This window comes from Sebastes umbrosus, chromosome 20 (assembly GCF_015220745.1).
Source record: "Sebastes umbrosus isolate fSebUmb1 chromosome 20, fSebUmb1.pri, whole genome shotgun sequence".
Classification (NCBI taxonomy): Eukaryota; Metazoa; Chordata; class Actinopteri; order Perciformes; family Sebastidae; genus Sebastes; species Sebastes umbrosus.
Window position 1 is genome coordinate 13,959,032 of NC_051288.1, and position 54,572 is coordinate 14,013,603.

Below are 54,572 nucleotides of genomic sequence, written 5' to 3' on the forward strand. Positions count from 1 at the left end.
CGCTTGGAACCCTCCAAATGGCTCGACAAGCCCTCCAGATCCTACAGAGATTCCAAATTTTTAAGACGACCATAAAGTACTGCTTCATCTGGGCCTGACACAAGGAGGAGCCTGAGGAGATTATGTGTTCGGCCGTGTGTAAGTGTGTATGTGCATCTGTCTGTCCACAGCTAATCTCGCATACTACTGGGCTCACAGGTGTAATATCTTTTGTGCTCATTTATGACTGTATGCTCAAGTTTGCGGTGATTCACACTTTTTGAAAAACATTATTTTTTTTATTTTTTTTTATTCATTTATACTATCATTGACTGCTGATTTCTCACTGCTTTTAACTGGCCGGTAGAGGCTGTAAGTCATCGACTGCTTCAGTGTGGAATCTTGTTTCCGCTAGGGATTAGGAATTGTTCCTCTCTTGATTTAGTCCCATTTCTATGGCAGTAGAAGTTAGTTCATGCTTTTTTACAATGGTGACCAATGACACTTAAAGCCCCCCTCCAGCCAGTTTTACTTCCTGTTTTTTGGTTAACGTTCTTTCTCAAACAGAGAATGGGATAGTGGTTAATAGTCAGACGTAATTCATTACCATGGCAACCAGATTAAATCGTCTTTCAACCCATTTAGATGAATTTACTGTTTCTCAGACCACAAATGAGACAAGATTTAGCACAACACACCAACCTTCTCTCACTTGCCCTCTTCTTCACCGTCTCCTCCTGGCAAGGCGGCAGTTTTGGGACGTTTTGGAGGTGCACCGTCCACCAGCACTGGCCACTCTTGCCCCAGCTCCCAGCACCGAAACCTCACCGGGCTGCACCGTGATTAGTTTATTCTCTAACGGGACTTTTCTCTTGTTTTCTTTTGGGCTGAAAGTTGTGCGCTCCCCGTCGTTCGGACCTGAAACAAATTTGGCAAACATTTTGGCTAATCAACTTAGTCAGGAAATGACTCAAATAAATATGAAATATAGAAATGCCAAAATACACTGGAGGGGGGCTTCAAATAGCTTCCTTACTCAAAGTACTAAAGCTTTTGGTAAAATATGACATCACGTTGTGATAATCTGCGTTGTTCTTGATGCAAAATGGAATGTTTGGTTCGCTTGTTATAAGGAAGCAATAAGATTGTTTCCATCCGATACTCCTGTAACTGGTTGAACAACAGATTTATTGGGACTGTGCCAGCTTTTTACAGTATAAAGCCTTGTTGCAGTGCTGCAGTCTCCAATGGGCAACTCAACAACCAAAGAAGCATATAAACAGGTAATTTTTTTCCAACTGAATTACAGTAAGAACTTAATTGAGAATTTTAACTATATTGGAGTTAAACAAACAATTTCCACATTGCACTGACAAAATGCATTTACTTTAAGAAAGCAATGTTTCATTTTCACAGACATTTTCATTTGACACTGTCAATATTCTATTTTTATTAGCATTATTTCCTCAGACACATAGGTGATGTTTTCCGTCTTGTTTAGCAGTTAGCAGGATGTAAATCACATGTTATATGATAACATATTTGACAAATGATAGAAAATTAGGCTGATCCAAACAAGTGAATTCCTTTTTGTGCAGCTCCAGATTTATTTTGCTCTTTTAAAATTTGTGTAATTTTCTAAGAAACTATTACACTTACAATACATGAATACAAAAACGTTGCAGATGTATAATGTGTATAATGGACATTTGTATATCTGGATCAATACGAATTTAAATCTCTAAACATCTCTTTTTGCTATTAAAACCATAAAAACAGATTTACAGGACTATGCATCCTTAGTGGGGTATGCAGTCTCTGCAGTCTTATTTATTTATTTATTTTTTTTATTCCTTTGAAATTTAATTAATTCTATTTGGTCAGCAGGTTTGAATATTTGGCTTTGGAGAATGGCGAGTCAAATAATGTTGCCTGTGTTGCTTTTGGGGATGATAAGTAAGTATCTAATTAAATCAAATTAAGTTGAAGTACAGTACAGAAAATCTCTAAGTCATTTGCTTTGTTTTACTATAATAAACACGTAACATAATACATAGTACATAATACGAGGCTGAAAATTGAATTAAATTGAATTAAATATTCAATTAAATTAACTTATACTTCTGTAGCTAAATGTATGTAAATTCACTAACTGACATTTGTTTATTGATGTTAGCAGACTCTGATTTTTATCCAATTATATTTATGTGTTTGTTTTCATAGGTACGGTATCTCCTCAGGTTTCAAGTAAGTTGAAGTTTAAATAATCTTTTAGTCATTTGTTCATACTTTTAACAGATCAGTCATACAATCAGTAGCTCAAAGCAGTTTTAACTTCAAGGTTATATGTATTTCCCCTGGATTACAGCTGATATCACTGCTGTATGATTGTTTGTTAGCAGGAATAAGTAGCTTTGAACAGAACGTGTTAGCTGCAGCTTACGTCAAGCTAAATTTCAAGTTATTTTTCCCTTTTAAGGTTTTGAAGTTTATAGAGACTATAGAATGATAGCACACAGTATAAAATATTAAACATGAATTTCTTACTACACTATTATAATAATACACAATTTACATCCCATGAGAGTGTTTAGTGTTACAGTGCGTTCATATAGCACAGCAAAAGCAAAGGGTGTGGACTGAAGGTTGGGGAGGTACTGCACTTTGACACCAGAGGCAATGGTTTGCTTTGCTTTGTTATACGTATCAAGTTACATAATACCAAGCTGAAAATTTAATTAAATTCAATTTATATTAATTTTTACTTCTGTAGATGCATTTATGTAAATTCACTGACTGACATTTGTTAATTGATGTTAGCAGACTCTGATTTTCATCCAATTATATTTATGTGTTTGTTTTCATAGCTACAACGACTCCTCAGACTACAAGTGAGTTGAAATTTAAATAATCTTTTAGTCATTTGTTCATATCTCAACAGGTCAGTCTTACAATCAGTAGCTCAAAGCAGTTTTATACTTCAAGATTATACGTATTTCCCCTGGATTACAGCTAATACCACTGCTGTATGATTGTTTGTTTGTTAGCAGGAATAAGTAACTTTGAAGAGAAGATGTTAGCTGCAGCTTATTTCAAGCTAAATTTCAAGTTATTTGTCCCTTTTAAGGTTTTGAAATATATAGTGACTATAAAATGACAGCACACAGTATAAAGTACTATACATGAATTTATTACTGAAATGTTACAGTAGTACACAATTTACATCCAATGAGAGTGTTTAGTGTTACAGTGCATTCATATAGTACAGCAAAAGCAAAGGGTGTGAACTGGTACCGCACTTTGATACCAGAGGCAATGGTTTGCTTTGCTTTGTTATACTTAACAAGTTACATTATACAAGGCTGAAAATTTAATTAAATTCAGTTATATGAACTTTTACTTCTGTAGATGCATTTATGTAAATGTACTAACTGACATATGTTAATTAATGTTAGCAGACTCTGATTTTTATCCAATTATATTTATTTGTTTGTTTTCATAGGTTTGGCAGGTCCTTCGATTCCAAGTAAGTTGAAATTTGAATAATCTTTTAGTCATTTGTTCATACTCTTCACAGATCAGTCATACAATCAGTAGCTCAAAGCAGGTTTTACTTCAAGATTATATGTATTTTCCCTGGATTACAGCTAATACCACTGCTGTATGATTGTTTGTTAGTAGGAATAAGTAGCTTTGAACAGAAAATGTTAGCTGCAGCTCATGTCAAGCTAAGTTGATTTGTCCCTTTTAAAGTTTTGAAATATATAGTGACTATAAAATGACAGCACACAGTATAAAGTATTATATGTGAATTTATTATTGAACTGTTATAGTAGTTCACAATTTACATCCCATGCGAGTGTTTAGTGTTACAGTGCGCTCATATAGTACAGCAAAAGCAAAGGATGTGAACTGGAGGTTGGGGAGGTACCACACTTTGACACCAGAGGCAATGGTTTGCTTTGCTTTGTTATACTTAACAAGTTACATAATACCAGGCTGAAGATTGAATTAAATTAAATTATATTAAGTTTTACTTCTGTAGATGAATTTATGTAAATGTATTAACTGACATATGTTAATTGATGTTAGCAGACTCAGATTTTTATCCAAATATATTTATGTGTTTGTTTTCATAGCTACAACGACTACCGTGATTACGGCGATAAGTAAGTTGAAATTGAAATAATCTTTTAGTCATTTGTTCATACTCTTAACAGATCAGTCATACAATCAGTACCTCAAAGCAGTTTTTACTTCAATATTATGCCTATTTCACCTGGATTACAGTTTATACCACTGCTGTATGATTGATTGTTGTTTGTTCGCAGGAATAAGTAGCTTTGAACAGAAGGTGTTAGCTTCAGCCTATGTCAAGCTTAATTTCAAGTTATTTGTCCCTTTTAAGGTTTTGAAATATATAGTGACTATAAAATGACAGCACACAGTATAAAGTATTGTACATGAATTTATTACTATACTGTTATAATAGTACACAATTTACATCCCATGCGAGTGTTTAGTGTTACAGTGCGTTCATATAGCACAGTAAAAGCAAAGGGTGTGGACTGGAGGTTGGGGAGGTACCGCACTTTGATACCAGAGGCAATGGTTTGCTTTGCTTTGTTATACTTAACAAGTTACATAATACCAGGCTGAAAAATAGTTAAAATTAAAAAAACAAAAAAAACACAGTTTAACCTTTGCCAATATGGCATTTGCCAAAAACACCAATATGAGCATTTTATATTTTTTTAAAAATGTGGTGTCTTTTGTTCTTTCTAGTACCCCTCTACCCCACTGAGGGAACCAGAAGCTCTGCCTCAGATGATGGAAGTTCTCCTCGAATTCCCCTGCAACGACCTTTTGTGTATTTCGGACGGACGCATAATCAGATTTATGTATGTAACAATATTATTAGCATTTACTAAATCCATAAATTATTATTAATTAATAAATAAGAGAAGCACATTCTGAAATATTTTATGAAATGAATAATACTTTTTTTAACTTCTACCTAAACAGTAACACTTTATAATAACTATCATTTATAAATGGTAAATTGATAGTTAATTAAAATTTAGTTAATAGTTACTTTACTGTTAACGAACCATGAAATGATAATTAATAATGTTTACTAATTATTAGAAATGCTATAATTAACGTTAGTTTAAAAGTTTTTTTTATAAACTTTTATATAATATATTAAGTATTTGTTAATGATTACGAAATGATTTGTGAACATTTCAGAAATTGTTTATAAACATCTACAAACATTACATAGATAGATAAATCAGATATTTGTAACACTTTTTTAATGGTTTATAATTGATTTGTAAACCATTTATAAACATGATTTGGATGGCTTTTATAAAGTTGCAACTAATTCTAATATCTTGTTAAATGGTTACTAAATGCTTTGTAAAGCATTTAAAACCATTATCTAAATAGATAGTATTAAAAGTATTAACTATCTATGTAATGTTTATGGATGTTTTACAAACGATTTCTTAAAAGTTTAGAAATAATTTGGTAATCATTAACAAATACTTAATATAGTATGTCAAATGTTATAATGTGTACAACAATAAACTGTTAATAAATACTTTAATAATGCAATCCAAATGTAATTGTTATCGTCTCCTATCAGCTATGATACAATATATAATTTATAAATGAATTATTTCATATTACACAAACTAATGATAAAATAACATAAATTATAGCATAACTAATAATTGGTAAACATTATTAATTATCATTTCATTGTTTGTTAACAGTAAAATAACTATTACAAAGTTTAATTAACTATCAATTTACCATTTATAAGTGATTTCTAAGTTTATTATAACGTGTTACCATACGTACTAATTCTTTGTCAGTAAGAACTGGTTTACTTTTTGGTTTCCAGGTGAACCACAATGGACACCTGACCTTTAACAGTCCTTGGAGTAGTTTCACAGCTCAAAGGATTCCAGTGCGTGGATCCAGAGACCTCATTGCTCCATTCTGGACAGATTTAGACAACAGAGAAAATGGTCAGATCATCTACAACCAATACACCAGTGGTAGTATCCTCGGACGAGCTACAGAAGACATTAATCGTTACTTCCCAGCTTTGAACTTCAGGGCCAACTGGGTCTTTGTTGCAACATGGTATCAGGTGGCTTACTATCCAAGAACTGGAACAGTAAGTCATCTTGTTCTAAATGAGGAAACACATATGATGTGTATTTTACCTATTACTTCCTATATTTACTATAATAACCACATGTACATTTTTTTTCAGCAAACAACGGCCCAAGCAGTCTTGATCTCTGGTGGCCAGTACTCGTTTGTGCTGATGAATTATGGGATAATAGCCTTTACAACTCGCAATGTACAGGTTAGAGCCATTAAAATTATATGCAATATACATTGTAAAAAGTTGCCATGCCTTATTTAAATCTGAATGCAATAATGGAAATGCACAAATACAAAAAACTTTAACTACTTTTATCTATGTGACATGTATTTCCAGGTTGGATATGACACACAAAACTCCCCTCACCATTTCTCCATCCCTGGATCATTCTCTAACACTGCATCAGGCAGTAATTCAACTTTCCGCCTGAGCAGCAATGTCAATGTAACCGGTCGCTGGGCTTTCCGGTTAGACGAAGGATTAAGAGGCTGCACTTTCAATGGTAAGACCAGAACCAGAGGGTGGTCACCAAAGGTACTTCTTTACAGTAATGTACATATATGATCACCACTCCATGAAGATATTGGAAATTCTGACGATAAATCTCTGCTTGTTGAAGTATGTTTTATATGCTGCACACAGCTGAGTATATTGTGCACTGAACTGCTATTACATTAGAATATGGTGACATACAAATGAACTGTGTTGCAAGTCAAGTTTTAAAAAAAAATTCTTTAATTTCATTATTTTGTGATTTGCTTTGGTATGCCGAAGTATTTCTTAAAAGTAAAATGGTAATGTATTCTACAAGGTCAAGACGCTGACCATGATAATGTCCCCAGTTTAAGATGGCTAGGGATCATTCTTGCATGTCATCCTCCTTTCTACCCTCTCATTTCCTGTTACCACTCTACTGTTTGCTATAAAAACAAAGGCAAAAATGCTCCCAAAATCTTTGAAAATCAAATGTTTTAAATGCTAATAGTGTTTGCATGTTGAAGTCAATGCCTTTCAAGGAAACTTTCTTTTTATTTTCTTCAAAGATCAACCCGTGCAGCTGGGTGACTCATTCTGGAGTGACAGTACCTGTGCACAGAAGTGCACTTGCACCTCAACAGGCCTGCAGTGTGTCAGCCAACCCTGCTCCTTTTCCCAAATCTGCCGACCTACTTCCTTTCAGTTCTCCTGCCAGACGGTGCGGAGAGGCATCTGCTCATTAAGTGGTGATCCACATTACTATACCTTCGATAAGAAAGCGTTTGACTTCATGGGCACCTGCACTTATGTTATTTCTGAGCAATGGGGTCGTGGGCTGCCCTACTACAGAGTAGAGGGCAAGAATGAGCATCGGGGCAACACTCGAGCCTCTTGGACACGACTGGTCAAAGTGTACGTCTATAATGAAACCATCGAGCTTGTCAAGGGACATCCTGCTGCAGCCAAGGTTAGAACTAAGAACTAAGTCTCCACTTACTGTAATATTTTTTATTTAGTACATATTTTTACAACTGTGTCTTTGCTTGCTGGTGTGCTTTCAGGTCAATGGCATCTTTGCAGCCACTCCATTCTATCTCAACAACGGCGCAATCCATGTTTATAACTCAGGATTTTCTGTGGTCATCAGTACTGCCTTTGGCTTGGAGGTGTCTTATGACGCAAATCATTATGTTAGGATCGGTGTGCCCTACACTTACCAGAATGCAACATGCGGCCTGTGTGGAAACTTCAACAATCGCCCTGAGGATGACTTTCAAACCCGCCAAGGCGAGCTTGTGAGCTCTGAAGTGGTGTTTGGCAACAGTTGGCAAGCATTAGGGGACAATGAGACTGATTGTGAGCCCCGATGTGCAGGGCAAAGCTGTGCTGCCTGCACTGTGGCTCAGAGAGCTTTGTACAGCAATACTGCCCATTGTGGTATCCTCCAGAGCAGTTCTGGACCTTTTGCTGGTTGCCATCATCAACTTCCCCCACAGACCTTTGTGCAAGGCTGTGTGTTTGATCTGTGTGTTGTAGGAGGGTACCAACCCATTCTGTGCCAAGCCCTAAATGTGTATGCAAGTCTGTGTCAACAAAATGGTATACAGTTGCCAAACTGGAGAAGACAAGGCTTCTGTGGTATGTCTGTCCGTCAATCAAGAAGATTTCAAAGAATCCTTTGGGTAAAATGTCCATGATGTCAATATCAATGTTGTTTTCTTGTTTCTAGAAATCATCTGCCCAGCCAACAGTGACTTTGTGTCCCAAGGCACAGGATGTCCAGCCACCTGTGTCAATCCTAATTCTACCAACAACTGCCCTCTCCCTTCCCGGGAGAGCTGCATCTGCAATTCAGGCTACATCCTCAGTGCTGGAGTCTGCGTCCCTCATGCTGAGTGTGGCTGCAGCTTTGAGGGTCGCTACTATCGCTCTGGAGAAACTGTAATACTAGACGAGGACTGTGGGAGACGCTGTATCTGCAGTAGTGGTTCCATGACCTGCCGCTCCCATGTCTGTGGACCATTAGAGTCTTGCAGGGTGGAAGAGGGAGTAAGAGGATGCAGACCTAACAGTTATGCAACATGCTGTATAAAAGGTCAAGGGTCATATCATACATTTGATGGACTGACTTACCATTATCCTGGGGCGTGTCAATTGACCCTTGCCAAAGTAATGGGATTGTCTAGTTACCCAAATTTTGAGGTGACAGCAGCAAAAGTGCCCAGAGGCCAACAAGGTTTTGCTCGGTTCCTGAAGTTTGAGGCGGAGGGAACACAAATTTCCATTGAAATGACAAACAGCAGGGAAGTTCAGGTAAGTCATATAAAATATTTCAAGAGCTTATGAAGAGAAATGAGTGGTGACAGAAGAGAGAAGTTTTAAATATAGGATTATTTCTGTCTTGCATGTTGCAATCTTGTTTAGATCAACACATAAAAGGAAACACCAAAGATTGATTAATATAAACTGAAAACCTTGTTACCCATAAAATCTGACACTGGTTGTTTAAATGGTCCTTTAGGTTGACGGTCAGCGGATCAGTCTACCATTCAGCTCCGCGTCCAGTCGAATCCAGATCTACCACAGCAGCATTCACAGTATCATCCTTCGCACCTCCTTTGGTGTAACTGTGCAGACAGTCTGGCCTCACTTTGTGCGTGTCACTGCACCTGGTATCTACAACGGCTCACTGGGTGGACTCTGTGGTAATTACAATGGTCACTCACATGACGACTTCCGCATACCCAATGGCGTCCTGGTCCACAGCTCTCAGGACTTTGGGGACAGTTGGCGAGATGGCCCCCTCACGGCACACTGCGTGGAAAGTGTAACTCATAACTCACTGACAACAAATTACAATTCTAGTGAGTACTGTGGCATTCTTGCCTCACCGCATGGGCCATTTGCCCAGTGTTTGGCCATGGTGAACCCACAGCAGCATGTGGATGCATGTGTGGAGATCCTTAGAGCCTCTAGAGATCCAGCATCAGCTCTATGTGAGGTCCTACGAGATTATGCACTAATATGTCAACAGAAGGGTGTTGCCTTAGGACACTGGAGGAATGCAACTGGCTGTGGTAAGCACCTTTCCCCCTTTTGATGTAGGTAGTTTTGATATAATATAATGATTTTGCTTAATTAATTGCTTTGTTTTTCTGTAGAGCAAAACTGCCCTCAAAACAGCCATCATGAAGTCTGTGGAAGTACTTGTCCTTCCACCTGCCCCAGCCTCGCTTTCCCTTTCACCTGTGACACTGTGTGTCAGGATGGGTGCCAGTGTGATGATGGTTTTATCCTCAACGGCAACCAGTGCGTACCACCTACAGGCTGTGGATGCAATCACCAGGGACGCTATCGGCGGGGGGGCGAACAATTCTTGCACGGTGATGAGTGTCAGAGCTTGTGTACCTGTAATGGCACTACAGCGGCAGTCCACTGTATCCCCAACTCCTGTGGTCCCCAAGAGTCCTGCCGTGTGGTGGAGGGAGAGTTTGGCTGCCATCCCAACCTTCATGGCACCTGCACTGCCGGCGGTGACCCTCACTACTTCACCTTTGATAGCAAGCGCTATGACTTCCACGGAACCTGCCTCTATGTTATGGCGACTCCTTGTAACGCCACTGATGGACTCCACCATTTTTCAGTGGAAGCTAAGAATGAGCCGTTGGGAGGGCTGGGAATTTCAGTCCTATCTGAAGTTTTTGTAAATGTGTGGGGGTATCGAGTGCATATGTCAAGGCGGAGCCGCGGTGTGGTACAGGTGAGTTGCACATATTCAGAACTATTGAAGAAGGTCTTTATCAATTCATTCCTCTGACTCTACTTAATCTATACTGGATTTTACAGCTGTCATTTTTAAAAACACCAGAACGCAAATACAAATCTATGATTGTTCATCCAATTTTGTTTTTCCAATGTTAAAGGTGAATGGAGTAACTAAAAACTTACCTATTCTCTTGAATGGAGCTCGTGTATCTATCTATGCAAGGGGATTGAACATATATGTCGATGCTGATTTTGGCCTGAGTGTCATGTACGATGGATCGTATTCTATGTCAATCTCTGTACCTTCAAATTACAGGTAACCTCCATTTACTGTAGGCTATGTTTAACTGCTTTAGTTTACGTTCTGAAAAATTATTTTATTGCGAATATTTGACCTTCAATCTATCAACATATTGTCTTCAATCCAGTGGGAAAACATGTGGACTTTGTGGAAACTTCAATGGAAATCCAAATGACGAGTTCCACACTCCATCTGGAACGTTGGTCAGCACTCCACAAGAGTTTGGGACAGCTTGGAAAGTGGCAGGAAACTACACCTGCAGTGATGGGTGTGGCTCCTCCTGCCCACAATGCACCAATGAGGGACCTGCTAGAGCCCAATGTGAGGTGATTTTATCAGCCAGCGGCCCCTTCAGCTTCTGCCATGAGCAGGTGGACCCAGCGCCATATTTCAATAGCTGTGTGTTTGATGTTTGTCTTCGGGGAAATGAGTTCCTATGCACGGACATTCAGGAATACGCCAGTGCCTGTCAGTCTGCTAATGTTCAAATCTACCCTTGGAGACTGAACACCAACTGCAGTAAGTCGACCAGTCAATGTGTTGTTTGTCTACTTTACAAACAGACTAGGAAACAATCAAAGAAGCGTTTCCCAAGAAAAAGTCTCAACCTACTGCATCTACATACATGCTTAGTTAATTGACAGACTCAATCATTTTTAGCCATCTGACATCCATCATTTCTTTCCTCACTTATAAAGGTATTGACTGTCCAGCCAACAGTCATTATGAGCTGTGTGGTACCGACTGTGCCCACACCTGTGCCAGCAGCGTTGATGCGACCTGTGAGCAGGTTTGCTCGGAGGGATGTTTCTGTGATGAAGGTTTACTCAGGGGTGGGACGAGTTGTGTCCCTGAGGGAAACTGTGGCTGTCAATATGAAGGCTTCTACTACGATGTAAGTCATATAGTTGTAAATGAATAGAACACCAGATTTGTATAACTATGCCTGAATAATACATCTGATTGTCTCAATGATTTCAGTCTTTGCACATATAACCATTTCCCTTTGATCAACCATCAACATTAGTGTGCTTTACAATGAAACTATCCTCATTTGCCTAAAATTATCAAGTAACAAGTTATTTTGCAATACTGTAAAGAGAAGACCAAAACAACACTACAATAGTGGCTCTGTTTATCATCAGATTACTCAAACCTGGAAGAACGATTTGCTACTTTATTGTGCGACATGTATTGTGTGTAAAAACTGGTATTTTGTACCTTGACCCACCAACTGTGATAGCAGCTGCCGCACTTATAAGTGTCAGAATACTGGCTGACTGTAGCCTCAGATTGTGCTTTTCACACCTTATATACACAAAATTAACCCTATTTACATCTACTCTCCCCATGACACCTCCATTTTGTCCTGCTTTTCTCTTGTTAACACCATTTGTCCGTTGTTTTTTTTTTCTATTTTATTACCTAAAATTGTCATATACAGTACATGTGTGTTACTATACAATATGGCATATGTATATGAACGTGTTGCATATGTTAACAAAGTAAATGAAATGGACAATAGCATTTAAGACAAAAGTCAGACAAGGAAAGGGAAAACACACATCTCTGGTTCTTACCTTGTGCTCCAGTCTATTGCTAAAAGGAGATTTTTTACTATTGAATTTCAAGAAACATTTTAGCAAAGCTGCAAGCAACAAGATTGAGTGACAACTTGGTAGAAAACAATGACAATCAGGTTCCAAGCAGTGTAGCTATATCGTTTTACGGTAAAAAAAATAAATAAATAGCAAATCACATGACTACAATTTAGTGTGTGATAGGCTACAGACAGAACAATGACAATTTCATTATCCCAGTCCACTCAGCAGCCGTTTTGTGTTATTAATGTAGCACATGCTAAATTTGTATCATTTTTTATGCATGTCTTTGTCTCACCTGTTGCAGCCTCTCGAGTCCTTCTGGACAGACGATTGCTCCAAGTACTGTGAATGCCATGGTCCCCATGACCTGCGCTGTTATGCTGCATCTTGCACCCCTACACAAGAGTGCACCATCAGAAATGGCCAGCGGGGCTGTTTTGATCAAATGTCTACTAGCACTACGTTGGGGGAGCCACATTACATCACCTTTGATGGGGCATTGGCTCATTTCCAGGGCACATGCTCTTACATCATTACTGAGAGTGTGAGGCACGGCCTCAATGAAACACAGTTTCAGGTAGTAGGCACCAATAATCACCGTGGCAACAACCGCGTGTCGTTTCTGTCCGCAGTGGATATATACCTCTCAAATCAAAGAGAGAGTGTGCATATCAGGATTGGACCCAACAAAATAGTGAAGGTAAACCATTTATTACTTTGAAGATGAAAAACTTTCTAAATCGGTTTGGTGTAAACATACGTAACGACAAGTGCCTCCTCACCCTTCTTTATCTTTCTATTATCTTTCACCCTACCAGGTGAATGGAAGTGCCGTGTCTCTTCCCACCACTGTAGGAACCTTAGCTCGGATGGTCAGAGAGGGAGGCTACATAGTGGTCGATGCCATTGATTTGGTAGTCCACTTTGATGGCCGTAGTACTTTACTGGTCAGAGTACACTATCGCCGTCAAAATAGAGTCATCGGGATGTATGGAAACTTCAACGGTGATCCTGCAGATGACAAAGTCTTGCCCAATGGCACATTGGCACAAAATGACAATCAATTTGGAAACAGCTGGAAGTCACCCACAAGCCAACCAGGGTGAGCTGAACTTGTAGGGTATTCCACGCACAAAGTGGCGTCAAAATATCATCAAAATATCATCAGTTAACAATCTTTCACTACATAAAGAAACAACAACACACTTATTACAGAAACATATGTTGTGGCAAAATAAACAAAGTCAGCCCAAGTATTAAACGTATAATGTCTTTTCTAGATGTGGATCCACCGATGAAGTGATTGGTGATGGACTGGACAACTGTCGATTTAGGGCAGAATACTCTCAGCTCTGTAGCGTCATCACCAACAGTAGCGGCCCATTCAGTGCCTGTCACCCGCACTCTGATCCTCAGCCATTCTTCAGTTCCTGTGTCTACGATCTCTGCCTCTACACTAAAGCCAATGGCATACTGTGTTCTGATGTCGCAGCCTATGAGAAAACCTGCTCTGTTTTGGGGTTAAACATCTCTGATTGGCGCTCTGCTTTGTATTGTCGTAAGTTTGCATTAGACCATAGGTATCTTCTCTCTTACCTGTTTTGTTTCTCTTTTATCACTCCTTGTCTCATCATTTCCCCACTATTTCCATAGCTGAGTCAGACCCCTGTGACCAGCTGGGCTGCACAGAGCATGAGTGGTGTGGTGAGAGGGACGGTGTGTACGGCTGCTTCTGTGATGAGCACCACCATCGGCCCAACAATATGAGCTACGGTGAGGGCAGCTCCTCTTAAAGCACTGCTTTGTTTTAAGATCGCAGAAGTGACATGTGTAAGATGAGTAGTAGACATTGCTACATAGTACAATGGCATTGTTCGTGAAACAACACGAGTGCACGGAACAATACGATCCACTCAGGTTTCGGTTTATCATAGTTCTTCCGCTAAAATCAGGTAGGATTTAGCTATGACTCCCAAAGTGCATTTCAGCAAAAAATATCAAATCCCAACCTTAAAATTCTGTTCATGCACCGCTGACGGCCAGTGGAAGCTAAAGACTACGGTGTTGAAAAAAGTGATTCTGCAATCTGCAGCTTCCGGGCCAATTTTGAATGCTTTCAGGCGCCCCTGACTGGCAACAACAATCGCTGTCAAGGCTCATGGGTATTGTAGTAATGTGAACCATCAACGATTCAAAAATGACGGACAAAACATGATTTCTCAGAAAAAAATGTTTAAATTATTTAAACTGGTGATTCAATATAAACCTATAGGATTGTGGGTTTATTACTATGAGCAACACCTTTAAAATGACATATACAGTAATCTAAAAATATTGATGAATGCAACTTTAATCATGAGACCATGTCTTTTATTTCTATCTCTCTCTCATAGACTCGTCCATCAGTTGTAACAGTAGTTCAGGCACCATGTCTGTGTCGCGCTGCCAGCTGTTTGAAGCTGGCTTCCACCCCGGCGCCCTCCACCTCCAAGATCACTCCTGCAATGGGACTGTTGAGGACGGACGACTGGTGTTCCACTTTAACAATGACGACAAGCTGTGTGGGACAACTCTCAGGGTACAGCCCATAGACTATAATATTATCAACACAGACTGAAGAAGATTTAAGACATATTACAACAAATAACTTATACCATTTTGTCATTTCAATTTTAAGAGCAATGGAACCCATTTCACCTATGAGAACCTGATCCAGGGCGATGTGGACACTCATGGAGGTCTAATCAGCCGCCAGAAAAACATTCATCTGCGTTTCTGCTGTGAATACCCTCTTTGGCAGGCCCTGTCTATGGATGTGGGCATCAACCCCGTAGAGAGGTGACAATACTATCTAATCTGCATGTTTTATTGACTTAAGTCTGTCTGTCCTTTTTTATAGTGAACATCTGTCTAAAGCAGTGGTGGAATGTAACTAAGTACATTTACGCAAATACTATGTTTAAAGCGGCAGTGGGTAGAAATGGAGCAAGTATGATTAAAAAAAAAAGTTGTTTTTATAAAACAATCACGTTATCCTGACAGTAGTGCATGAGACTGATGAAAAAAAATCATGTGCATCTGTGTCCTCCGGTGCTCCTATGGCATTGGCCAAATTTCATAGAGGAAAACAACCAATCAGAGCCGAGCTGGAGTCTGCCGTCTCTCAGCAGCTGTCAATCACTCGCAAACTCTGATCAAACGGTCAAACTAGGCAGCGCTGATCAAATATGAATCAATATTCTGTAACTGAAATGCCTATTTCTCGCCTCAAATGTTTTCAGAAACATCTTGTAGTGTACTGTTTAGCTGTTGAGAAAATACCAAGCATCGCCCACCAGCCAGAGAATAGCCAATAGGAACGCTCTCGCTCTGAAATGACCTGTGATTTGCCAAAATTGTACTTTAAGTACATTTTTCTGATTATACTGACATACTTTTACTTAAGTAACATGTATAATGCAGGACTTTTACTTGTAACAGAGTAATTTTACAGTGCTGTATTAGCACTTTTACTTGAGTAAAGGATTTGAATACTCTCTCCACCCCCGGTCCATAGTGATACGTCATGGCGTATGTAATGATAGTAGGGTTTCAATATTTACGCATTCAATTATGGTATATTTAACAGTGCTACATCTGCACCTCTGACCTTTTTTGAGTACTTATCTTCTGTGACAGTGGTGCTCTATGATGATGGTAATTACAAAGATTGGAAATAGGTGCCCTTGGTTGTCAGAAATTTTGTGTAACTGCCCACTACCCGCAATTTGCACCATCACTAATTAACTTACCATTTAAACCAACAATACAAAGAAAACTTAAAAGAAATCCAGCAAGACTTTGTTGCCAAATACCTGCCAGTGACTTGTTCCTTCTCAAGTGTAGTAACATTATGTGTTGTTGTTGTTTTCGTAGCATTGTGAGGAAGAAGCTTCCATCAGGCCGAGGACGATATTATGTGAGGATGATCCCCTACCAGGACTCTGGCTTCCGCTACCCGATGACCATTAACAGAAACATAGACATGGAAATCGACCAGAGGTTGTATGTGGAGTTACGTACAGAAGGAGTCGACGGAAGGCAGATATCTACCATTGTGGAATCTTGTTGGGCCACGCCGATCAACGTTGCCAGCTACCCCGTCCGCTGGGATCTCATAAAAGAAATGTAAAGGAGCTATTGCAACTTTATCTTATCTTAGCACGCTGATCACTGGTTTTTTAATTGCCAAAGTCTGAAAACTTTATAGTCCGTCTGATCACATTGTATCTACTACTTTCTTCCAGGTGTCCTAATCCAGCAGATACTACAGTAGAGGTAGTTCAGAATGGCGTCTCCACTGTGTCCCGATTCTCCTTCAGGATGTTCACCTTTTCCAACTTTACATCCATCTACCTTCACTGCCACGTCAGTCTGTGTCTTAAGGCACTCAACAACTGCACACCTGTAAGTACTACTGTGTTTGTGTGTTTTTTAGTGAGTTTAGATAGATTATCAACAGGTGCATCAACAGAAGCCTCTAATGTTGTTGTTGTCCTGCAGCACTGCTTCCCAGGTCACCACCACCGAAGTAGGAGGGACATATCCCTCCATGGATTTGAACAGATCTCACTAGGACCACTAATCCCGCCACAAGATAAATTAGGTAAAGATCTCTTATCTTCTCATACCTTTTGTACTTTTGATGACAGCAAGCTTGATGAATATACATTTTATGTAAATTTTGGTTCTTCTCTTGCAGTCAGAGTGGTGAGAGCTATGAGTGCTGCAGGCCAGGTGACCCCACTGCTGACCCCACTGGTGACCCTGCTAGTCGGTTTGCTGACAGCAATAACTCTGGTCTACATCTAAGACAATCCATATTCTAAAATCACTCAAGCTTTTGGATTGAATTTCTGTTTGGGAGGCCTCATCATTGTTGTGTTGTGTGACTTGTGTTTGGTGGTTAGATTAAAGGATAAGTAATTATTAATTTATAACAGTAGGTGGCGGCAATGTGCAGCATACATAAGTTGGATGTTTGAGTGTATTAGGTCCCTACCCTTAAGAACCAGAAGGGCCACATCTAGTTTTGTTCCTACCTTCATCCGTACACACAGACGCCAGCATTACTGCACTGTTACACCTACTGCCCCCGGCTCTTACTCCATGTTTTTATCATTAGCTTTTATACGTGACTTAGTTAGTATTTTTTGATATATATGTTTTATATGTTTTTAGATGTTGCATTTGTTCACTGCACAAATCACTGAAAATAAAGTAATTTGAATTGACTTGAGTACTTAGTTTCTTTTGTGGTGGTTCTTATCATTAAGTCTCTATCATATCAGAATTAGGGCTGTCAATCTATTAAAATATTTAATCGCGATTAATCACATGATTATCCGCAGTTAATCGCGATTAATTATGGTTGGACATGGTTGGTACCAATGGATTCCTCAGGTTTTTGTAGTTTCGTACAGTATGATGCCAGGATCTTCACTCTAGCCTTAAAACTGAGACATATTTGCAAATGTGGTTTATGTTTGTTTTTTGTTTTTTTTTACTGAAATACTCCTGCTTCATTAATTTACATTGATTTTCCTACTATAAGCATTTTCATTTTTGGAAGAAATTTGTGAACACTCTCCTTCTCTCTCTCTCTGCCTTTACTTTTGGTATTTAATTAAAGTATTATTGTGGATTTCTTTCCCTTTTGGATCAGGTTCTCTGGGGCCAGATTTATAGTAAGGGGGTTATTATCAGATGAAAGTATCAGATGTCACTGATGATGCAGGGCTAAATCAGAAATAGTCTAGTCTTAGTGTTGTGAATGAGCACATCTATTACTCATCTATTAAAATAGAATAGAATAGACATCTTTGTTGTGGGTACCCTGTACACGAACCAAGAGGAAAGCATCATTGATATATTAATGATGCTTTCCTCTTGGTTCGTGTATTATACAGCTCCACCAGCTGTCTCTGGGGGTTCCCTATAATCTTTCTGGCTGTTTTAACTATTTTTGTGAGCTTGCTTTTGCTTCTAGCCCCCAAATTTCCATACCAGCATGTTGTTGTTGATAGCGGATCCTAATCACCTAAATCCAAAGTTAGCTGAATAACATATTCTCCTTGTTCCCTGATTTTGAACCATCTCTGCACCATTCAGTTTGTTATTTTTGATGGGCTAATATTAAGTATTGCTTACTAGTGAAATGTTTAAAACATAATGACTATCTTCTTTCAGGACATAAATGGTGTCTCTGAGAACAAGACAATGCTTGGCTTTTGACAACCCTGTAAAGCTATAAAATCCTCTCTTATCTACTCCAGTTGATTTCCTCCTTTTCTTCCTGCATGATAAAGGACTGTTTGTAGATGGGAATCCAGGTCAACTCAAGTCAATCTTAACTGCCCCATAAGAGCAAATTTGGTTTGCTCCCATAATTTAGTACCGTCACTCACAACCACATCAAACATCTTACAAAAGATCACTTCAGTAGCTGATTGTAAAAAGTAAAACTTTAACAAAGATGATCATAAAAAACTGTGAAAACGATAAGACCATGAATGTGACAAAACAATAAAAACATTCAAGGTACTAAAAATAAAAGAATGCAACAGACAAGACATGATAAAAAAAGCCACTTTTTTAGAGTGTATCAATGTTAACTACGAAATATCGCTGTGCATCAACACGGTCAGAGTGAGCCCTATTATTTAATCCTAACAATAACCACCGAAAATGTTGTTTGCCAGTTCAACAAGGCTGTCAAACATGTTCTTAAAGACCACTTTTAGGTTTCCCTACAGACTATCACACATCCTCAGGAAGAAAATAGTGTTTTTGCGAGCGAGCGTGTGTCCCGACCCGGTACATTTATACGCTTAAAAAGTTACAAACAGTCCCTTTAAAGGCCATTTTAAAATAAGTTATTTTCTTTAACACTCATAGCCAGAAATCTCCACTTCAGTAGCACTTACATTCACCAAATGTTCCAGTTTCATTTCTATCTATATTCCGAAGGTTTTTATAGGTTTTGTTATTTTTAATGGCTGTTTTATGGAGGGACAAAAAGAGATATCCAAATTTCCTCTGTAAAAACCTTTGACTCTAATATGTAGTAAGTATTTTGAACCTGGCTTCATCTAATGTTCAGCTTTCTGTTTTGGAAATGTATGCAAATTAGCACATATTTAATAAGATAATGACTCATTTGCATATTCAAACATAAAATTTAAGAAAACTTGTAATACAAAAAAACAATCGCCTTAATGTAAGTAATCAACTCGGGAAGTTTCATGGTGATATATTAGTTAATTTTTTTTACCCTATTAACCTGTAATCTCTACTGAGTCCGTTACTTATATTTACCTAAATGTTAATTATTTGTGTTTCATTGAAATAACAGATGTCTCCCTCTGTGATATTAAAATCAAACAGAAACTTGTTTGAGACCGGTACACCTTCAGTCTAAACATTTTAAGTTATGCGGTTGTAGTATGATAATGCAATGAAACTGCATCAACATGCAATGATAGTTGAACTTTGTTAAAAAACAATGCTGACATCGTGCTCACTCTAATGGTTTACCTGCTGTATCTGAAGCAAGTTTCACATTTCTACAGGTTGATTGATCTTGAAACACTGAAAAGCAAAATGCATGATTTACTGTAATACCCACGAGGAAGAACAACTTGACCTCTAGTCTTACCACTGAAAGTGTTTCCCATCACTTATATTTTGAGAATGATTTACTGAGTTTCAGCAGTAAATCATTAGACAGAGTGCAATATATCCCAAATCTATGGCAGTAAAACCTACTGCATGGTTATTAACCACAATTGACGTCATTCTGTAAACTGCCATTGAGAAATACTTTTGACAACATCCTCAAGCATTTGGTAGAGTATTAGATTACATCTTCTTCTTACATTTAATATTTTTCATTATTATTAAAGTACAACAGAAAAAAATGGTGAATTAAATAAATTGTTTTAAATTTTACCCATTTAAACTAATAAAAAAACAAAACAAGATAAAACAAATGAGTACTTCTGTATCTATAAATCAGGTTTATGGTACCATGCCAGCTTTCACTATATAAAGCCTTGTTTCAGCCCTGTAGTTTCAAATAGATGAGGGAAACAGACAGCATACATGAACAGGTGAGTTTAGAATGTAATATTAAATAACTCAGTATTTTGTTATGGTATAATGTAAATAAAGTTCATTATGTTTGATCAGCAGATTTGATATGGTAGTCTGACAAAATGGATGGTCAAATCATGTTGTTTGTGCTGCTTTTGGGGATGATAAGTAAGTAATATATTTATTTTATTATATTTGAGGATAGTTTATTTTTTTAAATTTAATCTAACTCAACATCCTGAATTGGTGGCTTGTTTTGGATATTAAATTTTGTTTGTTTTTGGAAAATAATGTACATTCTCTGCTCATTTATTTGACTCATCTGGTATCTTTTGTTTCATTTACAGAAGAGGTGACGCCTCAGGTTGTCAGTAAGTTCACACCTATTGGATCCTTTTTAATATTTGATTTTCATCAGTTCATGCCAGTCATACAATCATTGTCCTGTGTAAAGATTTAAAACCTGTGGTGGATAGAAACTTCATGTACATAATAAATGAGCACAATTAACATTGAGTTATCAATCTATAGATATATGTACTGTAGCTAAAGCTAATAGAGACTGATGCAACAGCCCTGCAATAAATTCTACATTTGTAAAAGTTATTCATGTTCCGTTTTTGTTTAAACTGTTTTAGCGAGATGTTGATTCAGAGAGAGGTGTTTCTAATATTTTGTCCACCCCATTTATATCAGTGAGGGTAAATCACAGTTTTCTCTTTTCCTGGAATAGATACAGTTTATGGCTACATGGTTTGCAGAATACTGGCTATTACCTAGCCCTGTTCTGGGCCAATATACTATATTTGTGTTCATTTTTGTCTTTCTAGGACCCCTCTACCCAATATCTGGAACTGCAAGCTCTCGATCAGATGATGGAAGTTCTCCACGGATTAACCTGCAGCGACCTTTTGTCTATTTTGGACGGACGTATAATTACATATATGTATGTAAAATTAACTTGGACAAAATAATGTACATATCTTATGCAGACCGTGATCATATTTCAGTCACATTAAAATTCCTGACTACAACCTAATTCTAATACAAGGTCATTGCAAAAATGTAAATACTGTAAGAAATCACATTTTGTAAAACTATGTATGTAATATTTTGATTTTTTTTTTTTTTACTTAACATACACAAACCTACTGATCACTATAGAAGGTGGTAGTCTGTAGTTTGCAACATCAAACACTATTATTATCATGTCAACACTGGTCCTAGTGCCAGGCAAAATTTGAGCCTGTGAATCTAGAAATTGTAGCTGATGATGTTAGTAAAAAAATATCTGCTTTTATTTCCAGGTCAACCATAATGGACACTTGACATTTGACAATCCACTGAGTACTCATGCACCTCAAAGGTTCCCACTACGTGGACCCAGGGACTTCATTGCTCCATTCTGGACAGATCTTGATAACAGAGAAATTGGTCAGGTCTACTACAACCAATACACCAGTGGCAGTGTCCTCCAACAAGCTACACGGGACATTAATGACTATTTCCCAAGCATGAACTTCAATGCCAACTGGGTCTTTGTTGCAACATGGTATGAGGTGGCTTACTATCCAAATTCAGGAACAGTAAGTCAACTTAATTCCTTCTTTTATTTTGAAGTGTTATTATGGTGATAATATTGCAATCCAAATTAATTTTCTTGCTGTATTCTTTTCCTGGAGATGTATCAAATAAATTATCAGCTATTGGGAAATAGTGGAATATAATTATTAATAATGTTTATAATAAAGTCATTTTCGATCAATTTTGAGGTAAATTGGCAGTAATTCCAAAGAAATTTCAAATAGGTTACTTGCTAATCATCACCTAATTAACATGAAATTTGCGGACCTGTAAAAGGAAGTATTACCCATATAATTAACTGAAAAGGAACATAGAAGCATGAAATAATGAATAAATGACTTAAACGTGCAGTGTGTAGGATTTGGCGAAATCTAGTGGTGAGGTTGCAGATTGCAACCAACTGAAGCTTTTCCCGTGTGTCAAGCTTGTAGGACAGGGGATGGCAACCTAGCATGCGTGCCACAATTAGTACAATTAACCAATGGCCCACTAGCAACAAGTGTGCAAGAAGGTTTTTTGGGAATGTTAAAGTGCCCTCTAATCTACATGCCAGATTACCTTTTTCACAGCCTTTGGCCGTTGCGCGGCCTGTTATTTACGGTAGTATGATTCATTTGTTGCCATCTTTGCAGAATTTGTTTATAAGTTTATAGCAGATTGGTGGACGGTTGGTAGGGTTAATGATTTCAACTCAGATGTGGATGTTTTCATAAGGATGGTAGTCTTCTTGTATAGTGCTCTCTATATATAATTACAATGTCCTGATTTTGGGAGAAACATGTTTTTTTTTTTTTTAAATGTTGCTATGCGCATTGCCTATATGGATGGAATAAAATTACAGATCTGTTGGAGATTCAAATTTAGATGTGGTGTCATAATTAAACTTAATGCTAACCTTAATGTTCGTATGGCACACTGATTAATAAGAACATTTAAAAAAGGCACTTCATATCAAAGGTTGCCGACCCCTGGTGTAGGAGAACATTCCAGTGGCCAATGCGAAATCGCGAATGTCCCGGTCTAGAGCCAGTGTTTCGTTTGTCCATTCTGGGTTACTGTAGAAACATGGCGGTGTGACATGGTGGACTCCGTGAAGAGGACCCGCTCCCTATGCAAGGCCTATAGAAAGGAGGCTGGGTCACGCATCATATCTCCGGGGGTATAACACATGCTCAGTAAAATCTGGTCTGCACTCGCCGAAATTGAGCCAATCGCAACGCACGACCGCAGCTTCAGTTACACTGCGCATGTGTTATACCCCATACCCCAAGACCCATGTCCGCCCATGACCCAGCCTCCTTTCCATAGGCCTTGTCCCTATGTAGATATAAACGGCTCATTCTAAGGTAACGAAAACACAACGATTCTTATTTTCAGGTGATTATACACTAAAGAAAACATACTTACTGACATGATATTCCATTTCTGCCAATAGATCCCCCTAAATTCCTTTAATACACTGATGCACTGAGACATGTTGTAAAAAAGTGTTTCTGAACTGCAGTATACAGTATTAGAGTGTAGAAAAGCAGTACATATGATAATTAACTCATATTTTCCAGCGCACAACTGCCCAAGCCGTGCTGATCTCTGGAGGCCAGTATTCATTTTTGCTGATGAACTATGGGATAATAGCCATTACAACTCGCGCTGTACAGGTCAGATCCACTACAATTATGATGTGTGTTTTTAGTTGCCATGACTAAAACCAAAGTTGATAATGTCTTCTTGTATATTTTAATAGCCTACATACTAGCCATACTCACTAATTCTAATTACATTCATTTTATTTTTATCACTTGTATTTGCAGGCTGGCTACGATACAATAAACTCTGTTTACCATTTCACCATCCCTGGATCATTCTCTAACACTGCAACAGGCAGTAACTCAAATTTCCGCCTAAGAAGCAATGTCAATGTACCCGGTCGCTGGGCTTTCCGGATAGACCTTGGATCAAGAGGCTGCACTTTCAATGGTAAGATCAGATACATAGGGTGATCACTATTGTGACCTGACCTGTCCCAACTGAACCCGTCTGGTACTGCCAAATTTGAGAGCCACAGCCAAAACCATTGGCCATATTTTTGTATGTTATCAGCAAGCTTTGGACCGACAGAAAGGCTTTCTCATAAATAATAAATAACTAATCTGGCAACAGCAATAATAGATTAGTTACAGAATATGGCACGGCAGCCCACTGGCACAAGACATACTGTATGTAACTTATACTAGTTGATAAAACATGGGTTAAGTGTTTAGTGATAGTGCAACTACTGGTCCTATAACATCAGCTAGATAAACGTGGATGGTTACCTCAGAACGCCTGAACAATCCAAGTATAACAGAACTTACTGTACAGGCATAATTGCAATGCTCTTTATCTATTAGGTTTTAGCACCATCCTCTGGTCAAACGTAAACCCTACTACACTGAGGTTCCTTTCGCTGCTGCTGCTGCTGCTTGGTACAAGGCTGATTACACTGTGGGCAGGTTTAGCTTGCAAAGTGTACGTCTCTGCCATCCTGCATGGTCAACACGTTCTCATCCCACCTCGTCACATACCGTCCCTTTGTCACGCCCCTTGGCATCACTTTATTTTCGGCATCAACACCCTTGGCGTCACTTTAGTAGGTGCATGAAATTAAATGGTTTAAATGTAATGGGATCAGCACATTAAAGTCTATACATTTAAGTGACCTTTTCCTTTCATTCTTTTCCAGGTGTATCCGTGCAGCAAGGTGACTCATTCTGGAGCGACAGTACCTGTGCACAGAAGTGCACTTGCACTTCAACAGGCCTGCAGTGTCACAGCCAACCCTGCTCCTTTTCCCAAATCTGCCGACCTACTGCCTTTCAGTTCTCCTGCCAGACGGTGCAGAGAGGCACCTGCACCATAAGTGGTGATCCACATTACTATACCTTCGATAACACAGTGTTTCACTTCCAGGGCACCTGCACTTATGTTCTTTCTGAGCAATGTGGTCGCGGGCTGCCCTACTATAGAGTAGAGGGCACGAATGAGCACAGGGGCACCACTCATGTTTCCTGGACACGACTGGTCAAAGTGTACGTCTATAATGAAACCATCGAGCTTGTCAAGGGACGTCGTGGTGTGGCTAAGGTTGGTGATTTTGACTAGTTGAACTTTGACTCTTTCAAATGATTCCAACTTTGTTTTTGCTACTCTTGACACATTTGCTGGTGTGCTTACAGGTTAATGGAAACTTTGCAGCCGCTCCGATTTCTCTTAACAATGGCACAGTCCAGGTTTATGAGTCAGGTTTTTCTGTGATCGTCAGTACTGACTTTGGCTTGGAGGTGTCTTATGACACAAATCATTATGTTAGGATCAGTGTGCCCTATTCTTACCAGAATGCAACATGTGGCCTGTGTGGAAACTTCAACGATGATCCCAGGGATGACTTTCGAACCCGCCAAGGCGAGCTTGTGAGCTCTGATGTGGTTTTTGCCAACAGTTGGCAAGCATCAGGGGACGATGAGCCTGGTTGTGAGGCGCAGTGTGGAGGTCTGGATTGTGCTGCCTGCACTGAGGATCAGACAGCTTTGTACAGCAATACTGCCCATTGTGGTATCCTCCAGAGCAGTTCTGGACCTTTTGCTGGTTGCCATCAACAACTTCCCCCACAGACCTTTGTGGAGAGTTGTGTGTTTGATCTGTGTGTTGGAGGAGGGTACCAACCCATTCTTTGCCAAGCCCTAAATGCATATGCAAGTCAGTGTCAACAGAATGGTATACAGCTGCCAAGCTGGAGGAGACAAGGCTTCTGTGGTATGTGTGTCCGTCAATCAATATGATTTCAAAGAATCCTTTGGGTAAAATGTCCATGATAATATCAATGTTGTTTTCTTGTGTCTAGAAATCCCTTGCCCAGCCAACAGTCACTTTGAGTCCCAAGGCACAGGATGTCCGGCTACCTGTGTCAATCCCAATTCTACCCACAATTGCCCTCTCCCTGCCCAGGAGAGCTGCATCTGCAATTCAGGCTACATCCTCAGTGCTGGAGTCTGCGTCCCTCATGCTGAGTGTGGCTGCAGCTTTGAGGGTCGCTACTACCGCTCTGGAGAAACTGTAATACTAGACGAGGACTGTGGGAGACGTTGTAGCTGCAGTTATGGTTCCATGACTTGCCACTCCCATGGCTGTGGTCCACATGAATCATGCAGTGTGGAGGAGGGAGAAAGAGGATGCAGACCTAACGGTTATGCAACATGCTGGATAAGGGGCCCAGGGTCGTATCACATGTTTGATGGACTGACTTACCAGTATCCTGGGGCGTGTCAATTGACTCTTGCCAAAGTAATGGGCTTATCTAATCATCCCCACTTTGCAGTGACAGCAGAAAAAGTACCCACAGGCCAACAGGGTTTTGCCCGGTTCCTAAAGTTTGAGGCAGAGGGAACACATGTGGCCATTGAGATGGCAAGTAGCAGCAGAGTACAGGTAAGTGATTGGAACTTTTTTGAAAAGACAGATTCTTAATGTGATATATCCACTATTTTAACAGTGAGGCATCTGAACACTAATGAAGATGGGGGAACGGAGTTATGGCTTGTGGAAAACTGTAAATTTTGGTTGCAAAACGCATGAAAATACTGTATAAATGAATGGTCGTAATTTTGTTTTATAGGCAAGTGATTATGGTATAAGCGGGATAATGCCCTTCGGGGTGTCCGGTTGCCTCCGCAAAGTGGGGCATTATCCCTTACTTAAATCTTGTTAATTACAACGTATGACTCTAAATGGTCCTTTAGGTTGACGGTAAGCGGATCAGACTACCATTCAGCTCCGCGTCCAGTCGAATCCAGATCTACCACAGCAGCATTCACAGTATCATCCTTCGCACCTCCTTTGGTGTAACTGTGCAGACAGTCTGGCCTCACTTTGTGCGTGTCACTGCACCTGGTATCTACAACGGTTCATTGGGTGGACTCTGTGGCAATTACAATGGTCACCCACATGACGACTTCCGCACACCCAATGGCGTCCTGGTCAACAGCTCTCTTGACTTTGGGGACAGTTGGCGAGATGGCTCTCTCGCTGCACACTGCATGGAAAGTGTAAATCATAACTCTACAACAAATTACAATTCTAGTGAGTACTGTGGCATTCTTGGCTCATCATATGGGCCGTTTGCCCAGTGTTTGGCCATGGTGAACCCACAGCAGCATGTGGATGTATGTGTGGAGATCCTTAAAGCCTCTAGAGATCCAGCATCAGCGCTATGTGAGGTCCTACGAGATTATGCACTAATGTGTCAACAGAAGGGTGTTGCCTTAGGACACTGGAGGAATGCAACTGGCTGTGGTAAGCACTTTCCCCCCTTTTGATGTAGATGGTTTTGATATAATATCAATTATTTTGCTGAATGGATTGCTTTGTTTTTCTGTAGAGCAAAACTGCCCTCAAAATAGCCATCAGGAAGTCTGTGGAAGTACTTGTCCTTCTGCCTGCCCCAGCCTCTCTTTCCCTTTCACCTGTGCCACTATGTGTCAGGATGGGTGCCAGTGTGATGATGGTTTTATCCTCAACGGCAACCAGTGCGTACCACCTACAGCCTGTGGATGCAATCACCAAGGACGCTACTGGCAAGGTGACGAACAGTTCTGGGATGGAGAGGAATGTCAGAGCTTGTGTACCTGTAACGGCGCTACCGGGGCAGTCCACTGTATCCCCAACTCCTGTGGTCCCCAAGAGTCCTGCCGTGTGGTGGAGGGTGAGTTTGGCTGCCATCCCAACCTTCATGGCACTTGCTCTGCCTCTGGTGACCCTCACTACATCACCTTTGATCGCAAGGCCTATAACTTCCAGGGAACCTGCCGCTATGTTATGGCGACCCTTTGTAACGCCACTGACGGACTCCACCAATTTTCAGTGGAAGCTAAGAATGAGCATTGGAGAGGGCTGCCAGTTTCAATCCCAGCGGAAGTTTTTGTGAATGTGTGGGGCTATCGAGTGCATATGTCAAGGGAGAGAAGTGGTGTGGTTCAAGTAAGTGGTTAAAATAATACCTGGCATTTCTCATCAGATAATTGCTATGCATAATTTAGATTCAGTCTAATTGGCAAATAATTGACAATTATAGCCATTCCCATGACCAAATTTATTCCAAACTCTCTTTTAGGTGAATGGAGAAACTAGAAATTTACCTGTTCTCTTGAATGGAGGTCATGTGTCAATCTATGCAAGTGGACCTCGTGTATTTGTCAGTGCTGATTTCGGCTTGAGTGTCACCTATGATGGATATAGTACAGTGTTTATCTCTGTACCTGCAAATTACAGGTATCTGCCATTCACCAAAGCTTAAATTGAAATGCTTTTAAAACTACATTTTCAATTGTATTTAAGTTATTTAGTAATCCATCTATCTTCTGATTCATGATGCTGAAAGTGTTTCATTATTGTCTTCAATACAGTGGAAGAACATGTGGACTTTGTGGAAACTTCAATGGAAATCCAAATGACGAGTTCCACACTCCATCTGGAACGTTGGTCACCACTCCACAAGAGTTTGGGACAGCTTGGAAAGTGGCAGGCAACTACACCTGCAGTGATGGGTGTGGCTCCTCCTGCCCACAATGCACCAATGAGCTACCTGCTAGAGCCCAATGTGAGGTGATTCAGGCAGCTGACGGTCCCTTCAGCTTCTGCCATGAGCAGGTGGACCCAGCGCCATATTTCAATGACTGTGTGTTTGATGTTTGTGTGTCGGGAAATGAGGGGCAAGATCTCCTATGCATGGCCATTCAGGCATATGTCAGTGCCTGTCAGTCTGCTAATGTTCGAATCTACCCTTGGAGACAGAACACCACCTGTAGTAAGTCAACCAGTCAATTCATAATTGTCCACTTATGGATAAAAGTAATTAGTTCATAACCATCTGATGATCATCATTTCTTTCCTCACTTATAAAGGACTTGACTGTCCAGCCAACAGTCATTATGAGCTGTGTGGTACCGACTGTGCCCGCACCTGTGCCAGCAGCGTTGATGCCACCTGTGAGCAGGTTTGCTCTGAGGGATGTTTCTGTGATGAAGGTTTTCTCAGGAGTGGGACGAGATGTGTCCCTGTGGAAAGCTGTGGCTGTCAATATGACGGCTTCTACTACAATGTAAGTCACATCCCAGTTAATACTGCAAAATATACAGAGTAATTATGTTTATTATCTTTATGTAAAATATTATTTCCATTGTGGTAAGTTTCAAGAGCAGTAAAATCCTCCCTCATTATCGTAAAAACTGCTGTGCAGTGTTTTGGCATCTGATAAACCTCCAAACTAAACTAACAGTTGAAATCTATTAAAGGTCCAGTGTGTAAGATATAGCGACATCTAGCGGTGAAATTTCAGATTGCAACCCCTCTTGTGTAGGAGAACTACGGTGGTCGATGTGAAAACGTGAATGGCCCTTTCTAGAGCCAGTTGTCGTAAGAGTAGCGCGGGTCATTTTGAGAATAGCAGTGCACAAAGTGTGTGTGTACGGTGGAAGTGAGTGGTGAAGCAGAGAGAGAGATGAAATGTTTGCAGTGGAGCAGAAGACAGAGTTAGTTTAGCTTTGAGAATAGCAAGTGAATGTACAGTTGAAGTTGCAGTTTGTGCAGAAATAAATGCTGCAGCTCCTCAAGACCAATGGAGGTTTTTCATGTTTGTTTCCCAGCGGCTGAGTGCAGACTAGACTAGACTAGACTAGATTGCATTGAATACTTGGTATTCAAATGCTGAACCAAAATTCTTTCAGGTTCTACAGCGTAGGTTAACTTGAATTAGCAGCAATAGCAAGTTATTAAAATTAACACCATGAAGGCTTAAAGTGTTAATAATCAAAATCGCTCAAATAACAATTCTAACCACAATGTACTTGTTTATAAGTACAGCTGGACGTCTACTCCTGTGGAAGACTAGTGGTGTAGAATGTAAACACTTTTGGTTTGTTTAGAAGTGGAATAAAATTTTTCGGTTTTGACCAAAAATGATGCTGACATTAATATTGCACAATTATGAATAATTTGCCAACAATAATACTATGCCTCACACGGGGCACCATAGTGTTGGGGATGCAGATAGGAGCTGGTTTAGTTATTAGAAAATAAAGATAATTATCAATCCTAATAAAATTAATATTAATAAATTATCGATATATATTAATAATAACAGGGCACCAAATTATATTGGTACATAAGCTAAAAATACATTAAAATGGCTATCAAAAGTAAATAATAATTATCATAATAATTATTGAATAATATTATTTAATGTATATTAAATCATCCTCGGGGCACCACTCTTTGCATCAAAGAGAAAATAATAGCTCATTAATGTAGTCTCATAGATAAGTCTCATTAAATATACTAAACTATCAATTTGGAACTTTAAATGAACAACTATAACCAAAATAGATCATAAAGGTTGAATGATATTGGAGTTCTTGACACAGCAGTGGTTGGCATTATTCACTCTTGTACAATATTAAACAGATCAGCATGTATAATCCACAAACATTTATTTACAAGATAATAAAGGTGTAAAACACAATATTAATCCAACTAAATAACTAAACTAAACAAACCAAACACAGTGTGTGAGCATGAATGGTGAGCACTGTAAAACTACAAAGATGGCTGGATCACAGATGGCTGCCAACATGTTACCACATGGCCCATTTGCTCAGGAAGGACAAAGAGGAAGGGGGGAGGGTTGGGGGGGGGGGGGGGGGGGGGGGGGGGTTACACACTATTCCTTTAAAGGTACTGTTTGTAACTTCTTACACGTATAAATCTTAAATCTTAACGGCCACAGGTGTCGCTGTTAACAAGCAATTTCTGATTCTTACATAGAATCCCTTTAAACAAAGTGGACTTCATGGATCAGATTTCATCGTTTCACCGTTACCTGAAGCAACACACCTCTACCAATGCAGACCCTCACTACATTTTGGCCAGTGTGTAGCATTTCGGGGGATATATTAGCAGAAATGGAATATGATATTAATAACTATGTTTTCTTTAGTGTATAATCACCTGAAACTAAGAATCGTGTTTTTGACAGCTTAGAATGAGCGGCTTATATCTACATAGGGAGGGGGTCCTCTTCACGAAGTCCGCCATGCTGCTCCATCATCTTTATACAGTAGCCCAGGATGGACAAACCAAACACTGGAGAGATTTTACGTTACCTAAGGCCACCGTAATTCTCCAACATGCTTGTGAGACTGCGATAATGTGAGCTGCAGAGTGCAAAACTGTGATACCACCAGCCGCCGTCTGACTTCCGTTGCTTCTAAAGTAGTGTTACTATGGTAAGGATGGCCACTGAGCGAGGCGCACGACATTAAATTTAAACCTGGCAGAAAGCCCTGAAGTCAAGACCAGCATCTCTTTGCCTCCTCAAAGTCCCGTGTACCCCAGTAACATGCAGAGTGAATACTACCTCCAACAACGTTATTACTGTGTGAAACAGGAATTAGGCAATGACGAGCAAAAGTTGAGTTCATTAATATATAATATAATATATTAATATCAAGACCTTTTTCATGGCAGACAATTTGACTTATAGCAGGAAAAGCAGAAGTGGAACCACTAACATTAACAATGACTCTGTTCCATTAAGTGTTCCTCCAGGAAACTTTTCCAGGCTCACCTACAGTAAATGGAATGCAGCCTTCATTAACATGTCAACATTTCTGCTGTGAGAAAGGTCCATTGATTGGTTTGGTCCATGTGTTATGTGTCTGTTTCTCTGGCCTGTTGCAGGCTGGTGAGACCTTTTGGACAGACGGTTGCTCCCAGCGATGTGAATGCCATGCTCCCTATGACCTGCGCTGTTATGCTGCATCTTGCACTCCTGCACAAGAGTGCACCATCAGAAACGGTCAGCTGGGCTGTTTTGATGCAATGTCTACTTGCACTGCGTGGGGGGACCCACACTATATCACCTTTGATGGGGCAGAGGCTCATTTCCAGGGCACATGCTCTTACATCATTACTGAGAGTGTGAGCCACAGCCCCAATGAAACACAGTTTCAGGTAGTAGGCACCAATAATCACCGTGGCAACAGCCGCGTGTCGTTTGTGTCAGCAGTGGATATATACCTCTCAAATCAACCAGAGAGTGCGCATATCAGGATTGGACCCAACAAAATAGTAAAGGTAAACCATTTATTACTTTCAAGATAAACAACTTTCTAAATCGGTCTGGTGTAAACATACGTAACAGCAAGTGCCTCCTCACCCTTCTTTGTCTTTCTAAAATCTCTCATCCTACCAGGTGAATGGAAGTGCCGTGTCTCTTCCCACAACTGTAGGAACCTTAGCTCAGGTGGTCAGACATGGAGGCTACATAGTGGTCGATGTCATTGACTTGGTAGTCCACTTTGACGGCCAGAGAAATTTACTGATCAGAATAGGCCAACGCCGTCAAAATAGAGTCACCGGGATGTGTGGAAACCTCAACAGTGATCCTGCAGATGACAAAGTCTTGCCCAATGGCACATTGGCACAAAATGACAATCACTTTGGACACAGCTGGAAGTCAGCCACAAGCCAACCAGAGTGAGCTGCCATGAAAAGTGGATAATTTTATTTATAAATACTGCAGCAGATAGTAATGGAAGCATGATATGTCTTTTCCAGATGTGGATCCACAGATGATGACGATGGTGATGGACTGAACAACTGTCCGTTCATGGAAGAATACTCTGAGCTCTGTGGCGTCATCACCAACAGTAGCGGCCCATTCAGTGCCTGTCACCTGCACTCTGACCCTCAGCCATTTTTCAGTTCCTGTGTCTACGATCTCTGCCTCTACACTCAAGCCAATGACATGCTGTGTTCTGCAGTCTCAGCCTATGAGAAAACCTGCTCTGTTTTGGGGTTAAACATCCCTGAGTGGCGCTCTGCTTTGCAGTGTGGTAAGTTTGCGCTAAACTAATACGATAATTGATGAGAAAAAGCAATATTCTTTTGAAGAACTTGCCATTTGTCCTCATTGCAGCGATAGGTATCTTCTCTCTTACTCATTTTGTTTCCGTTTCATCACTCCTTGTATCCTTGTTTCCCCGCTATTTTCATAGCTGAGTTAGACCCCTGTGAACAGCTGGACTGCGCAGAGCATGAGTGGTGTGGTGAGAAGGACAGTGTGTACGGCTGTTTCTGTGATGAGCACCACCATCGGCCAAACAATGAGAGCTACGGTGAGGGCAGCTCCTCTTAAAACATCATCACTCTTAAAAAAAAATTACAAATCCTCAAACAAAATCCTCATTTTAAATGAGGTGAGTCAGTCTATTAAATGAGTCAACTTTCTTGATGACAGATTCGCCAAGCGAATGTAGATACACAATATACTCTAATAGTGTTAGAGCTGAAATAGATTTTGTGGTATTGTGGTTAAATAAATGTAAGGTAATATTTGTTAGATTGCTGGTAGACCACCCTGTTAATACAGGTTCAGGCCTCCCTTTGTGTGCATCAAGCGAGGAGGAAATAGTTTTTTTAGGGCAGTGAAAAGGTTGGTTTTGAAAGGCTAAACGCCAACAACAATCGATTTAAGCACAATATTTTCTAAAAATTGTTGCGAGTTTTTAAATGTAAACATCTTTCTTCAATAAAATTTGACTTTTGGACTTTACAACGCTGGAGTTATTGGAAATGTGTGTTATTATGATTTTAGTTATAAGTGCAAATCTAATTTTGACCACCTCAGAGCTAAATCCTAGCGCACCCCCTGTGATCTTTTGCACCCTGGACCCCAGGCTGGGAACCACTGTCTTAAAACACTGTTTTGATTTGATGAAATTATGAAAGACAATAGATCGGACTTGCTACATTAGATTACTGTCAAACATGGAAACTGTAACTTAACTACACCAGACAGATCAGCAATGAAGACAGTAAGCCAATTATTTTCATGTTTAAAATGATCAGCTATCGATTACCAATAACTTTAACTCATAATGTCCCCGACTACAAATCCCTCTTTTTACCTTTACAAGCTTAATTATGTTTTCACACATGCATTTATCTCCAATAGACTCATCCATCACTTGTGTCAGTAGTTCAGGCACCATGTCCGTGTCGCGCTGTCAGCTGTTTGAAGCTGGCTTCCACTCCGGCGCCCTCCACCTCCGAGATGACTCCTGCAACGGCACTCTCCAAGACGGACGACTGGTGTTCCACTTTAACAATGACGACCAGCTGTGTGGGACAGCTCTCAGGGTACAGTCCATACATTTTATAGACGCACAGTACAAAGCATCAAAATAGTTAAACTCTTTTGTCATCTTACTCTCAAAGAGCAACGGGACCCATTTTATGTACGAGAACACCATCCAGGGTGACGTGGACCTTCATGAGGGCCTCATTAGCCGTGAGAAGAACATCAACCTGCACTTCTCCTGTGAATATCCTCTGGCCCAGGCCCTGTCTATGGCTGTGGGCATCAACCCTGTAGAGAGGTGACAACCACAATAACATCTTGCTGGCATGGATTGATTTTTTTGGCTACCTGAAGTCCTGGTGGCTAAAGTAAAGCTTACTTTTGCAAGAGCACATAGAATGACATTTCTGTTAGTTGTGTTGCATCACATTATTTAGCTGCTAAGAGCTCAATGCTGCCAAGAGCTCAATGACGCCAGCATCATCATCATCATGACCTAAATGACCTTTTTGGCTCTAATTTTTCTGGATATTTTACTCATTGTAGATATTATACTTTGAGTTTAATCACGTTGTGTGATATTTTTCTGTAGCATTGTGAACAAGAGGCTCCCATCTGGCCAGGGGCGTTATCATTTGAGGATGATCCCCTACCAGGACGCTGGCTTTCACGACCCGCTGACCAGAAGTGGGAACCTAGAAATGGAAATCGACCAGAGGTTGTACATCGAGGTGCAGACAGAAGGAGTTGATGAACAACAGATCTCCACTGTTCTGGACTCATGTTGGGCAACACCTTTCAATGACGCCAGTTACCCCGTCCGCTGGGATCTCATCACTACAGAGTAAAGGAATTGTTTAAATTTGACCATGTGTTAGCACACTGTTTCCTCAAGTCCTCTCCATGAGTCTGAAAAACCTACATATGAAATATCCCTTAACAACTAAACATCTATTACATCTTCCCTGTCTTCCAGGTGTCCTAACGCAGCAGATGAGACAGTAGAGATAGTTCAGAACGGCGTCTCCACTGTGGCCCGATTCTCCTTCAGGATGTTCACCTTTACCAACTTTTCATCCATCTACCTGCACTGCCAGGTCCACCTGTGTCTTTTGAGACACAGCAACTGCACAGCGGTATGTACCCATTTAGTTGTTGTAAGATTGGAAGAATCATCCTGTATACAACCTGCTGTAACAGCTGAAAACTTGTAATTTTGTTTCCTGCAGCATTGCTATCCGGGTTACCACACAAGAGTGGTGAGGGATATTTCCCATCATGACACTGCAGCCATCTCACTCGGACCGCTAATTCCGAAAAAAGGTAACTCTTACATTTTCGTAATGAGTTTTGAAGTGGGGGGGACATCCAGTTTTGGATGAGGTAATACAGTGTTTCCCACATTTTATGAGACTGTGGTGGTTGGACCTTGGACCGTCTAGTGGTGGCCAGCGACATGCTCCTCTGGAAGAAAATGTTGTACATTTTAAAGTTAAATGCATCAATCTGGTGCACTTGAGAGCAAAATTTTGAGTCTAGATCTATGAAGAAGTTTGTGCTCTAGTAAACAATTTAATCATAAACACATTGGTTGTATAGATATGATATGGTGATAACACGGCAAAAAGTCACACCCACAAACAAGTTAAATGAGACAGGGTTCATGTTTCAAGACAGGTTTGGTGGGTTACTGTCACCTTCACCTCAGGTCTCTCCAAGCCGACATAAAGCCGAAATGCGCCAGGGCCACGTCCCTGACCCACCGAGTTGAACACCCCCGGGCGGACCCCATTTTGAAAACCGATGCCTTATAAAACTGGCAGGCTGAAAGTCAGATCACATTGATTTCATTTGAATTAAGCTACACAATGGTTGATTATGATTAGATCCAAGTCCAACATGTTATACACCATACTGTATAGACATTATCGCCAACGTTCTATAACCGTAATACCTGGCTTAGACGTTACAACTTTATTACCATAACACCTGAAAGTGGGAGACAAAAAGGCCTATTCTGGCGCCAGTGATTCATCTACAGTAGCTGACATACTGTACTGCTCAATCAGTGGATTACGAAAAGTTAATAACTCACTTGAATTAAATAAAATAAAGAGTAAAGAGGATCAAATGTGTGTTGTTTCACATCAGCACAGTGTTCATATTTGTGGAAACATACCACTTTTGTTTATTTTACCGCTGAAGTTAGATTCTGGTTGTTGTCTTGCAGACTATCGGATGAAAACGAGCAGTGCTGCAGTCCAGTTGACCTCGATGGTGACCCTGCTGGTCAGTTTGATAATTACCAAAACTCTGACCTAGAGAGATAAAAGATAAGCACACATACAGTAATGAATATATATATTACACCACAACTTATTAATCAGTCAGCAATAGCTTAATCACTGCATTGATGTAAGAATAGTCAGTTGTTTTTCTTTACAACACTAGAGGGCAGCATAAGATTAAATACACATTTGGCTCTTTTTTCATGGAACTTCTATCTGCTTCACATCTTTTTGTATTTAGTGTAATGTTTATCAGTTGTATCCTCAGGGCTTTGGCAGTGATTCTCTATTATGATTAAATCAATACTTCATTAATAACCAAGATTAATTGAATATATTTTGTACACATTTTTTACTCTGAATAAAGTTTGAACTTTCTACATTTTTTGTATTCACTTAAAGGAGTTATGGTAACACTTCATTTTACAGGTCCACAAATGTATTAATTAATATTTACCTAAAAATTTATTGAAAATTACTTTATATAAACATTATTTAAAATTATATTCAGCTTTTTCCCAATAGCTGATAATTTATTTAATACATTTAATTTATTAGCAAATAACTTATTTGAAATTTCTTTAAAAACTCCCTGAATCATTACATTAGCTATCAGGTTACATTTGTGTAGATAATAAGTCACACAATGGTGAGATTTGTGCCTGATCACAAGTGTCTTCTATTAGTTTTGGTTTTCCACCTCCGATAAAAAGCAGCGCACAGCCGCTTCTCAAGCCTAAGGGCCCTATTTTAACGATTAAAAGTAATTTACGATACATTTTGAGGTAAATATTGGGGTAATTTGGCAGTAATTCCAATGAAATTTAAAATAGGTTACTTGCTGATTATCACCTAATTACCATGACATTTGCGGACCTGTAAAATGAAGTGTTACCTGAGTTATTTCTTGAAATTGCATAGAAGCATCTAGCAATACTAGTAGGTAAGTAAGCAAACTCCAATGTGATATCACAACATGTTCTGTACAGGACACGTAAACCAAACAATAACCACAATCCAAACCATTAATACAGGATGGTTCTCATTTGACATGAAAGAAGCTGTCAATGATACATGAGATCAGGTTTCTCTCTTTTGTGCTGAACCTCCTTTGTCGGGCTGAGTGTGGAGGCTGACAGAGCAGATGTCTCCTCTTTGGGGCTGAAATTCATCTTTGTCAGTCAACGTGTCCTCAACAGTATGGGATGAGACTTACAGTAGACATAACAACACTTACACACACCTACAACATGTAATTTGTCATTATTATATGGTCCAGTACAAAGACTTCAAAGAGGGGCAATATGTCCAATACCACAGGGCCCAACACTCTCCAGTCCACTACTGTCAATTCAGGTAAGTTATGTGGAGATCACTTTACAGATCATGTTTCACATCTGTTAGTTTAATAGAAAAAGAATGTAAGTGTATAATCGTATTTAGAAGTTTTCATGGTCTACTTCTGAACATGTCACGATGGTGCTAGAGGACTAACACCCTCTTTATACTGGAGTCATTGTTTGATCACTCTGTGTTTCTCATGTCATAGCTTAGCTCCTCTGGCAGTGCACCATTGGGAGGTTAATCCTGTGGCTTATGTGGCATTTGCAGGCTTTCAAAGTCAATGTGTGAACACGAGAGAAAGGGAGAGTCGCTCACAGGAAATAATACATAGTTCACAATGGAACTGATATCTGCGAGTCATTATTTAGCAGACATCCTTTGTTGAGAGAAAACCTTGTGACAAATCTAATGTCATGCCCAGGCTTTACAGGAAACCATGTGCCTGAGAGCTCCACGTAAGATGACAAGGTTTAGTGTGAAAGTTTATTGCTTTACTTTACTGTACCCAAATTACTGAAGGAAAAATTGAGTGTGAAGGAAATTACCCTTATTTGTAAAATGTAAATGTAAATCAGCTTTTATTGTCACATTGTACTTTACATGTTTTTGTATTGTACATATTGTACACTATATACACACATATTGTACACAGTGAACACTGAAATGTATTCTCTGCATTGAACCCATCCTAGTTTTAGGTGCAGTGGGCAGCTACTATATAGCATCCAGGGAGCAGTTTGGGGGCCCGGTGCCTTGCTCAAGGGCACCTCAGCAGTGCCCAGGAGGTGAACCCTCTGTTGCCCAAGCCAAAAATTTGCCTCTAAATGAAAAGTTGAGGAATTACCTATGTTATTACAGATCATCCTGAGGGGACATATATTTGTGTACCAGATTTCAATCCATTTATCTAATAGCAGTTATTGAGACATGGTCTTGTTGAATACTCAATTCTGATTGGTCAATCACGGCGTTATATGGTCTGTTATTTCTTTATTGCAGACCGTTGCTATGTATAACAGACCGTTGCTATGGGCGCAGTCCTGATCCTGGACTCTGGAGGACCATTTTTGGTTCAATTGATTGATTTCTTAAGTAAGTAGCCGTGTAATAAGCAGGATAATGTACACTGAGCTGGTCACTGTTGTGAAATAAACCCCGACAGGGCGATGCAAGATCGCCCTGTCGGGGTTTATTTCACAGCAATGTCTGGCTCGCTGTACATTATCCTTTACTTAGTAATTGTGAAATCTCTCCTAAAAATCAAAGGTATAATGTATCCCGCTGAAATGCATGTGGCCCTTTAATCCCTCCTTGCTCGCCCTCATATCTTCTATTTCAGTCCCATTCATTCTTTAACTCAACTATCCTGTATCTAATCGAATTAACTAAGAGCAGTTCCTGAAGCTTCCCACCTTTTTGAACCCACCCACATATGTCAAACTTAACAACATCCATGTGTGGCGAGTCGTACCTTATCTTTCATTTGTAAACTGCTGTCATGCAATCACTTTTTCGTGCTCTGCTTGATGTAGAGAGCTGCTGGGTGAACTGCATCGATATTGGAGAAACGAACCGGCTGATAAAATATGGCAAATTTTGAATTAATTTCTTTGCAACTACTTAAATATGATGTATATTTCTCAGTTTAAATAGGTTCATTCAATGTCTGCAAGTGAACGCTGTTCTCAGAGTTTTCTTTGTTTTGGTGTGATTTCCTGACAAAGATTGTCTACCAAGCCGTTTCCAACTCAAACCATCTTGAATACTCGTCCCTCCACGTCAGACTGAGCTGTTTTTAGAAGCAAGTCTGGGAGTTTGTAGCCTCAGGAGGGAGGTAAAGAGAGAGAATAAAGAGGAAGATGGTGAGAGAAACGATGGCGGACAGGGAAGAGAGGGGAAATATGAGTGATAGCTTGTTGACTTTTACAAGATGTTGAGGGCTTAGTGGGCTTAATTGGATTCGCTCAAAAAGTCCCCTGTGTAGTGTGTTGAAGGGGTCAGGAATGGTCCCATCTGACGTTTGACCTCTCTTATTCCCCTCATGTCAGCACCAATGACCACGATGCAGCTCAGAGCGTAATTACATCTGAACTTGAGTCCATTCATGCCAGATTCCAGCCTCTGGGGTTCTTCATGCAGAGATGATTTATATGAAACAAGTGATTAGAAGTTCTACTTTGTGGTTATATTAACCGCTGATATTTAACTAATTCCCACCAAGAATTCCCCCAACATCCCAAATGCACTTCAGTTTGAAAGACATGTTCAGGGTCTGGTTATGAGGATGAATGTGGCCTTATGCTGGTACTTCAAATGCATTGTTATTGAAGAATAATGGAATAAGACTGCTAACAAATTAATGATTTAACAAACAGATGAATTACAAGTAAATTAAATCTTTAATTAACACTATTTTTTTTAAATCTCTTTATCCATTTTCTAGATAAAAGCTATGGCTTAAAAAAACTAAATCAATCTATCAATTTTATTTAAAGTGCACAATCACCATGCAGCATGGTCCCAATTTGCTTTATATTTTAAAAAAAGAATACATAGAACAAAGCACACAGCAAGCACTATATGTATGTATGTACTATGTAAGATAATACACATTAAAAGTAAATCAACCACAATAAAAACATTGTATTAAAAGGAGGTTATTAAAAGGGTGATGGACCCGACTAAATTCAGTAGTAGGCTGTGATAAATACAACGGACAGAACACACAGTAAGTAAATAAAATAATACACCATATTTTACCTTATAAAGACTATCAGGTATTGCAGGTAAACACCAGTATAGATCTAGCAGTGGTGTCAATATAGCGATAAGTGTATGTATCAGCCTCTGAACACTTAATTGGAGTACAGAGAGAAATACTGAAAAAGACAGGAGTGATCAGATACTAAAATAGATGACACATCAGCATTGATACCCTTGGTAAAAGGAAGGTCCAGTGTATTTCCACAGGTTGTGAGTGGCATTCTTCACATGTTGGGTATAAAGTCTAGTAACAAGATCCATAAATTCCACTACTTTATAATCTGAACAGAGTTAAAATCACCCAGTAAAATTACATATTTGACAAAAGCAAATGACAATAATTCAGATATTTCAGATACAAAGTTGGGATTGTGCTTTGTAAATGGTTAATGCACCAAATGTGTTGAGTTCTAATAGCCATGGCTAAATATTCAAAAGTTGAGAAATCTCTGAAAGTGCATTTGCAGGTGAACAAGTTGGTTACTATTCCAGTCCCTTTCTTGCCTTTTCTCATTTTAGTCAATAAAAAGCTATAGCCTGGGGGGGGGGAAGTGTCAGACAGTGGACAAGAATATATCATAAAATAACATGTTTGCTATTTAGAATACGATAATACGATAATACTTTATTGTCAGACAGGTCTGAAATTTGTTTTGCATCACAGCAGCTCCATTTGCAACATAAGAGAAAGGACAAAGACAAGAAACAAGGATACATACATTTAAACATTACAATGACAGAAGACGATATTCAGGGCCTTTCAACGTACATTTGATCTGGGATTAGGCTCCATATTTAGTTTTAGGATTGACTGGTGTACAAAAAAAGTGCTTCAGTCTAACCTTATTAAATCGTGGAACCCTGTATCTCCGATTTGATGGTAACAATTCATATTCACTGTTCAAAACATCGTTGGGGTCAGAGACGATGGTGTTAGCCAGCCTTAATATGTTATTATGATAGGCTGATTCATAGAATTTCTCAAGGGGTTGACCTACAATCTTTGAGCAGATTTTCATTTGATGGAGCAGTTTTGACTTTAACGTAATGGACAAACTCTTGTACCATGTAGTATAACAATACTGTAGAACACTCAGAATCACAGAAATAAAAAACAAAAGAAAAATGTGTTTACTCACCCCAAAGGTCCTGAGGCGGCGGAGAAGTATGATATTTTTGAAGCATGGCTTTTGTTTTACTGTTTTTACGTACTTTATCAAATTGTGAATTGTTTGTGAATGAACTACACCTGCCATCATATAGTTTGTTTGCCTGTTGGTATGTATAAATATAGGTGTGGTTTCCACTTTTTCAAACATTTTGACTTGACGATGATCCAAGCAGGATCGAAACGTAGTCAATAAAAATATTGTGGCATGGAGTAATGTGCAGGCGTTACCTTTTTCTTTACTGATGCTGTTCTGATAGCCTAGACGGTGATGTATATAATTAATCAGGCAGTGTACAAGAGCCAGCATTCAGTAAGGAAAATATTATCATTGACTAATATAAAAGCTGTTACTAGAGAGCGAGATAATGTTCAATGATACAAATTTCAAGTCATCCAAGGAGGAAGATGCATTGGAAGATGCAGAATCAAGCTTTTTTACAAGCAGTGTTTTGGTCAGTACCTGTGCTTTGGAAGGCAGGTAGTAAGCCCTCTTAACCACAAGGGGATGCTAGGGTGGTTTATGGAGGAGGGATAGGTGTGCTGGTGGAGACCGGAAGTGACCGGAAGTGAATGAGAACCCGAAGGAGGTGCCTTCAAATGGAGTTGTGTTTACCAAGTTCACCAGAAGAGTCCACATGAACGCCCCCCCTCTTGTGTTATTCACAACCTCGTAAGTGGAAAGTTTCTGAAAGCTCAGAGTCCATGAGTTGGTTTCTGACATTGAAGTTAATCTTTAATATATTGTAAATTTTAGTCGTATATTGTTTGTCTTTGTAGTTTTATAATAGGTCTTAGGAAAATGTTGATATTCCAAACTGACTAATCTTTTTCCTCTGTCATTATACCTTTCTGCATTATGTTACCCACTTGCTTGCTAAATTGTTATCCTCTGTTCACCCCACACAATACACCAATATGGAATTAATAGATATGTTGTGGTTAAAAGCAAATCTTTGTTTAACAAGGACTGGATGGAGCAGAGACTCCGGCCCTGGAGACCAAAACTATAGTATCCCCCGCGTCCTCTGACCGCGGCCAACACTGTTCTGCAAGACGGGCTTCACTAGATAGAACTTTGAGGCTTTGGTGCTTCCGTGTAGTTTGTGTTGGAGTCTGAGTCTGAACAGTCTAGCCACACGCGAGCGCGCATGGCACATCAACTCAGATTGATTTATACATGTAAGAAGTTACAAACAGTCCCTCTAAAATGCGAGAGTCAAAGCCATTGGGGTGGATGCCATCACATCGGAAGAAGACCAGGCGATCCAGTAAGAGATTAAAATTGTCAATAACAACCTTGTTACGGGCTGTGCAGGTTAATTGCAGCCAGGTGTAACAGTTAGAAGCTAAGAGTGCTGCTAAAACAACCCACGGCGATATGTTTACTGTGGAAAGTGAGGGAGTAAAGAAGTTTACTGAAGTCATGTTTAAGTATTTCAGAGGTCTGACTGGGAATGTCATTGCAGCTGACATGGACGACAGCATTGGCTGTGGACATGTACCATTACTCTTTTGTTGATGATTTATTTAACTGTTGTACGTGTTGCTATGTTATTACTCACTAGCTAGTAACCGTGAGATATTCCTGCTTAATACTTCCAGAATGCTTGCAACTGGCAAATTTATGGTCTCTGACAAATGATAAGAGCAGGAGAGAGCTAATAATGGTGAAGATGAACTGGGAACCAGATATAATTATTGTATTAAGACTATGATGATTATTAAATTAAATTTTTCCAAAAAGCCATAGTTTATGGTAGTAACGTGAAAACACAACAAATGAAAGAATTCAATAGTATTTTAATTCTAATTATAGAAAAACAAGAAGTTATAACACTGACTAAAGCATTAAATTCCTGTGAGCAGCCACTATACTTTAGCACACCTGTCCTCTTTATGCTGGGTGAATAGGATTTTTCCTTTCTTGTAGTTTGTTTTCCTTGTTGTTCAAAAGGCCTTTTGTTTTGATCGGAGCTCTCTTGATAAAGACGTATCCGGCCATCTACTGTTGCTGTCGAGAGTAATTAGATTTCCCTGGTGAATTCTATACTCCTGAGAAGGCTGGGCAGACAGGGGACTATAGCTGCAATCCTAGAAGTCATGAAATTGACTTAGCAAACCATGTGTGAAAAATCAGCATGTTGTAAAGTGAAATATACGTACCGTGACTTTCATCCATGCTGTGTTCTTTGTGGATTTACTGTGACATCTTTACTGTCTAGAAAATTACATCTCACGAGAGTGAAATACATGTTTTTTAAATCAAAAATCTAATCATATCTTATCAGCCCTCTTTCCTGCTATAGGTAGAATAACTATTACGTTGTGTGTGGTCATGCTTATTCATTAATTAATTCCATAAAAATCCATTATAATAAAAATGCCATAATTATGAATTATATTGTCTGAGACATGATGTTTCTATCAGCCTTCCATTTGAAATATTAGATCAGAGGTTTACCAGAGGGCTTTTTGTCTTGCCATCTGGTTCTGCTGTCGACCCATGACTGCTTCCTTTAATCCTCAGACCTGCAGTACAGTTTTCAGTGACTCGCTGACAATTTGCCTTAAAAAGCAACCAGGCTTTTTGCTTTTTTGTGTTGTTCCTCTTCAAAATATTGTCACAAAGTGGTCGTAAGTGATATATACAATTTACATATCATCCTTTAAGAAGTCCCCTGGCTGCAGTCATATGTTCCATCTTTTTCCAGTTCATGCTTCGTGGTGCAACTTCAGATTTTATATCCTGATCACATTTAAAATTCAGGCCTCAGTTGTACAGTATTGCCTCTTGCTGCAGGAATTTGTATGTTACCAAAGTGTTGATGGGACTTTTGTTAAAAGAGCAATGTGTAGTACTGACAGCTAGCGTTTTAAAATGGTTAACAGCAGTCCAAAGTCCAAACATTGGAGCCGTGGCCCGTCCGCTCCTCCGGTGTGACTGAGTGGCAGTTTGTGAGTGTTAGCATCATGGCTGTGTGTCTCAAATACTCGCTGCCTTGATAACCCAGCTGCACACGGACCACAGAGAGATGTGCCGAGGCTTTTCAGGTCGGGTAGAATCAAATGTTATGTTGAATTCTGTATGGATGCTCAAGATGTTCAACCCTGAGCTGAAAATGCAAAATACATATCAAAGTTTAAAAAAAAAAAAGAATCAAATGTTATGTTATCTCTGTTGAGTTTGTTTGCTTGCTTCCATGGTTGCAGAAGGCTGTGTTTGCGTGCCAATTTGTTACATATCTGGCAACGGGTTGTTGAAATGGGCCGTGGACGGGATCATACAGGCCAAAACAAAAACAATCATTTCGGAATGGAATGGAAATTTCAAAGGAGAACGTACTGGCTGTAGTGTTGTTGTCAGTGAAGCCAATATTTAAATTTCTTTAATCTCTGTATGACATCTTGGTCATTTTATGATTTATTACAGAAAATATATTACATAGCCTATTGATCCTTTAAAAATTAGTAAGAAAGAGATTTTACTTATTGGGTTCCCTTAAAGGAATTGTATGAATCATTGGTTCTCTGTATTTATACTCATCTTGTGCGCACAAATTAATGAATGAGTGGGACAGAACATGATGAACATCTATGTAATTATAATATGTTATCATTATTGTTATACAATTTGATAGTGACTGTTGAAAACCGGGACAATTGAGTGTTTTACAGATATTTGTCAGGACTCGGTACATCTAGCTTGAAACCGGGACAAACTGGGACAATCCCGGACAAACTAGAACGTCTGGTCACTGGTATGATAAGAACAAATTCACTCTTATCTCTCTATGCTAGTGCCAGAAGCTAGTTAGCTTAGCTTATCTTAAAGTCCAGAAACAGGAGGAAACATCTGTAGCAAAATCCGGCACCTCTAAAGCTCACTAATTAACATATTATATAACATTATTATATTAAATGTAAAAACAACACATGTAAAAAAATTTGGACAGAGCCAGGTTAGCTTTTTCCCCTTGTTTCTAGTGTTTGTTCTAAGTTAACATGCAACTGGCATTAGCTTCATATTTGAGCAAGTATACAGTGAGAAAAATTAATATCTCATTCCCAGTTTCCAAGTCATTTGGTCATACCAGATTACATGCGGTTTTCTGAGTATTTTCAATTTACTTAAAATGCTTTTAGCTAATTTGACCACATACTCTAATTAAGTTTATCCCAGGAATTAAAAGGCCAGAGGTTGATGGAGTGAGTGATGGACTGGACAAAAGATAATGACAACCCTCCTGCTTTCCTTTTCCACTGTGTCCCCATATTCTCTTTCCTCCGCCCCATCACCACCACCCACCACCACTACTTCACTTCCTCCAACAGGGACCATGGGCTGTTTATCGACTTGGCTTCTTCTTCCTGTTTGTGGTACTAAGAGGCTGAAATTAGATCTGCATCGCCGAGGATTTGAGATAAATTGGGCAGCGGATCGGTCCTAACTCAATTTTTGTCTTGGTTTTCGGAGAGGGAAGGGGAGGATAGTTCGTCACGAAGCAGCAGAGAGGATAACACCAGATTAACACGGACAAGGATGGGGTGAATGAGTGTAGGGTGTGTAAGTTTTACAAATACATTATGTGATGGGACAGCACAGGAGTTGCAAGAATTTGGTGTGGTTGGCGGACATATATGTAGCTCATTCGGGAAAGAATTGTCACGGCTCTGGCCGTGACTCCAGTAGTTTTCCTGTGTTCTGTTTCCCCTGTGTCTCCCCCTCCACTGTCTGTCTGTGTGTGCGTGGGTGTGGCAGGGGTGAGGCTTCCTCATCAGGCACCTGGTCTCACTCTCCACTCTGCACTCTGCACCTGTCAATAATCACCTAATCAACTCACAGTTCAAGAACACCAGCTTTCCTGCCAGTCCTCGCCAGATTGTTCTGCCTACCAGTTGGTATACTCTCGGCCGCTCTGTATTATAGTTACCAGAGTAATTCTTGTGTTTCCTTGTGCTTCTAGTATTAACATTGTGTTCTCCTGTGTTCTGGATTCCAGTGCCAGCCTCCCATCGAGCCATCCTCACGCCGCCTCAGCTCATTCCTCCAGCTACTCCACCCTGCTCAGCAGCCTGCCTGTCCCCTGCCTTCTCCAGCGCCCTCACCACCTTTATTATAATAAATCCACCTGACTTTCAACCACCATCCAGCTGTGTCTGCTTCTGGGTCCTAACCAACAGCCCTCACAAGAATATTCCTACTATGGCCAAGGTTAGGGATCATCTAGCTTTGGCAAGGCCTCATCGTTGGCTGCTATCCTCCACTGTGGCTCCCTCGGGTTGGCCCAAATGGCTGTGGTACACAGGGGTAATCGGCCGCTCCCATTACAACTCCCGGGGGAGGGGGGTTTGCTCCTTAGCTCCTTTGTACGGTTAGGAGTCGGGGCGTTGATATCACTCTTTTCACTATCCCACTTTGATCTGACTCCAATCCCTGACAGTTGATACTGTAGCTGAACCTGACACTCGGCGCTGCCTCTGAACAAATCTGGAATGGGAAGAGGTGAATGGGATTGAGATGAGCAGGGCTGAATGCCAGAGAATCTGTTGTTTTGTGTGCCAGACAGACATGATGACCCTCTTGGTTAAACTCAGCCCAAGAGGTCACGGCCCATACTGAAGAGGAGGGAATGCCCTGAAGGTAAACAAGTGTCTCTTGATGTTTATCTGTTCACATGGATGCATAAAATAGAACTTGGACATGATGGTGATATGGGATTGGGTGTCAGCATCTGTATAAGGATTCTGTTCTTCCAGGTGTGTAGATATTGTGGATAATGTACATACAAAACCTGGTCCTGGACATTTTTTTTAAAACCAGATGAAGGACCATATGCAGGAGAGGAATACAGGAAAAGAAATGTCTTTATCACTGTTTTAAAGCCGCTTCTTTGACCACTAGTCACAACCGTGGGTACACACACCCAAGCAGGTAGCTCTTTTGTAATGGAGACGTGAATCCCTGCCGTGCTGGGCTGACGCGCCAAGTCATGTATAGAAAAACCCTACAAGACACTGGAACTTGGGCATTGAGAAGTTGTAGCAGTTATTCACCGCGAGCATAAACTGTATGCACGCTGCACTGCTCAGCTCGCAGCTAGTTATGGCTGACTTCCTCTCACGGTCACCTTCCGTACACACATCCCTCGCTCTCTCTCTGTCTGTCTTTCTCTCTCTTCACTGCAAACACCGACACTCGCTAACATTAAGCACATAACCTACGCACTGAGTTATTCCTTAAAGCAGTTTGCTACTTGTAGAACACATTTTAGTTTAAAAAACATCTTAAAAATACATAATTCCCTGATGCTTTGGCATGGCGTGATGTTATCTCAGGCCAGCCGCATCTGCAAAGCTCTGTGATCCGAATGCTCCAAGGCCTCTTCTAGTCCGTCAAAGTGACAGACGGCCTTCAGATTATCGCCATTGTTAAGAAAAAAAATAAGTAAATGATTGAAAATATTTGGTTAATGCGACCTCTAGGGGAGAGTGTCGGGGCAAGAGAAAAAAGGGCAGTAACAAAAAACTTAATTTTATTCAAACAGAAAAGGGTCTTAAAGTCAATACGAACCATCTAAAATCAAAAATGGTGCAGGACTGCTACCTCGCTCAGCAACCAGGGTACTGCTCAGCTGCAGAGCACTCAGGTCTGCCACTGGTGGCTATAAGATGTATAGGCTACTAGTACTAGTATGGCTGCAATATAGTTTCTCTGTTTGTATTTTTTGTATTTTCTTCTTGTAACAGATTTTATGAGTGGATCTGAGACTGAAATGTCCAAATTCTGGGAGATTGGGAGCCATGCAAGTCTGTGATATGTAGTACAGTATATGGTCTTGCATCAGGGCTTGTCTCACACTGCAATCTACTGTTTTCGAGGGCCTTAAGTTTGCCTGTGGGTTAACTGCTTTATTTGCTGCTGAGTCTAAGTGTACTAAAGAAGTTCAGAACATGTCAGAAGACATTTTAACAACAAAGAGAGAGCTTAACTTTCTCATAACTTTGTCCCTGATCTTTTTCTACAGTTCTGACAGCTGTATTTTTCCTGAAGGGACATTTCAGACTGAATGCTGCTTGGCCAGCCCTCCACAGGTGCTACAGATGTGCCCCACCAGCATTAGCTGTAAGCTCTGCTATTGGCTGAATGGTAAAGAGCCATCAGCAATCCGAGCCTTTCCGAATTAAATTGAGAGAAAAGCCTTTTAAACAGTAAGATCCCTTGGGATACACGGGGGCGTTTAAAGACATTTGTTCCCTGTATTTTTGTGTGATGAATCAGTTGACTTTCAACCATTCACACAACAAGGTGTACATTTGTCTCTCTGTGTATACACTTATCAACCAAGCTTATCAAGCCTCACTGACGTGTTTTGGGCTCCACTTATGTTTTCTTAGGCATGCCTCCCACTCTCGATTCTCAGGATCACCGATGCAGTTTGCATACATCACTAACAGGCAAGCTGCAACACATTCTGCCTCAGGTCAACACTAAAACTGATGTTGACCGATTGGGCCTCTTTTCTGTCATCAGATCGCAAGCATACCTGAACAATACAGTGGAAAAAAACTAGAAATGTACATTTGTGGGATTCTCCACTGTGTTAAGTTCTATTCAGGAACTTCTAACCACAAGATCAGATGAGTATTTTCACTTTTAATTGGAAGTATTGTTAACTGAAGTATTGCATGTTCCTCAGAGGCCCATTTAAAACTCATACGGTAACAATAAATTGCTTTTTCATTTTTGCATATAAGCGTTAGACCAGAGGGGTCATTTTTAACCTTCCACAAGAGATTTTGGCATCTCTACAACAATGGTTTCTTTATTCACAGGATACTATTGGACTATTGAAAACTCTTGCTTAACACGGTATCAGTATATTCATTACATAAAAAAAAACACAGAGGTGAAGTACCAAAACCCACAGGCTCTTTCTCTTTCTTGGATGTCGAGATAGATGTGGGAAAGGTCCGTGTCATACTAGAGAGCTGTATTATCTCTTGGAGTACAATAATCTGCTGCCGTGTCCTCTTCCACATCCACAGTGCAACATTACATCACTCCTTTATTTAGAGGCCGTATCAATGTGACATCATGATCATCACTCTATACCTGCATTCACCACAGAGACGGGTGGCTGGGCCTGAAACTCAAGCCTGTGTATTATATGAGATGCAGAACATCAATGCTTGTCCTTGGCCATTCTGAAAGCTAATCAGATTTCATGAGGCAGAATATGGGGACAGAGTTCCAGTTTCCTGTACGCTCTGTCCAGATAACAGATATAGTGGACGTCTCACAAATAATGTAACGTCTCAAAGAGATCATCCTGTTGGTTAGCGTATTTTGCCAAGGCTGGATTACCAGCAGGGCCCAGAAGACCCCCAGGTACAATGTGTGGCAATAAGTTTAAAGCAATAGTTAGACATTTTTGGAAATGTGCTGATTTGCTTCCTTTGTGAAAGTTAGGAGAGAAGACCTATACCTTTCTCATGTCTGTACAGTAAATATGAAGTTGAATATGAAGACTTGAAATTTCCTTGAGATTCCAATGACATATACGCCAGCATTAATGCAAATTACGAATGTAACTTTTGATGAACAACGGCCACTGTGGCCACAAGTGGCAATTTCAAGATATAATTACACACTGAATTTATCTTAAAGGAACAGTGTGTAGCATTTAGGGGGATCTATTGGCAGAAATAGAATATAATAACAATAAGTATGTTTTCTGTAGTGTATAATCACCTGAAAATATGAATCGTTGTGTTTTCATTACGTTAAAATCAGCCGTTTATATCTACATAGGGAGCAGGTCCTCTTCACGGGGCCGGCCGCCATGTTTCTACAGTAGCCCAGAACGGACTAACCAAACACTGGGTCTAGATAGGGACATTCACATTTTCACATCAGCCACCGTAGTTCTCCTACATGCTTGGCATATGAAATAGTTCAGTAAGGTCGCAGTTGGTTGCAATCTATGGATATGGGTCATATAAACAGCATATTCTGTTTGGATATTCTGAATTAGGCCTTATTCAAAATGACACATTTTCTGATTAAGACATGTGGGATATGCCAAATATTATTCAGGTTTTAAAAGCTTTTTTGGACATGTATACAGCACATTCAGAATATGCGTCTCAGTTGGGATTTTGACGACAGTTTGCGACATACAGCCTCTTGCCTGTTTGCTGCCACCTCTGTGCATTGTGCACACACCAACTAGCTGACAGTTTGCAGAGATGCATGCCCAAAAGAAAATCCCACATTTCTAGTCAGAAGGAGAAACACACCTACTTCTAAACATTATGAAATGTTTTTGGATATGCGCAAATATCGCTATGCTGACCTTTTCAAGAAGGTGGTTGAAGGAATGAAAATGGGAGGCTGTGTTCGCAAGGTCGAACAAGTCCACCACCAGATATGTTCATTTGAGTATGCACGGCTGCATGTAAACTTGGTTTGATTAATAGCGCAAGGATGCATATAAATTTAACTTTTCATTTGTAAGAAAACATTTGTGTAGTTCATATTCTCAAAAGTCTCTCTTTAATTTTTTTAAATGTATTGTCAAAATTATCATCACCCAATAAAGCCAGCCCAGATGTTTTCTTTCTAACAGACACATTTCAATACTGCTTTTACTTTCTAGTTGAGACCTCATGGTGAAAAGTACCTCTCCATTATATAATAGGATTTTCTAATGACATCCCTGGAACATAAACAATGTTCAAAATATAAAGCATTTCATGTTACATGCTTACAAGGCTTCAAAGCTTCTTTGACAGGCATTTAAAATGTACAGCTGGTTCAGAGTATCAGTGTCATTCAAGTAGTGTGTTTGTACCTCTAGGAGGTATCATGGTTGTCTTGGTGCGATTGTTACCGCGCTGTAGATCTTTTCTCTGTTATGACACGAAGGCTCTGTTAGCTCAGTGACTCACTTGTCAGGACGGGCTGACAAAAGAATCAAAGGGAGGAAGCATGTACAAAATATTCAGGTGACTGTGTGATGAAGCAAGTCAACATGTTGAACAATGAGTTCTGTCTATGGTTGACATCTTGTTGTTGTAGCGACGACTAGATAGATTTTTACACGACAAGAAACCATGTGCCTGTTCTGGAGAGTGCCTGAATATTTCCTAATGGCACAGCTGATGTGTATGTTCTAGGCACCTGGTAAGCAGACGGGATATATACATAGAAACAGGGAACATACGTGGTTTTACATAAAATGTAAATAAACCAGTAACATTTTAATGGCATTTCCCCCTTGAACAAACCCATGACAAACAAATAAATCCTTTCCCGTTCGCCGCAAAGCCACTAGCTGGAATGCCTCACCAATTACGAGCGTCTATGAATTGTGTCAAATGTTCCTTTTTTTGTCACTTCCTTCTTATTTTGGCTTTTTTTCCATCTTTATTAGACAGATGACAGCGTAGAGGCCGACTGGAAACGGGGGGAGAGAGAGAGAGAGATATGCCATGCAACAAAGGTCTCGTAGTCAAAATCGAACCCAGGACGTTGCGGTTCTGTGGCGTGCGCTGTAACCACTCACCTACAGTACCAAGGCACTCCTTCTCACTTCCTACTAAACACATTAAAGCTTCGTCATCGCCAAAAATGGAATGATTGTGGACAATAAAAGCCGTGACTCTCAAAGCACATACCCGTCGTTAAGCTTTAATCACACGCTTTAAGGCCACAGACATTTTATAACCCTTCAGTCCACAAAGCTGTTGTTTCTTAGGAATGCATTTACTGTTTTGATTTGATTAATCAAATAGTTAACTGGATTTGCACGTACTTCACATTTGATGACTTTTTACTCCATTTTTTTGAGGCCACAGAAAGGCGTGTCCTGTCTTATTTACATCATATGGCAGTTAAATAAAAGAAGGAAGGAGTCATATAAGGGCAGATAATAGAGTTCAGAGAAAAGAGAAGGGAGAAATAAGACTCTAAATCAGGATGCACCATCTTTAAAGAGGATTTAAAGAGGAGAGAGGAAAGGACAGGAGGAGGAATTGTATAACGGGGTGATGTGGAAGGAGGTGAAAAATGGCTCTATTATAGGCCTAATAGAATTTCCCTTGGCCCCAGAGAGACACAGAATGGACTCTCCCTCCTTCCCACTTTGCCTCTCTATCCCCTCATCCCTCCATTTGCCCAGGCCGGAGATATAATTTCATCACTCCTCACTTAATTGTGTACGTTGCTGGCAGAGGCTCACTCTCTGTTCCAGCAAACAGAGGCAGGTGGGAGAAGAGGAAGAGGAGCAGAATAATAGAACAGAGTGGGAAACCACATCACTTCATTTTTATAGATGGACAGCTTGTAAAAGCGATGGGTTACGTGGTCCCCTCTGAGTAGCCAAGTGTAAACACAGCCAGAACACAGATCGGGATCTCAGTGTGTCATACAGGATACAGTACAGGATGGATTTACAGTAACATACAGTTAACCAATAACACAATCCATGTAGACGTAAGGTAATTATTAGCTTTGTTTACATATGATTGATTTTCCTAGTCAAGAGAAAATGAAGTGTGGTTAAAACGATGATTTGAAAGTTGCTAAATTTATGTTTCAGACAGAATTTGCATTCATTAGATATATATATATACACACTGTATATATATATCTGTAGTCCGACATTGTCTAGATCACGGAGTGTGTGTTTTAGCTTCACTTTTGGAGAGCGTCCATCTTTATATACAGTCTATGGTTCCTATAAGTCATGCTTTAGAAATTCTGGATATATTTCCCATAATACAACTCCATAATTTCATAAGCTTTCTGTTAAAATGTCTCCAAACCCAAGCCAAGATAAGTGTATAACTTTCTCAAGCTTCACAATCCTCAGTTAAAAAACCTAGCTTTGGTTTACTCTCATTATTAGTGTGTGAATGTTACTGTTAGAAAAGAAGAAATAAACCGTCTGAATTCATTATTAGGAAGATGTATTTAAAACCCAAGTGGTACAACCTTCATCGTATTGTATACAAAACAGGATACAAATTGAAACTGACCCTTAAATTCACGCCTTAGCAAGAAAAGAAAGCTGCCCCGTTTCTATTACCTTGTCAGAGGCCGACCTTTGACTTCAGAGGAGATCCGTCACTTCTTCCCCACTGTCCCGCCTGGGAAATCCATTTTGCTACTTTCAAAGGTTGCACCGTGTGTTTGATCTCCATTTAAAGTCGTCCGTGACCAAAGAGAACACGTGTGCCATCGTCTGGAAGGGTCTGCAGTCTTGCTACAGTCAGTCATACATCATCATAGCGTCTACTGAGACCCTCAGAGAGATGCTCTTCACTTGGTTGTAAAGATGAAGATGCTTCTGACCTTTGACCTCATCTCACGATTGCCTTTGGAAAGAGCACTGTGCTAACTTGTATGGTATGAGGCACAAAAGGCATGGAGGTTAGAAGACTGGAGTGAAGTATTTTAGTTTTTCTAGTTTTTTACATTTAGATTTAGGATCCAGTTTGCATTTCTTGCCATTTCTGGATCTACAGAAATACTTAAGTTTAATGGTCTGCTGTTGATGAAAATGATAGATATTTTGGGGAAATATTATTTCCTGTGGAGAGTTAGATGAGAAGATCAATACCACCCTCAGTCACGAGAGAGGTGTCAATCGTATCATCTTTTTGCAAGAAAACAAATAAGCGGTTTCCCGCTTAAGTTCAAACTATTGCTTTAAAGAGGACCTATTATGCTCTTTTTCTGGTACATACTTGTATTTTGGGTTTCTACTAGAACATGTTTACATGCTTTAATGTTTAAAAAAC

At 39.9% G+C, this 54,572-nt stretch overlaps 2 protein-coding genes across 2 annotated transcripts; both read left to right on the forward strand.

The window, feature by feature from the left end:
* Positions 1-1,228: 1,228 nt before the first annotated feature.
* LOC119479473 (alpha-tectorin-like) lies at positions 1,229-17,588 on the forward strand. Its single transcript, XM_037755098.1, has 28 exons — positions 1,229-1,262; positions 1,867-1,935; positions 2,203-2,226; positions 2,847-2,870; positions 3,482-3,505; positions 4,119-4,148; positions 4,765-4,880; positions 5,891-6,169; positions 6,269-6,364; positions 6,500-6,665; positions 7,207-7,607; positions 7,702-8,278; positions 8,370-8,953; positions 9,162-9,717; positions 9,802-10,400; positions 10,564-10,721; positions 10,834-11,225; positions 11,405-11,601; positions 12,615-13,010; positions 13,129-13,412; positions 13,591-13,868; positions 13,964-14,083; positions 14,704-14,888; positions 14,988-15,148; positions 16,226-16,477; positions 16,597-16,756; positions 16,853-16,955; positions 17,052-17,588. Exons 2-28 carry the CDS (start codon positions 1,890-1,892, stop codon positions 17,159-17,161), a joined length of 6,318 nt encoding a protein of 2,105 aa, XP_037611026.1. The 5' UTR covers positions 1,229-1,262; positions 1,867-1,889; the 3' UTR covers positions 17,162-17,588.
* A 2,864-nt stretch (positions 17,589-20,452) lies between these two features.
* LOC119479847 (alpha-tectorin-like) lies at positions 20,453-36,869 on the forward strand. Its single transcript, XM_037755816.1, has 24 exons — positions 20,453-20,460; positions 20,791-20,795; positions 21,274-21,389; positions 21,751-22,029; positions 23,590-23,685; positions 23,839-24,004; positions 24,750-25,150; positions 25,243-25,819; positions 25,908-26,491; positions 26,803-27,355; positions 27,441-28,039; positions 28,173-28,330; positions 28,465-28,865; positions 28,963-29,159; positions 31,796-32,191; positions 32,310-32,593; positions 32,675-32,952; positions 33,115-33,234; positions 34,074-34,258; positions 34,337-34,497; positions 34,792-35,043; positions 35,176-35,335; positions 35,429-35,522; positions 36,430-36,869. The coding sequence occupies exons 1-24, from the start codon at positions 20,453-20,455 to the stop codon at positions 36,519-36,521; spliced, it is 6,162 nt and encodes a 2,053-aa protein (XP_037611744.1). The 3' UTR covers positions 36,522-36,869.
* Positions 36,870-54,572: the final 17,703 nt, after the last annotated feature.

Excerpts from the sequence above, each read along its gene's own strand:
- LOC119479847 (XM_037755816.1), top strand. Across the intron at positions 34,498-34,791 it reads GGCATCAACCCTGTAGAGAG|CATTGTGAACAAGAGGCTCC; the intron begins GTGACAACCACA and ends ATTTTTCTGTAG. Across the intron at positions 35,523-36,429 it reads ACCGCTAATTCCGAAAAAAG|ACTATCGGATGAAAACGAGC; the intron begins GTAACTCTTACA and ends GTTGTCTTGCAG.
- LOC119479473 (XM_037755098.1), top strand. The coding sequence starts at position 1,890 with ATGGCGAGTCAAATAATGTTGCCTGTGTTGCTTTTGGGGATGATAA. Across the intron at positions 1,936-2,202 it reads GTTGCTTTTGGGGATGATAA|GTACGGTATCTCCTCAGGTT; the intron begins GTAAGTATCTAA and ends TTGTTTTCATAG. Across the intron at positions 8,954-9,161 it reads CAAACAGCAGGGAAGTTCAG|GTTGACGGTCAGCGGATCAG; the intron begins GTAAGTCATATA and ends ATGGTCCTTTAG.